At 41.1% G+C, this 62,265-nt stretch overlaps 2 protein-coding genes across 3 annotated transcripts; one reads left to right on the forward strand and one right to left on the reverse strand.

The window, feature by feature from the left end:
* Window positions 1-18,920: 18,920 nt before the first annotated feature.
* Window positions 18,921-41,667, forward strand: LOC115223601 (eukaryotic translation initiation factor 3 subunit I). Its single transcript, XM_029794256.2, has 9 exons — window positions 18,921-19,072; window positions 29,687-29,867; window positions 31,336-31,401; window positions 33,154-33,303; window positions 35,562-35,689; window positions 38,131-38,241; window positions 39,494-39,583; window positions 40,579-40,745; window positions 41,532-41,667. The coding sequence occupies exons 1-9, from the start codon at window positions 19,070-19,072 to the stop codon at window positions 41,611-41,613; spliced, it is 978 nt and encodes a 325-aa protein (XP_029650116.1). The 5' UTR covers window positions 18,921-19,069; the 3' UTR covers window positions 41,614-41,667.
* A 1,820-nt stretch (window positions 41,668-43,487) lies between these two features.
* On the reverse strand, window positions 43,488-60,667 carry LOC115223723 (uncharacterized protein C8orf74 homolog). 2 transcript variants are annotated; one of them, XM_029794406.2, is made up of 5 exons: window positions 60,536-60,667; window positions 57,709-57,901; window positions 55,725-56,104; window positions 43,817-43,958; window positions 43,488-43,652 (listed from the first exon to the last, which is right to left on the reverse strand). In XM_029794406.2, the coding sequence occupies exons 1-5, from the start codon at window positions 60,611-60,613 to the stop codon at window positions 43,573-43,575; spliced, it is 873 nt and encodes a 290-aa protein (XP_029650266.1). In that variant the 5' UTR covers window positions 60,614-60,667; the 3' UTR covers window positions 43,488-43,572. The 2 variants fall into 2 exon arrangements, with proteins under 2 accessions (XP_029650266.1, XP_036368386.1); XM_036512493.1 differs by lacking the exon at window positions 60,536-60,667 and adding an exon at window positions 59,573-59,674.
* Window positions 60,668-62,265: the final 1,598 nt, after the last annotated feature.

The raw sequence follows: 62,265 nt of genomic DNA on the forward strand, positions 1-62,265 counted from the left end.
TGCACTCATAGTTGAGTGCCTGAGTAACACCTTATAGCTTCATCAGAGCCTCAAATATGAAGTACTATTTATTTGGGTATACAAATACATTTAAGCATATATACACTCTTTACTCTCTTTTACTTGTTTCAGTCATTTGACTGCAGCCATGCTGGAGCACCACCTTTAGTCGAGCAAATCAACCCTGGGACTTATTCTTTGTAAGCCCAGTACTTATTCTATCGGTCTTTTTTGCCGAACCGCTAAGTGACGGGGACGTAAACACACCAGCATCGGTTGTCAAGCAATGCTAGGAGGACAAACACACACACACACATATATATATACGACAGGTTTCTTTCAGTTTCCGTCTACCAAATCCACTCACAAGGCATTGGTCAGCCCGGGGCTATAGCAGAAGACATATAATATATATATATTAAATAAATGGCAAGCGAACAAGAAGTTATGTAATGAACTTCATTATCTTGCAGTTGTTTCTGCTATGAGATGCTGTGCCATCAGCTGAGAGCTTGTGTATCACCTTATCACTTCGTCAGAGCTACACTCGACTATGAGTGCTTTGCATCTTATAGCAGAAACAACTGTGAGCTAATGAAGTTCATTTCATAATTTCTTGTTTCCTTGTCATTTATCTAACTTCTTATTACACTCTGTATTTGACTAATGCTTTGCATATATATATGTGTGTGTGTGTGTGTATAAAGAGAGAGAGAGAAATGCATATAGATATGCACATGTATATTATCTATATACCGGAGTAAACACATAAATGTGAAACAAGGTGGAAAAAAGAGTACTCAAATACCAGGGGTAGAGTAATATGCTTTATTTCAAAGCAGCAGAAAATTCAATTCAACAAAACCTGTTACTCTGAGTTTCACGTTCCCATTCGTTGGACAGTTTTTATTAGCAAAAACTGTCCGACGAACGGGAACGTGAAACTCAGAGTAACAGGTTTTGTTGAATTTTCTGCTGCTTTGAAATAAAGCATATTACTCTACCCCTGGTATTTGAGTACTCTTTTTTCCACCTTGTTTCACATTTATGTGCTTACTCCAGTATGTATATATATATATATGATGGCTGTGTGTTAAGTAGCTTGCTTACGAATCACATGGTTCCAGGTTCAGTCCCACTGTGTGGCACCTTGGGCAAGTGTCTTCTACTATAGTCTCGGGCCGACCAAAGCCTTGTGAGTGGATTTGGTAGACAGAAACTGAAAGAAGCCTGTCATATATGTGTATATATATATATGTGTGTGTGTGTTAAAGTATTATCTATATATACATTTGCTATAAACAGATTAAAAGGATATATATATACAGATAGATAGTTATGTATCTATGTATGTGTATATATGTATAGAGACAAACAGACAGACAGAGATACACATGAAGCTACCTGGCTATTTGTTGTGTATATTGATTACCTTCTTGTTTCTCTGGGATTGGTCAATTGATGGAGATACCTGATGAAAACCCAATAAGTTTCGGAAATCAATTAAGTCTGTTCGTCGTTTTTCTTATAGATTTATTATGTTTGTATGTCGACTGAGTAAGTTTCAATATACACATAAATATTTATTTTTTATGTCGAGTTATATAAGATGTGTTTATTAAACCGAAAGTTTGCTCAATACTTTTTCTAGAGGATATGTTCATAAAGGTTTATCCAGACAAATGTTGACAGTGAATACTATAGCAAGATTCAGCTAGCTTGCCTTCGTCAGACTATCGGACAAAGGCAAGCAAGACACAAGTTTGAAGTCTAGTCCCAGGCTAACTACTGCCTTTTGCTTGAATTTAGTAGATGGAAACTGTGCGGAATCCTGCTGCGTACATGTTTGTGTGTGTATATACATACATACATACACACACACACACACACACACACACACACACACACACACGCACATATATATATATATATAAATAAATAAAAAATTTCTTTAAAATTGTTATATGAAAAAATAATTTGGGAAGCTGAAGACTGTGCAAGTGCTTACAGAAAATGTTTCCATTAGGCCTATGTTAACCTGCTTTTGTTTAAATTTTCTTTTTTTATTTAAGAACTAATTTTGCAAATATTGTGATTATACTCTTTACTCTTACTTGTTTCAGTCATTTGACTGTGGTCATGCTGGAGCACTGCCTTTAATATTGGTTTCAAATTTTGGTACAGCAATTTCAGGAGAGGGGATAAGTCAATTACATTGGCCCCAGCACTGTATACAATAATTTCATTATTATGATTATTATTATTATTATTATTATTATTAACCTGTCTGAAACTGCCTCTGGCTCTGTAGTACAAATGTCTTCTTTTCAAAAGTTCTGAATTAAAATCTTCTACCAAACCTTAGTCACAGTTGATGTTCCAAACACTAGCTTAATGATAACTGAGTTATTTTACTAAATTCTTTGTTATATTTAAAATTAATTGAAAGAAACACGGAGCATCTCAATAGAAATAAGTTAACAAAAGGGTTAAAGTCACCATGATATTTTTAACCCTTTTGATACCAACCCGGCTGAAACCGGCTCTGGCTCTGAGTACAAATGTCTTGTTTTCATAAGTTTTAAATTAAAATCTTCCACCAAACCTTAGTCACAATTTATGTTCTTCACACTAGCTTAATGATAACTAAGTTATTTTACTAAATTCTTTGTTATATTTAAAATTAATTGAAAGAAACACAGAGCATCTCAACAGAAATAAGGTAACAAAAGGGTTAAAGTCACCATGATATTTTTAACCCTTTTGATACCAACCCGGCTGAAACCGGCTCTGGCTCTGAGTACAAATGTCTTGTTTTCATAAGTTTTAAATTAAAATCTTCCACCAAACCTTAGTCACAATTTATGTTCTTCACACTAGCTTAATGATAACTAAGTTATTTTACTAAATTCTTTGTTATATTTAAAATTAATTGAAAGAAACACAGAGCATCTCAACAGAAATATGGTTACGAAAGGGTGAAGAAGAAGAAGAAGAAGAAGGAGGGGGAGGCAGGGGACAAGGAGAAGAAAGGAAGAAGAAGACTGGGTCCAAATTTTGGCACAGGGCCAGCAGTATTTTGAAAGAGAGAGAGATGTTGATTACATCGACCCAAGTCCTTGACTGGTACTTATTTCAAGGACCCCCAAAACGATGAATGGCAATGTTAACCCACCTCAGCAGAATATGAACTCGGAATGCAAAGCCAGAAAAAAAAAATGCAAATAAGCATTTCCTCCAATCTGCTAACAATTGTGCCAGCTCACCACCTTCAACAACAACTACAACAATAATAATAATAACAATGACAACAACAACAGCAACAATGATAATAATCGCTGTAGATATACAAATTTTATCACATTTTTCATCTTGCTTGGTACGTTGGACCAAATTCAGCTATGTATGGGTGTTGCTTCTACTACTTCCACAAACACTTTAACTAGAAAGTGTGCATATATATATCCACCCATTTGTGTGTATACATGTATGTACACATACACACGTATACATGCATATATATATGTATACATATATTTAATAATATAGATGAAAAAGATTAGAAAAATGATGAATATGACATAAGAGCATATATATATATACATATATATATAAACATTTTTGTATAGAACATACACACCCACATGTATATACATATGAATATACTGGCATACAAATGTATCCATAAATATATATTATATATATAAAATGAGATAGGGGTTGTAAATTCAACCCTCCATGGGATAACATATATCCAATATACTGCTTTTGTATTTTCTCATTTTGTATATATATATATATATATATGTAAGTATGTATATATATGTAAGAATGTATATATATATATATGTATGTATGTATAACATGAAGGAATAGGGGTTTGGAATCTGGCCAGGTACCTTATTAGCACTCTGATATAATCCAGATCTGGCTAACCACATCGAATGTCAGGGAGCATAAGATAAACAATTAAATGGTACTTAATTTCGGCAGGTAAACCCTGAGTTCATTTCACTGGATTTCACATAGCAAACAGAGTATATAATCAAGACATGATAGGGGAGAATGGTGAATTATACATCTTCAAAATTTATTTAATAAAGTATTATTCTCATCAAATTCCAATCCAACATGTGTTTCTGCAGGATAAGTGTCCTGCTGTCCTTTGATATAACAGGTACACTCTTTTTTGCTCTTTTACTCTTTTACTTGTTTCAGTCATTTGACTGCGGCCATGCTGGAGCACCGCCTTTAGTCAAACAAATCGACCCCAGGACTTATTCTTTGTAAGCCTAGTACTTATTCTATCGGTCTCTTTTGCTGAACCACTAAGTTATGGGGACGTAAACACACCAGCATCGGTTGTCAAGCGATGTTGGGGGAACAAACACCGACACAGACATATACACACACACACACACACACTCACACACACACACACACATATATATGACGGGCTTCTTTCAGTTTCTGTCTACCAAATCCACTCACAAGGCTTTGGTCGGCCCGAGGCTATAGTAGAAGACACTTACCCAAGGTGCCACGCAGTGGGACTGAACCTGGAACCATGTGATTCATAAGCAAGCTACTTACCACACAGCCATCATATATATATATGTATATATATACCTGAGTAAGCACATAAATGTGAAACAAGGTGGAAAAAAGAGTACTCAAATACCAGGGGTAGAGTAATATGCTTTATTTAAAAGCAGCAGAAATATAACAAAAGCTGTTACTCAGAGTTTCACGTTCCCATTCGTTGGACAGTTTTGCTGCTTTTAAATAAAGTATATATATATATATACATATATATTTAGCATGTAATGTACCAGTTGTGAGAACCTGTGAAACATTGACACTAACACACCTCAACCACCTCATAGCAATTTTAAACCCACCAAAGCTAAAAGAATGAGATGGTTGTGGTGGGGGAGTGTTTACAAATAACAGACTGACTTATGAGTCTCTCTCTCTCTCTCTCTCTCTCTCTCTCTCTCTCTCTCTCTCTCTCTCTCTCTCTCTCTCTCTCTCTCTCTCTCTCTCTCTCGCTTTCTGTTTCAGTTTCATCACCACACCCTACTAGTAATTCTGCTTGGCACCAACAATAACAGTTGGCAGCCTCAAGAGGCAGGAGTAAGAATGATACCAGAAATTACTTAGAGAGAGAGAGAGAGAGAGAGAGTGTGTGTGTGAGTGTGTGTGTGTGAGAGTGTATGTGTGTGTGTGTGGTGATAACTGCTGCAAATGTATGCAGCTTCATATTGTACTTTGCAGCAATTTACATGTTACACCCCTATATGCAGACAACTTGCTATTCTTGACAATACAAGGTGTATATTTGTATACACACACACACACAAACAAGACCTATATATATATATATATATATATACATATGCACACGTACACACATAAATGCCTGTATACGCTTACAACCTGCCAGTGATACTTAGAAATAGTAGAAAGTTTCTGTTACCTTGGTGACCAAGTCAGCAGTGGAGGTGGATGCGCTGAAAGTGTAGTTCAGAGAACTTCTACCTTTGATGGTAACAAAGGGTTTCTCCCACAAAATGAAAAGCAGATTGTATGATGCCTGTGTGTGAACAGCCACGTTGCATGGCAGTGAAACATGGGCTGTGACTGCAGAGGACATGCAAAGACTTGAAAGAAATAAAGCCAAGGCGGCGAGCTGGCAGAAACATTAACACGCAGGGCAAAATGCTTAGCGGTATTTTGTCTGCCGCTATGTTCTGAGTTCAAATACCGCCAAGGTCGACTTTGCCTTTCATCCTTTCGGGGTCGATAAATTAAGTACCAGTTACGCACAGGGGTCAATATAATCAACTTAATCCGTTTGTCTGTCCTTGTTTGTCCTCTCTGTGTTTAGCCCCTTGTGGGAGGTAAAGAAATAGGTATCTCATCTGCCGCTATGTTCTGAGGTCAACTTTGCCTTTCATCCTTTCGGGGTCGATAAATTACGTACCAGTTACGCACAGGGGTCGATATAATCGACTTAATCCGTTTGTCCTCTCTGTGTTTAAGCCCCTTGTGGGTAGTAAAGAAATAGGTATTTTGTCTGCCACTACATTCTGAGTTCAAATTCCGCCGAGGTCGACTTTGCCTTTCGTCCTTTTGGGGTCAATAAATTAAGTACCAGTTATGCACTGGGGTCGATATAATCGACTTAATCCATTTGTCCGTCCTTGTTTGTCCCTTCTATGTTTAACCCCTTGCGGGCAGTAAAGAAATAAGATATTAAGCCAGCATGCTCTACCGGGTGTGCAATGTCAGTGATATTTTAAGATATTTTAAGACAAAAATTGGGTGTAAGAGGCATCAGATGTAGTGTGCGGGAGAGAAGACTGTGCTCTTATGGTCATGCGATGCATATGGATGAAGACAGCTGTATAAAGAAGTGCCGGTCTCTAATTGTGGAAGACGTAGAATCAAATAGCCATGGGATAAGATGATGAAAGGTGATCTTCAGTTTCTGAGCTTCATGGAAGCAATGACAAGAGACTGAGACTTGAGGTACATTTCTTTGCTTCAGAAGACATATCAAGCTAAGTGAGATCATGGTTGGGGCCTAGTACCAGTGACATGTGAAGGGCACCCATGTGGGAGACAAGTAAAAGGCCCCTGTGCTAGTCACACATAAAAGGCAACTGTACCAGTGACATGTAAAAGGCATCAATGCTAGTGAAACATAAAAGGTACCAAGTACACTCTGTGGAGTGGTTGGGGGTTAGGAAAGGCATCCAGCTATAGAAACTAAGCCAAAACAAAGTGGATTCTGGGGCAGCTCTCTGGCTTACCATCTCCAGTTGAACCGTCTAACCCATGCCAGCATGGAAAATGGATGTTAAATGATGATGATGATGACATACATAAATGCACATGCACACTTATACAAACATATATATAAATATATATACACACACACGTATGTTTGCATATATCTACACATACACACATACATATCTAAACATATATAAATATATATCATCATCATTTAACGTCCGCTTTCCATGCTAGCATGGGTTGGATGATTTGACTGAGGTCTGGCGAACCAAACTCCAATCTGATCTTGCAAAATTTCTACAGCTGGATACCCTTCCTAATGCCAACCACTCCGTGAGTGTAGTGGGTGCTTTTACGTGCCACCAGCATGAGGGCCAGTTTGGTGGTACTGGCAACGGCCACGCTCAAATGGTGCTTGTTATGTGCCACCTGCACAGGAGCCAGTCCAACGGCACTGGCAACAAGCTCGCTCGAATATATATATATACATATATGCACACACACACACACACACGTATGTTTGCACATATTTACACATACACACAGACATGGACAGCTGTGCATATGCATGCATACATGCAGAAATGGAGATGCACATTCACAAATAGATGTGGACATATACACACACAACCACAGAGTGGGGTGCTCATACACAGATGATTGTACACACAAACGCACACACACACACACACACATTCACAGATAGACGTAGACACACAAACACAATCACAGATTGATGTATACATATATATACGCAGTTTGATACACACAGTACAGAGAGAGAGAGACGCACACATACATCTTACACACACACACACACACACACATACATACACACATACACAAACATACTCTCACCCACCCACGCATCACACATACATGTATCAAATGTCTGCCAATGAGAAACTGGTTGTATAACCACTTTTTTTTTGCTAGAAATAGCAACCAAATCTTCATATTACAGCCCTCTGTCTTTCAAAATAAAAATAAGGTCACATTAGTACAAGGTACATTTATGGTAGGAAGAACAAAAGAGAAATGAGATAGGATGGCCACAGCTGGAATGTCTAAAGGAATAGGTCTGTTTATTTACCACTGGCCTGAAACTACACGAGATGATGGTAACAGCTGACACTCATACATATATACATACACATATACACATGCACATACACACAATTATGTACATATTTGTACTTATGTACACAAGGTATATTCACACCCACACCCACACCCACACACACACACGCACACACATCATACACACACACACACACACGTGTCTTTTATGATATTTTTCATGTCTCCTTTATATTACTCCACATGTGTCTGTCTGTTATCCCATGGCTTTTTTTTTGTTGTTGTATATGTATTATTATTAATTTTTTGTTGTATACTCTTTACTCTTTTACTCTTTTACTTGTTTCAGTCGTTTGACTGCGGTCATGCTGGAGCACCGCCTTTAGTCAAGCAAATCGACTCCAGGACTTTTTCTTTGTAAGCCTACTTATTCTATCGGTCTCTTTTGCCGAACTGCTAAGTTACAGGGATGTAAACACACCAGCATCGGTTGTCAAGCAATGTTGGGGGGGACAAACACAAACACACACACATATATATTATATATATATATACATATATACGTTCAAATTATACGTTCATATTCGTTCAATTTTTTTTTTTTTTTTTTTTTTTTGGTAATTCCTTGTGCCGATTTGAACGAATCACAAGAAGAAGTTTTTTTCTGTGACGTGCGTATGACCATGTCAACACTCCTGCTTGGCGTTGTTTATCGTCCCCCAAGTTACCATCGGGACACAAGCTTTGCAATGTCCTCCGAGCTGCTGCCAGGAAAACAGCCACTTATGTGTTTATTGCAGGCGATTTCAATCATCCTGAGATCGATTGGGAGACCTTCCATTGGCCACAGAGTGCAAACGATTTTGTTGAGCTTGTGCTGGACTCAAACTGGTCACAAGTAGTCACCTCTCCAACAAGAGGCGACAACACTTGGACCTGCTCTTCACCACAACTCCTGAAGCGGTTATCAATTGCACTACGGAGGAACCTCTAGGTGACTCTGATCATGCTATGATCATCGCCAATCTGGCTCTTGCGGGCAACAAAAACCTGAACCATCTCCAATCTGCTTCCTTCGATTGGAAGAGAGCAGATTGGAACCTGTACCACACTGAACTACAGCACAAACTGGCGTGAATTCTACAACTCTGGAGATGTGAATACTATACTCCAGAGTATCCTGGACTCAATATGGGCAGCATGTGCAGCATCAGTGCCACGTAAACAAAAAAAGAAGAACCGCCCCAAAAGGGCAATTTGGGAAACTTCAGCGGTCCGACTTGCCAGGAGGGAACGTCGGACTGCTGAACGGGAATACAGGTTGCATAAATCAGACACCAACAGGAAGAAGCGGAATAAATCCTCCAACCATCTCAAGCAAGTGACAAAAAAAGCAGTGCTTGAATTTGAACAGTGCATAGCAGCCAATCCTGACAGCAAGGTTTTCTGGAAATATGTGCACTCAAAGCAGAGACCTCACTCTCCAGTGGGCCCTCTTCGCAACCCTCACACAAACCAGATCACTGACGACCCCAAGGAATGCGCAGAACTCATTGCCGAGTGCTATGCAAACATATTCACTGTTGAAAGTCAAAATGTACCATCTTCACCATCACTAACAGCAAACTCCATAACAACTATGGAATTACACCTGCAATGCTGCGACGTCACCTTCAAAATAAGCGCAACTATGCCTCCCCTGGTCTCGATGGAGTTACATACCTGCTTCTCAAACGTGGCAGGCACTTCCTTTTACACCAGCTTTCTATTTTCTTCCAGTACTGTCTCAACAATGGTGCTACTCCGGAGCAGTGGAAAACTGCCAGTGTCATTCCTCTGTTCAAAAAGGGCGACCGCACATCACCTGTCAACTATCGCCCAGTCAGTCTCACTAGCTGTATTGCAAAACTGATGGAATCGTGTGTCAGAGAAACACTCTGGAACTTCTGGAGCTCTCACAGTCTCATCCGACCCTCACAATATGGATTTGTCCCTAACTCCAGCTGCAGTGACCAGCTTGTCGAGTTCCTTGAGGACATTACTCAGATTACTGACAGTGGCTCATGGGTGGATGTTGTCTACCTTGACTTTGCTAAGGCTTTCAACTCTGTGCCACACAAAAGGCTTATGGTGAAACTCTCTGCAATGGGTGTGGGGGATGACCTTTTTAACTGGTTGAAATCCTTCATCCTCAGCCGAAAGGAGGTAGTCACAGTTCTAGGACAGCACTCTACACCATATGAGATGTCATCGGGTGTACCACAGGGATCTGTCCTTGGTCCCCTCTTGTTTGTGGCATACATTAACGACATAGATGCCAATTTAAAGAATGCCACAGTATTGAAATATGCAGACGACATCAAGCTGTACCTTGAAATCAAGAGGACAGATCCTGATGTCTACAACTCTTTCCTGCAATCAGACCTAGACACAATGCAGCATGGATATCACAGACTGGCAACTGAAACTGGCTGTGGACAAGTGTACCACCATGCATTTTGGGAGAAAAAACCCTGCGTTCACTTACTCCCTCCACAACACTGATATCAAGAAATCCTCTTGCGAGCGTGACCTAGGCATCACTGTCAGCAGTGATTTGCGTTGGTCAAAGCATATCTCTAAGATTGTCAGGAAGGCCGAGGGTGTCTTGGCATCACTCAGCAGGTCTTTTGTTAGCCGCTCTCCAGCCATCTATTTAAAACTGTATACAGCTATGGTACGACCACACTTGGAATTCGCATCATCAGTTTGGAACCCCTATCTTGCACAGAACATTGACCTCCTGGAATCTGTCCAGAGACGTGCAACCAAACGCATACCCTCCATCAGACACCTACCATATTCTGAGCGCCTTGTTTCCCTGGGCATGGATTCACTGAAGCTCCGGCGTTTGGCGACGGACTTGGTAAACACCCACAAAGTTATCAACCACCTCACCAACAACAACACTGAACACCTTTTTGATCTCCATGTGTCTAACACACGTGGACATGCCTACAAAGTCAGAAAACAATACAGCTCCCATGACTTTCGGAAACATTTTTTCACGCTCAGAGTTGCTGAAGCATGGAATAAACTGCCTGCGTCAGTTGTTGACTGCCATGACACTGCATCTTTTAAGGCCCTCATGCTTTCCGAAATCCGCCGAAACTACACCTGATTATATATACACTTTAGATGAGTTGTAGTGCACCTGACCACTGTACACAATTATTATTATTATTATACGACGGGCTTCTTTCAGTTTCCGTCTACCAAATCCACTCACAAGGCTTTGGTCATCCCGAGGCTATAGTAGAAGACACTTGCCCAAGGTGCCACGTAGTGGGACTGAACCCAAAACCATGCAGTTGGTAAGCAAGCTACTTACCACACAGCCACTCCTGCGCCTATATGATGATGATGATGATGATGTCTGTTTAATTTGCTTTGAGCAAATGCCTCAGATTGGAATCTTAAAAGCTTCTGTGCCTTTTATTGTCAGCTACCAACTGTGAATCTCATCTCCCAGTGTAATCCAGTGGAATGGTTTATAAGTCGAACTCCTTACAGCTTATCTTTATATATAAAAGTGAAGTTGTGTGAGTGTCTGTCTCCTACGATTTAGATTCCTAACTACTCCCACATTTTGCGGTGCAGTTTAACCAAAACCAGGTATCTTATAGTCGTGATTCATATCGAACCCTTCTGGGTATTAGCGCGCGTCTACGATGAGTCTACGATTTTAAAAAAAATTTAGCATCATTTTTTTCCATTTTTAATGCATTTTTTTGCTATTTTTTGGCTATAACTCTCTAAAAATGCTTTATAGTTATTTCCCTTACAAACCCGAGCAACGCCGGGCGATACTGCTAGTGATAAATATAATAATAATGATTGTGACTTGCAGATGGAAATTTATAAGCTTTATTAATGTATCATGACATAACCATTAATGTAATGCTTGATGAAGCATACACACTGTGATGGAAGAAGACTTGAGATTCATAGTTATTATGAATAATCTTAATGTCTTGCAAACAACTTGCACATGCAAGTGCTACCAGTTAAAAGCTCCGTATACCGGAAGCTAACAAGTGTATGGGGTCATCAGGAGAGAATGCACGCCGTTTCGGGGCCTACCTCTCGACAGCATCAATGCGCACTGCCCCCCCCCCTCACTGATATGAGGCCCCGCTTGCTAGATCAGCTGGTTATGAAGAACTCAATATACTTCTAGCCATCGCTCATCGTCTCTTTTTAACCAAATCCAGTGGCTAGCCTTCTCCACTGTAGATTGGATATCTTATGAATATGAAAAGCTCCTTATTAATAAATATGTGGGATGCAGAATCATATGTCATGAAACATTAATAGAGCCTATAGATTTTCATCCACGACTCATAATAGTTATTATGATTTGCCTGTCGCTGATCCTTTTGGGGTCAATTAAATAAGTACCAGTTACACACTGAAGTTGATGTAATCGACTTGCCCCTTGCCCCCCAATATCAGTCCTTGTGCCTATAATAGAAAGGATTGTTCGCCTGTCACTACTTTCTGAGTTCAAATTCCACTGAGGTCGATTTTGCCTTTCATCCTTTCAAGGTTGATAAACTAAGTACCAGTTATGCACTAGGGTCAATGTAATCAACTAGTCCCCTCCCCTAAAATGGCTGCCCTTGTGGCAAAATTTGAAACTATTATTATTATTACTAAGATGGCGAGCTGGCAGAATCCATTATACATATATAGGCTTTAAAAGAGCGCATTTATTTTATATTATTTCATATATATATAGGCACAGGAGTGGCTGTGTGGTAAGTAGCTTGCTAACCAACCACATGGTTGCGGGTTCAGTCCCACTGCGTGGCATCTTGGGCAAGTGTCTTCTGCTATAGCCCCGGGTCGACCAATGCCTTGTGAGTGGATTTGGTAGACGGAAACTGAAAGAAGCCTGTCGTATATGTGTATATATATGTGTGTGTGTGTGTGTGTTTGTGTGTCTGTGTTTGTCCCCCTAGCATTGCTTGACAACCGATGCTGGTGTGTCTACGTCCCTGCCACTTAGCGGTTCGGTAAAAGAGACCGATAGAATAAGTACTGGGCTTACAAAGAATAAGTTCCGGGGTCGATTTGATTGACTAAAGGCGGTGCTCCAGCATGGCTGCAGTCAAATGACTGAATCAAGTAAAAGAGTAAAAGAGAAAAAGAGTATATGACAGGCTTTTTCAGTTTCCATCAACTAAATGTATTCACAAAGCTTTGGTCAGCCCAGGGCTATTGTAAATGACTCTTGCATAAGGTACTAGATGATGGGACCGAACCAAGAACTATGTGGTTGAAAATCCAACTTCTTACCATGCAGCCACGCCTGTTTGTCCATCTGTGTGTCAATGTCTCCTTCTCTCTTGAAATCATGTAACATCTGTAAATGAGCATCCCTGACATATAAGTGGTATCGTTGTATGATGAAAACAAAGAAATGAATGATATCCTTTCTGACATCAACCCTTTTCATTGCCTCAGTCCCTTATAACATACAGGGACACTGTGACCTAAAAATCTAGGTTAAATAAAAGGAAAAAGAAAAACAGATAAATTTATTTTCATAGGCAGCATCTAAAGTATTATAGAAAATAAATGCAAAAAAAAATCAATTTTAAAATCAGAAAATTTGTAAACCAAGCTTAAACATGGTAGTAACATCATGAAACATTAAATCTGAAAGTCATTGAAGTCACCATCATCCATCAGATACAGGAATGTCTTTCATGATTTTCCAATGGGAATTTGGTAACCAGCATGATCACACAAACGCAACAGTTAATTGGGATTTTATGCAATTAACAATCTCTGGTTAAACAACAACAACAATAATAATAATAACAATGTTAATGCTGGTATATAATTTTGTTGGATATTTTCTAAAGATACAAGATTATTTCCAGTTCCAGTAGAGCCAGGTTTTGGGTGAAAAAATGATTGAGAGAAAATGGAAAACTCAAAGAAGAGATTGAATATACCATTGTGATCAATACATCAATACTATGTGCATGAAGAAAACAGCAGACTGGCAGAACCAATAGCATGCCAGACAAAATACTTGGTGAAATTTCTTCTGTCTTTATGTTCTGAGTTCAAATTCCACCGAGGTCAACTTTTCCTTTCATTCTTTTGTGGGGTCAATAAAGTACCAGTCAATTAGTGGGGTTGATATAATTAACTTACTCCTCCCTTCAAAATTGCTGACTTTGTACCAAGATTAGGAATCATCATCATCATTATCATCATCATCATCACCACCACCACCATCATCATCATCATTATTATCATTCAGTGAGAGAGCAGTGCATGCCAGCAAAGTGACACTGGGGTAAAATATACAAAGCCCAGTATACCCATCATAGCTACCTGTCTGATAAGGGTACACTAGGCACATATGTGCACGACATTGTGATCTGATATCAAGATAAACAGCACAGGTGGGGCCCAGTTATAATTTTTTCAGGTCCAGTAGTCCATCCCACTCAAAAGGACCCTAAACAAGGATTGTTTAAGGATGTTGAACAAAACACCCATGTTTCTAGAGGTGAATTATCCAAACTCCAAAGAATTCCTCTCAACACATGGCTCTCCCACTACTTCTGCTCGTGATGAGAGATGCACATATCGTCAGCCACCAAGGGACATGCTCAACTGGTTACGGTCAAACAATTGACAAGCAAATCTGTGGTATTGAGCAGAATATTTGCTGTAGCCCATCTTCTATACCAAAACAAAACAATGTACTTGATAACATTTCCAATCAGTTAAGATCATAAGCCATGAGAGCCACTGCCTGGTACTGCATCAGGGCATTTATTATTATTATTATTACTATCTTCCAACTGATTTGCATTTTATTTCATCTTCTGGCTGAATCAGAGACTTAAGGTTTTTCTATGATTTCAACGGTGTGGGTGGCCATGTGTGGGCACACATTGTTGTGCAACAATAACATTTGCTTTGACAACAGACCTTGGTATTTGGTGTGAATTGCTGATTTCAGTTTGTTGGCCAGCATTTTCCTGTAGCTTACACTGGTGACTGTAGATCCCTTTTCCATGTCATGTCCTAGTATAGGCCCTTTTGCATTAAAAAAAAGTGATTAGTATCACTGCTTTCTGTGGAAAGCCGAGTCTCAAATTACTTTTTCGCTGGCTGTCCCAGGTCTTTCCACCCTATACTTTGCCTTCTGGGTTCTGGCTCAAAAATGGCTCATCTCCTATGACCATTCTCTCCAAAAAAGCTTCACCTTCATCACTGTAATGGTCAAGTAAGCACTGACAGATCTCCATGTGATTGCACTCATGCTCTTGGGTAAGCTCTTTTCTTACCCATCTTGCACAAAACTTTACAAAAGCAACGCTTGTTGTGAATGATTTCATATACAAGACCATGACTAATTTTCAGAGAACAGGACGCCTATTGACCTGCACCACTGACATAAAGATTCAACAAGCTCAAGAGATGGTCCTGGCAAACCGACAAGTGACCGTCAATGAGGTGGCATCATCATCATCATCATCATCATCATCGTCGTTTAGCGTCCGTTTTCCATGCTAGCATGGGTTGGACGGTTCTACTGGGGTCTGTGAAGCCAGAAGGCTTCTGCCAGATTTGACTGGGCCTGATGAAGCCTTCTGGCTTCACAGACCCCAGTAGAACCGTCCAACCCATGCTAGCATGGAAAACGGATGCTAAACGACGATGATGATGATGATGATGATGATGCCACCTCATTGACGGTCACTTGTCGGTTTGCCAGGACCATCTCTTGAGCTTGTTGAATCTTTATGTCAATGGTGCAGGTCAATAGGCGTCCTGTTCTTCATACTTCACACTTACCTGCCCATTATAAGCTTTTCGATCCACTCATATTCACTTCTATGCAGCAGTGTGCTGTTCCCATATTGTACTGAAAGCCTACATTGAATTTCAGTCCCTGACAAACCTTCAGACCAGAGAAACTGGATCACTGATCTCTGTCCTTCCTTAATGCTCACTCACAGCAAAGTGGCCATGTAACACAAAAAAGAAAACTGGAGCAGTCAAGTATTGGGATCTATGTAATCAACTTGTCCCCCTCCCCTCAAAATTACAGCCCTTGAACCCTGCAATGGACCAGCATTCTAGTCAGTGGAATGCTGTTATCTCAGTTACCTGTACTTAATACTAAATCAGGTAAATGGTCTCAAGAGTCCTGGAGGTCAAGAAAAAAAAAACATCATGGCAAAGAAAGAAGAATTACGTAGATGCAGTTTTGTGTTCTCCATTAATAAGGGAGGGTGGTGGCAAAAATTTTATTTGTGAAGGAGAAAGCCCTATTCACACACACAAACCTAACCAATAATTCTTTTCACTGCTTTCACAGATTCCCATGATTCTGTCACCATCCAATTCCTTATAATGAATTTGAATTGGGAATTTGAGTCATAGGGAATCTTTCATTAGCTGATTACAGAACCTATTTCTTTACTACCCACAAGGGGCCAAAAAGCGCAGAGGGGACAAACAAGGACAGACAAACAGATTAAGTCGATTACATCGACCCCAGTGCGTAACTGGTACTTAATTTATCAACCCCGAAAGGATGAAAGGCAAAGTCGACCTCGCATGGACACCGCCCCTGTGGATGTGTTGTAGTTACTCTCTTGATGATCCTGACTTGATCTTCTAGAATTCCTCTGCTCAGCATTAATGTAAGAAGAAGCATTGCTGGCTCAGTTGAGCTCTTCTGCTGCCTCTCCACAATCCACCATGCTGCAGTCCCATGACTTTGCCATATCCTTGACAGGGTGACTAGGCAGGGCAACCCATAAGTATGTAGGGCAGTCATCACTCTCTTTTTTCTTTACACTTGTTTCAGTCATTTGACTGCGGCCATGCTGGAGCACCGCCTTTAGTCAAGTAAATCGACCCCAGGACTTATTCTTTGTAAGCCTAGTATTTATTCTATTGGTCTCTTTTGCCAAACCGCTAAGTTACAGGGACGTAAACACACCACCATCGGTTGTCAAGCGATGTTGGTGGGGACAAACACAGACACACAAACGTATACACACACATACATACATATATATATATATATACAACAGGCTTCTTTCAGTTTCCGTCTACCAAATCCACTCACAAGGCTTTGGTCAGCCCGAGGCTATAGTAGAAGACAAATGTCCAAGGTGCCACGCAGTGGGACTGAACCTGGAACCATGTGATTGGTAAGCGAGCTACTTACCACACAGCCACTCCTGCACCTAAAATACCTCTGTGAGGTATTTTCAAAATACTCACAAACCCAAAAACCAATAATGCATATCATATATTGGATTTTATTTTCGACTTCAGTCAGTGGATGGCGACCATGCTGGAGTACCACCTTGAAGAGTTTTAGTAAAACAAATTGACTCCAGAACTTATATCTTGTTCAAGCCTGCTATTCAGTTTATCCTTCAGATCTTCTCGGTTTGAACGGCAGTTTTTTCTAGCGGTGTCATATGAAATTGTCACCCATAATTATGACCCCTAGTATCGATCTATTGCATTTCAATCTCTTTTAGGGTTCGGGGTAGGGGGAAGGGTATCTTTTTATCTTCAGAAATGTAAACAAACCCAATCTGTTTCTTAAACGAGGGACATATTCATACGGCACAAAATGTTTTCACCTCAATAGACGTCATTGATTGGTTGAAACTGCAGAAATTGAAGAAAAAAAAGCAACAAATATCTTACAAACTATAGAATTTTCTCAATAAAGCCAAGAGAAAAAGATGTTTTATAAACACATTCTACCAGTATTCGAAGTTTAAAAGCGTTTAGTTACGTGGAAATTATTTTTAAAAACTACCGTTCAAACCGAAAAGATCCTCATTTTATCCTTCTCTAATGTCTAACCTCTAAGTTATGGGGAGGGGTGCATAAATAAACTAACATCGGGTTATGGTACTCCAGCATGGCCGCAGTCCAATCACTGAAACAATAAACGGGGGGAAATGAATAAAAGAAAATTCCAAACCATCTGAAACAATCATCTAATCCCACCTTAAAGACCCCCAAACACATTCCTTTATGTCAAACACGTTGACCGCAGCACAATGCCAAAGGAAAAAGAAATTCTTCCGCGACCACCACTACCAAACGGACTATGATGATTCCGGTTAATGTTTAAGACAGTAAATGTATCTGGCTACACTCAAAGATCATCTAAAATACTTCTTAATGACTAATTAATGAAAATTAACCTTTCTTCGTATTTATTGTAACAATTAGTGTTTTTTTTATAATATTTTTCAATTAAATAAGTGAAATGAGTCAAACAAGAATTAATTGACTTAGAGTTAGACCGGTGTAAAGAATTTTAAGTTACTCTAGCTTTATATTACCACCCGGTCATTTGAAATTGTGATTAGATTATTGATTGTAAGCAGATAGGTAGAGTGAAGACTAGGGGGAAATCGATTTCGATATATCCCTAGTTTGTAACTGGAAAGTAATTTCAAGATCTTATCCACTTCTGTCCCCTCAAAAATATTTATTTATCATATTTTATCCATGCAGCAGCAGCAGCAGCATAGGAAATCAGGTTTAGGCTACTCCGCCACATCTGGAGTGGTGAGTTAATTATCACGCAGTCGAATTCAGAATATATCACACACACATACACACACCACAAACGTACACACACACATACATACATACATATATATATATATATATATATATATATATACAAACATACATATACACATACATACATTCACACACATAATATATATATATATATACACACACACAATATATATATATACACACACACACCCGCATATATATATATATATATATATACACAATAAATATATATATACACACACACACACAATATATATACATATACATACACAATATATATATACACAATATATATATATATATATATATATACACAATATATATATATACATATACACAATATATATATATACATATACATACACAATATATATATATATGCACACACACACACAATATATACATACACAATCTCTCACCTCTGTCGGATATTATGACATAGAGGTAGTTTGAAGCGTGTACACCGGTAGCGGCACATGCGCACTCTTCCTTTCTCGTGGTTCTCATCAATCGCCGCATTTTCTGCGACATCTCCATCATGGTAAGAACAGCCTTTTTACATCTCTTTAACGTCCTCAATCAATTTTTATCTCGCCTTTCACTGCTGCCGCGGACCCGTTTTCATCCCCTACGACACTTCTTCTGCTCGATAAACCCAACGATTATTCTACAATTGGCGTATATATTCATGTAATGTCCATGCCTTGCCGTTCTTTCTTTGACATGCGGTTCGGTTCCTCTTGAAAAATCAGAATCAGAAGCTCCAGACTCCAAGCTGGATATTCGTCTTATTTCTACTGTTATTATAATTATTAATGTAATTAACTATATTAACTATATTCACAGACACCTCCAGAATACAGAGATACTCCACATTATTCCGTTCTATCTGTGTGGACCACCACTCGTTCGTTCTTTTTCCATACGGGTTCAGATCATTAAAAAATGCACAATTCGTGTCTACTAATTGCTTAATCAAGTGTTTAAATCCATCAAATGACGTTCTTTTGTTTGTAGAAATAAATCTGACAAAAAAAAATCGTGTCTGTATGTTCCCCCGTATATAATGAGTGTATAATATTTACAGTGTGTATAATATTTATACACGCTGTTATATAAACCTGTTATATTTATTATATACCACTGTTTAAAAGTATTCCATATTTCGGCTGCGTAACCCTGTATGGTTTTTTTTTAAATTGAAACAGTGGAACTTTTTGGATTTATGTGGAGGTGGGTTAAATTCATCAAATGACGTTATTTTATTTGTAGAAATAAATCTGAAAAAAAAAAAAATCGTGTCTATATGTTCCCCTGTATATAGTGAGTGTATAATATTTATACACGCTACAATAAACCTGTTATACGCAGCTGTAATGTCACCAATATGTTGATGCTAGTAATGTTAGTGACGACTTATTTAATTCACTGAGGTTAGAAAGAAAGTAAAGGCGAAATCACCTCCAGTGATTATTATTTATATATGTATTTATTATATAGAACTGTTCGTAAGTACTCCATATTTCGGCTGTATAACCCTGTAATTTGAAACAGTGGAAATTTTTTGATTTATGTAGGGGTGGGGTTAAAAAAATTATAAACATTTTTTGCATAATCGTATGAATTCCCGTGTGTAGAAAACTAATTCGCAAAAATTTTCTGAAAATTCCCCAAAATAAAGTTATGAGGGATTATATGGTGTGCTTAAACTAGAGAATTCTCTCTCGTATCTGTGTGTCTAAGAATCGGAAAAAATATCTGCTCGTATATTTGTCAGAGTGGGTATATTAAAGTATACGGTATTATAGACCCATTATATATATATATATATATATATATACACACACCACACACACACACACACTACTTATACAGGCTATACATACATGGATAATTTGTGTAGTCTCCTCAGATTTTTTGCCATTTGCCAGCCTCCGCTGGCCCCTGTGCCGGTGGCACGTAAAAAACACCCACTACACTCTGAGTGGTTGGCGTTAGGAAGGGCATCCAGCTGTAGAAACACAGCCAGATCAAACTGGAGCCTGGTGCAGCCTCCTGGCTTCCCAGACACTGGTCGAAAAGTCCAACCCATGCTAGCACGGAAAACAGACATTAAACGATGATGAAAATGAATATTTATTTGTATACATGTTTCTGGGATAAAATTCCATATTGCAGTTAAATACTTTTGGTAGGAACCAACTAAAATGCATCTATGTCACGGTTCTCTACCTTAGCCCACTGTTCAAACACCTGGAAGTGCAAGAAAGAGCAAAAGTGTGTGTGTGTATACAGGCATGCACGCATGCGTGCACATTTTATTTTAAAGCCACTTTTCAGAAAGTATTACCTAACTTTAAAATAACATTGTTCTTTTTAAGCATATCAAAAAACTTCATCAGGTAATTTCCTATTTGATGTTCGTAAAATCAAGTTTCTTCTAGTTTCACTTTCAGTTTCCCATTTGACATTCGTAAAAATTGAATTTGTTTTACTCTCAATTTCAGCTCAATTAGTTTGATCTTTGTTTCATTGTGAATCCCAACAAAATACTTACAGACCAGCAGATAATCAATGAAAGGCATACAATTAGGATGCTGGCTCAATCTTTGTTGGATTCAGCAACTTGTATTGCTTGATGTATCCTTCATGCAGTGTAGACTTAAAGAGGAAACATTAACAATGGGACTATGTGGTACTGCAATACATGCAAAAACAAAGCAAGCATTCGTCAAAGCAGTTGGTTTGAAAACAGCCATCTCATCATCATTTAACGTCCATTGTCCATGAGTTTGACCAGAGCTGGAGAGCTGCACCAGGCTTCAGTCTGGTTTGGCACAGTTTCTGCAGCTGGATGCCCTTCCTAATGCCAACCACTTTACAATGTGTGCTGGGTGCTTTTACATGGCATTGCACACACACTTCTATGTGGCACCAGCTCAGGACTCTTGCAAGCCAATCGTCTTCACCAGAAGGAGTGGCCATGACACTTCTACTGTGGGGTGTGGATCTTCTTGAGTACAGCAAGGCACCAGGTATCTTGGTCCTTTCATCCTTCTGTCATAATTCTGAGCCTACAACTTCTCTCAAGAAAGACATTTCTTATTTCTTTATTGCCCATAATTGGCTAAACATAGAGGGAATAAACAAGGACAGACAAACGGATTAAGTCGATTACATCGACCCCAGTGCATATCTAGTACTTAATTTATTGACCCCGAAAGGATGAAAGGCAATGTCGACCTCAGCGGAATTTGAACTCGGAATGTAGCAGCAGACGAAATACCACTAAGCATTTTGCCCAGCGTGCTAACGTTTCTGCCAGCTCGCCACCTTAAAGACACCTTACAAGAAAGACATTTCTTTTAAGGTTCAGTGCAGCAAGAATACTTGTGCTGATTGGTGCAATTTCTGCCATGAGTTGTGCGAGAAGACAATTCTCAGGAGATTGAAGGGATTTACTATAACGACAAGCCTAATTATCGTGGAGGTGGATGAGTGAATTCTCACCAAGGTTCAGTGGTGAGAAAGTCACTGGGTTTTTTTGGTGGCGTGGAAAGACAAATCTGCAAAGTGTTTACTCCTCAAAGATCTGGACTGCAGTGAAAACACTTTGCTTTGGCACGATCACACTTCAATGGGGTTTTGCCCAGCACCCATATCATTAGCACTGGCAGGTGCTCCTATAAAAATATTTACCAGTGGGCAAATGGCATTTATATGCATTCTGTTGTTGTTCGCAAGCACAGAAATTTTGGATCCTCACACTCAGACTTAATGGATGCTGCGTAAACTAATAAGGAGAGTACAGGAGGCGGTCGAAAAAGCCAGCTTCTATATATGGCTGAAGCAGGAAGACCGAAAATGGCTTGAAAGTCATAAACACGCTGACGGGAAATAACATCATTAGGTGAGACAAGCTGACTGACAGGTGACGGTCGTTCAGAAAAAGTGCGGGCTAAAACTACGCGCCTTCACTAGTCAGTTAAGGTGAGACAGTGTCACGTGCAACTTGCTGGGGCTGCCTGCTGGAACCTATGCGGCAGGTATTTAAAGGGAGAAATTTGACAAGACAGTCAGTCACCGGCTGACACTCGCTGACGATACATCGAAGAGGCCAGGGAACAGAAGAAAGAAGACACCTCCGGAGGGGGGGGGCACGTCAAAACGGTAGAGGAGTAGGGGCCGAAACTGGACGTGGTTCCTCCTGATGATGTCTTCAGCTAACTGGATCCTATAAAGGAGCTGTTGTGGTAGCAGACCACGAAACACGGTTGTAATTCCCCAGAAAATTCTCCACCAATTTGGAAAAAACGATGTGCACTGCCCAAGCCATCTCCATGAGTTCATTTGGCAAAACTCTATTCAAAATAAGATTTTTACTCCTTGTTCACACTCCATATCACTTATAATTATGAAATCATCATCAAATGTTTTATTGAAATAAACTTTTTGGATTACTATGATTTTACAAGAATAAAATAGGAAATTACCTTTAATTATTCCACAGCACTGTATCTTTTATCTTTCAGTTTTACTCTAATAGCTGAGTCACTACCAGATCTAGAGAAGTTTCAGGTGTGGAAGCAAGGTCTAGAATCAAAGGGCCTTAGAGTTAATCTAGTAAAAACCAAAGTCTTAGTAAGTAGGAAGACAGGTAAACCACAAATCCCCTCAGGTAGATGGCCCTGCTCAATCTGTAGGAAAAGTGTAGGTAGAAGCTCCATAAGATGTACCCAGTGTAATTATGGCCTCATAAGAGATGCAGCAAAATCGAAGGAAGGTTAACTGCGAAGATAGTTTTTGTATGTGGCAGATTCACAGGGGCAGTAAACACTGAAAATGTGCAGAGAACATCTTCCATCACATGCCAGGGGGGAAATTTAAAAGTAACCTCTATAAAACTGATTTTTAAACATTGAATGCCGATTGGGATCCACCTGATTAAAATAGGAATCAGCGGTTCATAAATAAAACATGGTTGGAAATCATCATCATCATCGTTTAACGTCCGCTTTCCATGCTAGCATGGGTTGGACGGTTCAACTGGGGTCTGGGAAGCCGGAAGGCCGCACCAGGCCCAGTCTGATCTGGCAGTGTTTCTACAGCTGGATGCCCTTCCTAATGTCAACCACTCCGTGAGTGTAGTGGGTGCTTTTTACGTGCCACCGGCACAGGTGCCAGACGAGGCTGGCAAACGGTCATGATTGGATGGTGCTTTTTATGTGCCACTGGCACGGGGACCAGTCAGGGCAGCGCTGGCTACAGCCACGTTCGGATGGTTCTCTTATGTGCCACTGGCACTGGTATCACAGCTACAAATTCCATTGATGTTGATCAATTGCGATTTTGATTTTCACTTGCCTCAACAGGTCTTCCCAAGTAGAGTTTTGTGTCCCAAGAAGGAAAGGAATGCATAAGTGGACTGGCTACATCCCAGGTAGAGGCCACGGGTTATGGCCTCACTTGTCCTGTCAAGTCTTCTGCTCTAAACAGTTATCCACACGTCCTCACTTTGTAATAACGTTATACTCTACCAATACAGTTGTTTTTTATCATAATTTAATGTCTGTTGTCCATGCTGGCAAGCTAGGGAGCTGCACCAGACTCAGTCTGATTTGGCCTGGTTTATATGGCTGGATGCTTTTATATGCTCCTGCCGTGAGTGCTTTACACCACCAGAAGGATCAGTTTTAACACTTCTGCTTTTTAACTAATTAGTTTGGTGGTGTTATAATAAGGATTGTTATCAGAATTTGTTGGAAGCAGCAGTAGGAATCAGTTTAGAAATAAAAACTAGTCTGATATAAGAGATGGACCTTCAATTTGTGCTCCAAGAAAGGGCGATATATGAATGATTACCTCCTACTAAGTCTCATGACAGACCTGCAAACTCCACCAGCCTTTACATGGTTGCTGTACCTGCTATAACTAACAGCCAACTATTACTCAACCCTTTAGCATTTAAATAGCCTTATCTGGCTCAAATATTCTACCTGTTTTATGTTCAAACCAGCCAGATCCAGTCTCTCACACCCACCCTACAATATCATTCTAAAAATAAACAATCACATCATTGAAATCTCAAAGATATGAGATAATGCATGATTAATTCAAAACAAGTGTGAATAAACAAACGTGAGCTTAAAATGCTAAATGTTTCGATCACACTCTAATAGCTTAAGTAGGGAAGCTTCTTTCAGTTTCCATCTACCAAATCCACTCACAAGGTTTTGATTAGCCTAGTGCTGTAGAAGACATTTGCCCAGGGTATCCTGCAGTGGGATTGAACCTAAGACCACATAGTTGGGAAGCAAACTTCATGACCACACAGGTGCCTATGGAGTAAAAAAACTAGATGGTCACAACTAGAAGGTCTTTCAACACCACTCTACTCAGTAAGGACTAACCTGGAGCTAAACACCACTGAGCCAAAATTGGAGTCTCAAGTTGTCATTTGATCTGTTAGAAATAGCAGCCATATATTTCCCTCAAATTATACCTTATTGTCTTTGATATGATATTCTAGATAATGTAATCTTAGATGGAAGAGACAGGATGGTCAAATCTGAATTGCCTTAGTCTAAGGATCTTTTCGGTTTGAACGGCAGTTTTTTCTAGCGGTGTCATGAAATTGTCACCCATAATTATGACCCTAGTATCGATCTATTGCATTTCAATCTCTTTTAGGGTTAGGGGTGGGGGGAAGGGCATTTTTGTTTTGTTCACAAATGTAAATAAACCCAATCTGTTTCTTAAACGAGGGACATATTCATACGGCACGGAATGTTTTTTTTACCTCAATGGACGTCATTGATTGGTTGAAATTGCAGAAATTGAAGAAGAAAAAAACAACAAATATCTTACAAACTATAGAATTTTCTCAATAAAGCCAAGAGAAAAAGATGTTTTATAAACACATTCTACCAGTATACGAAGTTTAAAATTTTTTAGTTACCTAGAAATTATGTTAAAAACTGCCATTCAAACCGAAAAGATCCCGGTCTAAACACCGTCAGTAGTGTTGTTTATTTCCTGTTTGGGTATTGAATCTGTTTTGTCTGTCGTCTTCCTTCAAATGTCAAAGTAATGATGGTTTCACTGACCTAAAACGTGCGTTTGTCATTTTAAAGTACTCTTAATGCACACACTTAACACCACTTTCCACTTTCACGATTTCAATACACAGACAGAAGCATTTATTATGTTCCAAATGTCATCTTGACCTTTTTGTTACCATGGTATTTTTTTTTTTAAATAAAATTTTTGATGCACGTTTTGTCTAAGATGCTTGCTTTCCAGTCACATGGTTCTGGGTTCAGTCCCTCTTCGTGGCACTTTGTACATGTGTCTTCTACTTTAGCCTTGGGCTGACCAAAGCCTTATGAGTGGATTTGGTTTCAATCACACTCTAACAGCTGAAGTAAGGAAACAACTTGTTCGATAATGTGTGTGTGTGTGTAACGAGCTTCTTTCAGTTTCCATCTACCAAATCCACTCACAAGGTTTTGATTAGTCTAGAACTGTAGAAGACACTTGCCCAGGGTATCATGCAGTGGGATTGAACCTAAGACCACATGGTTGGGAAGCAGGCTTCATGACCACATAGCCACACAGGTGGCTAGAAACTGAAAGAAGCCCGTCTTGGTGCATTGCTGTACTCAAGAAGACCCATCCTCTACTGCAGAATTGCTACCAGTGCAGGTGCACATAAGAAGCACCCGGTACACTCTGTATAGTAGGTCATGTTAGGAAGGGCATCCAGCTGTAGAAACTATGCCAGAACAATGGACCCTGGTGCAGCCCCTGGCATTGCCATATCTGGGCAAACCATTCAATCCATACCAACATGGAAAATGGATGTTAAATTATTATATTTATGTGTCTTTCTGTTTGTCCCTCCACCGCTACTTGGCAACCAGTGATGGTGTGTTTACATCCCCATAGCTTAGTGGTTCAGCAAAACAGACTGATAGAATGAGGACCATGCTACCTTAACCCTTGAGCATTTAAACCAGCCATATTCAACCCAGATATTGTATATGTGTTTAATGTTCAAACTGGCCTGATCTCACACCTACCCTACAATGTCATTCTTAACATAAAACAATCGCCCATTCGATATCTTGAAGCTACAAGGTAAATATATGATTAATTCACAACAATGTTAAATAAATAAATGAATATTACATTTGACGAAGTAATTTTAATGCTAAAGGATTAAAGCAGCTGTATCCAACCAAGATATTCTACTGGTTTTGTGTTCAAACTGGCCGGATCTGGCCTCTCTCACATACCATACTCTTTTACTTGTTTCAGTCATTTGAATGCAGTCATGCTGGAGCACCGCCTTTAGTCGAGCAAATCGACCCCAGGACTTATTCTTTGTAAGCCCAGTACTTATTCTATCGGTCTCTTTTGCCGAACTGCTAAGTTACGGGGATGTAAACACACCAGCATCAGTTGTCAAGCGATGTTGGAGGACAGACACATACATATATATACGATGGGCTTCTTTCAGTTTCTGTCTACCAAATCCACTCACAAGGCTTTGGTTGGCTCGAGGCTATAGTAGAAGACACTTGCCCAAGGTGCCATGCAGTGGGATTGAACCCGTGACCATGTGGTTGGTAAACAAGCTACTTACCACACAGCCACTCCATACAATATTATTCTAAAAATAAACACTCACATCATTGAAATCTCAAAGCTACAAGAAAATGTATGACTAATTCAAATGAATTTGAATAAATAAGCATCGTATTTGATAGAGTAGTGTGAATGCTAAAGAAATAAATGGTTTTTAATTAAGGCACAAGACCAGCAATTTTGAGGAAACGAGGTAATTAGTACCATCAACTTCAATAGTTGACTGGTACTTTATTTTATTGACCCTTGAAAGGATGTAAAGCAAAGTTGACTTCAATGGAATTTGAACTCTGGTCGTAAAGTGCTTGTAGAAATACTGCAAGACAATTTTTTTCCAACACTAATTATTCTGCCATCTTGCTGCCTGAAATGTCATTAATGAAGAAAAATGTTATACTGCTAAATCGTGCCGGATTCTTGATTAATTTCGTAATTAACTGGAACAGTTAGGCAATGTATAGAAATATCATTACTGAAGGGTTAACCTTTAAATATCACATTCCTCTTTTTTTTTTGCATTTCTCTGTAAATTTAAAGGCTTTGTAACAATGTAAGAAATTGATATCATTGTTCTGACGGTATGTGGGTAGAATCATTAGCACACAGGGCAAAATGCTTAGCGGTATTTCGTCTGCCGTTACGTTCTGAGTTCAAATTCCATCAAGGTCGACTTTGCCTTTCATCCTTTCAGGGTCAATTAATTAAGTGCCCGTTGGGTACTGGGGTCAATGTAATCGACTGGCCCCCCTCCTCCAAAATATATATATACACTCACATGTAAATGGCAAACAATGAGAACGAGTGTTCAACACCTGCTTTGATGGATGGTGTCTTTATGTATTAAGGCTACCATTGGTTTCATGTTAAGGAATATCTCAACTGGTGTTTTAATCTTAAATAGATGAACACCAATTTTCCTGTGATTGGCTTGAAGAATTGTTGAGATACTTCTTAACATGAAACAAGTACACACACACATACACATAAAATTCATTTAACATTTTGAACTGAATATCTACAATTATTTATACCTCTATCTGCTTTGAGTTGAACTGTTAGAAGCTCATTATTTTATGTTCTCTCAGAGTTTCTAAATTCTTAAGATGTAAAATATATTTATATAAAGCAATTATTTATCATCATTTAACATCCACTTTTCCATGTTTGCATGGGTCAGACAAAATTCATTGAGGCAGATTTTTCTACAGCTGGATGCCCTTTCTGTTGCCAACCTTCATCAGACCTGGAAACAAACAACACTGCTTGCATGACAGTCATGCTTGTTTACAACTGTTGTGTGATGTCATGGCAAGGGTACGCACACACACACACACTCTTTTACATGCGTGTGTGTGTGTATATGATTATATGTGCATGTTACTGTCACCATCAGATCAGGCAAGCAGTGTCCTTTCTTTCCAGCTTTCCCTGAAAACCTGTCTGGTCATGGGAGAATATTGCCTTACTTGGAAACAGGCAGAGGTTGGTGACAGGAAGTGCATCCATCTGTAGGAAAATCTACCTTGACAAATTCTGGGAAAGCAAACATTTAACCCTTTCGATACCAACCCGGCTGAAGCCGGCTTTGGCTCTGTAGTACAAATATTTTGTTTACATAAGTTTTGAATTAAAATCTTCCACCAAACCTTAGTCACAATTTATGTTCCTAACACTAGCTTAATGATAACTAAGTTATTTTACTAAATCCTTTGTTATATTCAAAGTAATTGAAAGAAACACAGAATATCTCAATAGAAATAAGGTAACAAAAAGGTTAAAGTCACCATGATATTTTTAACCCTTTTGATAGCAACCCAGCTGAAACCAGCTCTGGCTCTGAGTACAAAAGTCTTGTTTTCATAAATTTTGAATTAAAATCTTCCACCAAACCTTAGTCACAATTTATGTTCCTAACACTAGCTTAATGATAACTAGGTGATTTTACTAAATTCTTTGTTATATCTAAAATAATTGAGAGAAACACAGAGTATCTCAAAATAAATACAGTAACGAAAGGGTTAAATGATGTTGATGGGATAAAACAAATATCTTTTATGTATGTAATATATATATGTAGGAGTGGCTGTGTGGTAAGTAGCTTGCTTACGAACCACATGGTTCCGGGTTCAGTCCCACTGCGTGGCACCTTGGGCAAGTGTCTTCTATAGATTCGGGCCGACCAAAGCCTTGTGAGTGGATTTGGAAGACGGAAACTGAAAGAAGCCCGTTGTATATATGTATGTGTATATGTTTTTGTGTCTGTGTTTGTCCCCCTAACATCGCTTGACAACCGATGCTGGTGTGTTTACGTCTCCGTAACTTAGCGGTTCGGCAAAAGAGACCGATAGAATAAGTACTGGGCTTACATAAGAATAAGTCCTGGGGTCGATTTGCTCGACTAAAAGGTGGTGCTCCTGCATGGCCACAGTCAAATGACTGAAACAAGTAAAAGAGTATATGTATATATAAATATATTTATTTTGTTTTTCTCTCTCTCTCTTTCCAGAAACCGATATTACTTCATGGACACGAGCGGTCCATCACGCAAATCAGATACAGTCGAGAAGGAGATTTGATTTTCTCTTGTGCAAAAGACTCCACACCAAATGTCTGGTTCTCCCTCAACGGTGAACGCCTGGGAAGCTACCGTGGACACAATGGAGCTGTTTGGTGTCTGGATGTGGATTGTATCCTTTTTCTTAAAACTTATTTCTTATAATCAACACCATTAACGATATATAAAGTAACTGGGTCAGACTTTGCATGATATGACACACCACATGAATATATCAGTCATCAGTCACATAAAGCCACATGATTAAACCTTTAGTATTTAAACCGGCCATATCCGGCCAAAATAGTTAATCTGTTTTATGTTCAAACTGACCAGATCCAGGCTCTCACACCTACCCTACAATGTTATTCTACATTAAGTAATTACACCATCAAGATCTTGAAGATATGAGATAATGCATGATTAATTCAAATCAATGTGAATCAATAAGCATTATGTTTGATAAAATAATCAGAACACTAAAGGGTTAAACCTTAACCAATATACATCACAGTATATCAATCATTTGTCACAAAGCCACACGATTGAACTTTTGACAGTACACTTCACAGAATGAATATATCAATCATTAGTCATATAAAGCCACAAGATTAAACTTTTGATAATACACACTACAGTATGAACGCATCAATCATTAGTCATATAAAACCAGGAGATTAAATCTTATACAATACATACCACTGAATATATCAATCATCAGTCATATAAAGCCACAAGATTAAACTTTTGACAATACACTCTACAGTATGAACGTATCAATCATTAGTCATATAAAACCAGGAGTTTAACCCTTTAGTATTTAAACTGGCCAAATCCGGCCCAATATATTCTACATGTTTTATATTCAAACTGGCGATGTCTAGCCTCTCACACCTAACCTACAATGCCATTCTAAAAATAAGTAATCACATCATTGAAACCTCAAAGCTGTAAGATGATCCAGGATTAATTCAAAACAATTTGAGTGAACAAGTATTACATTTAACAGAGTAATCTGAATACTAAAGAGTTAAATCTTATACAGTACATAAAAAGCACCCACTACACTCATGGAGTGGTTGGCGTTAGGAAGGGCATCCAGCCGTAGAAACATTGCCAGATCAGACTGGGCCTGGCACAGCCTACTGGCTTCCCAGACCCCAGTTGAACTGTCCAACCCATGCTAGCATGGAAAACGGACGTTAAACGATGATGATGATGAATATATCAATCATCATCATCATCGTTTAACGTCCATTTTCCATGCTAGCATGGGTTGGACGGTTCAACTGGGGTCTGGGAAGCCAGAAGGCTGCACCAGGCTCCAGTCTGATCTGGCAGTGTTTCTACAGCTGGATACCCTTCCTAACGCCAACCACTCCATGAGTGTGGTGGGTGCTTTTTACGTGCCACTGGCACAAACTTCAGCAAAACTAAATCATTCTAGCATGGAAAAAATAAAAATTAGCAAAAAATAAAAAATACAAAAAAAAATGAAAACATTCTCTGAAATTCCTTGAATACTTAAGTGATATATGTTTGGTGCTTATGAGGGTGGTTTTTTGGTTGTGTGGCATTATTTCTTTAACAAAGTCTTTTAGGGTGCACCCAGAAATTATTGACTGGTTCAGCTGACAACAGTTGCCGTTTGTGGGACTGCGAAAAAGGTAAAGCAATTTTCTCACCTTCTTATGTCGTAAGCCTTCTCTTCTTTAACAGCAGGTCAGTCTTGATTGAGCAAAAGTGTTCCGGCCATGACCACCTTGTTTTGTTTCATTTTGTTTTTCTCTCAGCTATCATAGGTGCGAGTGTGACGATGTGCTAACAAATTTGTTTTCCAACCACATAGATTCAGGTTCAGTTCCACTGCATGGCACCTTGGGCAAATGTCTTTTACTATAATCCCAGAGCAACCAAAGCCCTGCGAGTGGATTTGGTAGGTGGAAACTGAAAGAAGCCCACTGTATGTGTGTAACTCATATAGTAACAGTAAGAGTATAATTTGAGGAAGATTTAACTGGTATTTCTAGCTGGTTGAGTGACTGCATAGAGCTTCTTTTGTTGGGAGTAACAGTATGATTTGAAGGAGATTTGGCTGCTATTTCTAGTTGTTAATATGACTTTAAACTGCATCCAGTGGTGAGGCCCTGATTCAGGAGTTCCAGAGTTTTGAGGAGTGTGGAACCACCTCTTGGCCATATTGATCCCAAGTCTACTCCCGTAGCACCTGTCAGGGTCCCAGTTTATGGGTTAGATAGCATGGGAATAAGGGAATAAACAGCTCCAGACCAAATCATGGGTGTGGAGGTGCGTGGTTTAGTGGTTAGGGTGTTAAGGTTGTGGTTTCGATTCCTGGACCGGGCGATGCGTTGTGTTCTTGAACCAAACACTTCATTTTCACGTTGCTCCAATCCACTCAGCTGGCAAAAATGAGTAATCCTGCGATGGACTGGCATCCCGTCCAGGTGGGGAATTTCTACACCACTGAAACCGGCCCTTATGAGCCTGGCATGGCTTGAGAAGGAACATTTTTTTTTTTTAATCATAGGCGCAGGAGTGGCTGTGTGGTAAAAATGGCAAAAATCTCTAGGTGCTGAGCAGATTAACAGTCAACAAACTGTCAATAGCCAGGCTAAACCAGTTCAGTTAGTGAACTGCTTACTATCTCACCTGTAGTTGTGACATGCACAGGTGAGATTTTTCAGCTACGGAAAGACCAGTGTGGCTAAAACCCAAGTTAGACATTCATGATGCATCGATCAATTCAGGACTTTTGGTGTGAAAGAGTTACGTTGTTTTGGGCAAGTCACCTGACTTGGATGGACCTAGCCAGTTGTCTGCTCAGAACTTCTGTAAAGGTTTTGAGGGCGATTTGGCTGTTGTTTCTAGTCAGTTGAGTGACCATGTAGTGGAAGCACTCCGTCGGTTACGACGATGAGGGTTCCGGTTGATCCGAATCAACGGAACAGCCTGCTCGTGAAATTAACGTGTAAGTGGCTGAGCACTCCACAGACACGTGTACCCTTAACGTAGTTCTCGGGGATATTCAGCGTGACACAGAGTGACAAGGCCGGCCCTTTGAAATACAGGTACAACAGAAACAGGAAGTAAGAGTGAGAGAAAGTTGTGGTGAAAGAGTACAGCAGGGATCACCACCATCCCCTGCCGGAGCCTCGTGGAGCTTTAGGTGTTTTCGCTCAATAAACACTCACAACGCCTGGTCTGGGAATCGAAACCGCGATCCTATGACCACGAGTCCGCTGCCCTAACCACTGGGCCATTGCGCCTCCACATGTAGTAATAATACCTTCATTGACTCTTTCTCGTCTTCTTCATTATAGACCCTCAGAGAGATAAGACCAACGAATGACTACCTGTGCTTCTGTCTGTCTTTCACCTATTGTTATTTGCTTTTTCAGGTGTTGCGTTGATCACTATTCCAACTAGCACAGCCGTGAGGACCAACGGATTCTCATACAGTGGTCAGCTGATTATGTTCTCCACAGATACCACCATGGGCCAACAATGTACCATACACATATACGACAGTAGAGATGATTCACAAATCAGTAAGTACACACAATGACACATTATTTCCATTCTATTTAACCCCGAGATCAGTCTTGACTAAGTGTACATGTTCATCCGTCAGAATGACAGGAACCAGTGGGCATCATGGGTGAGGAAGGACTTGTTCTGTGTCTTTATTTAAAGCAGTAATTCTCAACTGTGGTCCATACAAGATTCTGTTAAAATTTATGTGAATTGGTTAAGTTACGTTAATTTTTTGGTTCAAGAAGCAAAAAGCAAGGCCATGTAGGGGACATGGAGTTATGTACAGGGAGGGTGTTCATGCAAAGAGTTCAGGCCATTTCTGGTCAAGAGAGACTTTGAACCGAGCGGTCGTTGGCATCTTCACTATCTCGTCTGACAGCTTATTCCACGGATCCGCAACCCGGACGGAGAAAGACCCCTCTCCTTCGATTGAGATGAAATCGTCGCAGATAGAGCTTTTCGGAGTGACCCTGCAGACGACGCTCTGGAGCAGGAGTGAAGAACAGCTCTTTCGAGAGGTTACACTTTCCGTTTATGATGTTGTGAGCGAGAATGAGATCACCACGTTGTCGTCGTTTTTCTAGAGAATAAAGGTCGAGCGTCTTCAGCCTTTCTTCATAGGACAAATGCTTGAAACCAAGAGCCATGCGGGTAGCCAGCTTCTGGACTCTTTCGAGATGATGTATGTCTTTGAGGAGATAAGGAGAAGAGGCTTGAATCCCGTACTCCAATATGGGTCTCACCAGCGTGACATAGAGCAGTAGGAATATGGCTGCTGTGAGCATTCCGAATGATCGTCGAATCAAAAACAGAACTCCTTGGTTATAACTTTTACAATGTACAAAATGTTTTAACAATTTTTTTTTATACTATTCCTTATATTTAATTATAAAAATATAGTAGTTTTTTAATCCTTTAGCTTTTAAACTGGCTAGATCCAGTCTCTCACACCTACCCTACAATGTCATTCTAAAAATAATCACATTATCAACTGCAACCACCCCTGTTTAACCATAACCAGCTTCCTGTTTAAATCTTCTAATACCAACCCACCCGAGACCACTCCTTGGTTCTATGATACAAGGATTTCTGTTTTAAAGTGTTCTAAATTAAAACCTTCCATCAAAATTTCACGTTGACTTATGTTCCAAACTCCAGCTTAATCTTTTACCAATTTATATTTATTTTAAAAATTGAAACAAAGCCAGTGTATTTCAACAGAAATATGATAACAAAAGGTTTAAATATTGTATGACTCAATCCATCTATCATCATCATCATCATCATCATTTAACGTCCGCTTTCCATGCTAGCATGGGTTGGACGAATGACTGAGTGCTGGCAAACCAAATGGCTGCACCAGGCTCCAATCTTGATCTGGCAGAGTTTCTACAGCTTGATGCCCTTCCTAATGCTAACCACTCCGAGAGTGTAGTGGGTGCTTTTACGTGCCACCGGCACGAGGCCAGTCAGGCGGTACTGGCAATGACCTCACTCGAATCTTTTACACATGCCAGTGGCACAGGTGCCAGTAAGGCGATGTTGGTAACGATCACGCTCGAATGGTGTCTTTTGCGTGCCACCGGCATGGAGGCCCAATAGCCACTCTGGCAACGATCACGCTCGGATGGTGCTCTTAATACCCTACTAGCACGGGGCTCGAGTGCCAGTAATGCGATGCTGGTAACAATCATGCTCGAATGGAGCCTTTTAAGTGCCACTGGCACGGAAGCCAGTTAGCTGCTCTGTCAATGATCACACTCGTATGGTGCTCTTTGCACCCTGCAAGCACGGACACCAGTCATCGAATTTGTTCTGTAAGTTACCTAAGAGCCTTCCCTGTTTCTATGATGCAAATTTTGTTTTAATGTAATCTAAATTAAAAACTTCATCAAAATTTCGTGTTAATTTACATTCCAAACACCAGCTTAATAATAATGACAGTTATTTTACTAAATTTTTAATTACTTTCAAAATTAATTCAAACAAAGGCAGTGTATTTCAACAGGAATATACTTACAAATGGGTTTAAAACATCTTTGGAGTATACAAAACACCAAATCTGTTCTTAATGCTCTAGACCACATATCTATAAATAGGTGCCATGAGGTGGTGCATCGATGCATAAGTTGTCTGTAGGTGTCTCGTTAGTTAGGAAGTCTGAATGTCCCTTGTCTTTGTTTGTAACCTGCTGAACGGATCTGATAAGATTTGATCTCTTGACTCTTGATTCCAATGCACTGGTGACCAATATGTTTCTTTGTCTTCCCAGCAAACTGCAAGCCTGCGAGAAGCGTAGAGGTTACTGATTCCAAAGTTACCTGTGGCCTGTGGGGCCCTTACGATGAATACCTGATAACAGGCCATGAAAACGGAGAATTGAGACACTACGATATTAAGGTACGTACGTCTGTAAACCCCATCAAAGACTTTCTGGTGTATGTGTTCTGGAGAACAGAACATTATACAATTTGATTATCATCATCATCTCAGTGTCCATTTTTGCCATACTTGCATGGGTTGGACAGCGTTGATTGTGGCAGCATGGACAAGTGATAATAAATATATATATATGTGGAGGTGCAATGGCCCAGTGGTTAGGGCAACGGACTCGCGGTTGTAGGATCGCGGTTTCGATTCCCAGACCGGGCGTTGTGAGTGGTTAATGAGCGAAAACACCTAAAAGCTCCACAAGGCTCCGGCAGGGGGTGGTGATCCCTGCTGTACTCTTTCACCACAACTTTCTCTCATTCTTTCTTCTGTTGGCCTGCTCCCTTAGCCAGTGGGGTGGCATCATTCGAAGGCTAAAACAATGCGAACGCATTGTGACCAGCGATGTGTAACAACATCTGATGGTCTGTTCGGTCACGTGATCACGTGATATATATATATATATATATTATATATATATATATATATGCACAGGCGTGGCTGTGTGATAAGAAGCTTGTTTCTTATCACATAGCAAGGCAGCGAGCTGGCAGAAACGTTAGCATACCGGGTGAAATGCTTAGCGGTATTTCGTCTGTCGTTATGTTCTGAGTTCAAATTCCACCGAGGTCGACTTAGCCTTTCATCCTTTCGGGGTCGATAAATTAAGTACCAGTTACGCACTGGGGTCGATGTAATCGACTTAATACCTATATCTGTCCTTGTTTGTCCTCTCTATGTTTAGCCCCTTGTGGGTAATAAAGAAATAGGTATTTCATCTGCCGCTACATTCTGAGTTCAAATTCCACCAAGGTCGACTTAGCCTTTCATCCTTTCGGGGTCGATTAAGTAAGTACCAGTTATGCACTGGGGTCGATGTAATCGACTTAATCCCTTTGTCTGTCCTTGTTTGTCCCCTCTATGTTTAGCCCCTTGTGGGTAATAAAGAAATAAGAAGCTTGCTTCCCAACCACATGGCTCTGGGTTCAGTCCCACTGCATGGTACCTTGGGCAAGTGTCTTTTACTGTAGCCTCGGGCTGACCAAAGCTTTCTGAGTTGATTTGGTAGATGGAAACTGGAAGAAGCTTGTCGTATATATATGTATATATTTGTGTGTGTGTGTGCGTTTGTCCCCCCCCCCACTATCGCTTGACAACCGATGCTGGTGTGTTTGTGTCCAGAGAATTATTGTAACCATGGTTATCTCCCTTGTGTTTTTCTTGTCTTTACCAGCTTCTCTTATTTGAAACGTCATCACCTCAAAAGACGACTAACAAACGGTTTTGTCTTCAGCTTGATAAATGGCAGAATAAATAATCGTTTTGATCAGGAAACCCTGGGTATCTCTATTTGCAAGATTTGTGGGTTTTTTTATTATAAGATTGCATATCATCATCATCATCATCATCGTCGTTTATTGTCCGCTTTCCATGCTAGCATGGGTTAGACGATTTGACTGAGGACTGGCGAACCAGATGGTTGCACCAGGCTCCAAACTTGACTTGGCATAGTTTCTACAGCTGGATGCCCTTCCTAACGCCAGCCACTCCGAGAGTGTAGTGGGTGCTTTTTACTTGCCACCTGCACAGGTGCCAGGGGAGGCTGGCAAATGGCCACGATTGGATGGTGCTTTTTACATGCCAGAGGAATTCCTGAGGTAAATCCCGTGGCATTTATATCCATACTGTTGATGACATCAGGTAGCCGCAGACAGCGAATGTGCTTTAATCAGGCGGTACTGGCAACGGTCACAGAAAATCCTGTTTTTTTTGTTTTTATTTATTTATATGTGTGTGTGTGTGTGTGTGTATCATCATCGTTTAACATCTGCCTTCCATGCTGGCATGGGTTGGACGGTTTGATAGGAGCTTGCTAGGCAAGAGCTTGCACTGGCCTTCACTGTCTGTTTTAGCATGGTTTTTACAACTGGATGCCCTTCCTGATGCCAACTACCCAGCAGGGTGAAAATATATATATATATATATATATATAGATAGATAGATAAGAAGTTGGTTTGTGAAAGCACGTGGTTGAATATATAGAAAATAGTAAAAAGTGAAAAAACTACAGAAGGCTTGTTTTAAAAGGTTAAAAATATATATTTGAGTCAATATGTCTGAAGAATATTATAAATTTTTTCTTTTCTTACAATGACATTGTAAGAAAAGAAAAAATTTATAATATTCTTCAGACATATTGACTCAAATATATATTTTTTAACCTTTTAAAACAAGCCTTCTGTAGTTTTTTCACTTTTTACTATTTTCTATATATATATATATATATATATATACACACACACACACACACACATACATACATGTAGCCGTTGACCCATATATCGATATATAACAGCAATGATAATCGTCCAGCTTATATATTTATAATTTTCTTTCTCTTCCCCCACTAGACTGGTGATCAAGTTCTCACTGTTGCTGACCACAAGCGATCAATTAATGATATTCAGGCATCACTGGATCAAACCATGATAATTACTGCTTCAAAGGATAACACTGCCAAGGTTGGTATCTCCCAGCTCTTCTGCTCATTTTATCATCGCCATCATGACCAGATGTCTTGTAGGTGGAGCTGAAACTTGTATTTCTTTTACTATTTCAGTTGTATCTGTTGCACACCTGTTTACCACTGCAGTAGTCTTGTTAGTACTTTTGTTTAACTTTTTTCTGATACTAACCCACCTGAGAATTCATCTACGAAGCAATTGCCCCAGCTCCCCTTCAGGGTTGGCGAAAGCGATGTGGTGGACAACGAAAAACCTGGCTGATGACAGTCAAGGCTGATCTGGAACCCACCTGTGATTACAGGTCTGCTTAATCAAGGCTAACCGAGGGCTAAACAAGTATTACCATTAGTGTGGTTGTCTGTCTGTCCAGTTTATCATTTCGGCCGGGCATTGGGTCCAACCTTTTCACCCTCGAAGGATCTGTTTTATTTAAATGAATTTTTCCTGATGGAACCCCAGCTATTGAAACATGTTTCTACTCAACAAATTCCTAACCCACAGATCCCCAACACACCCCTGGTACTTCTATCAAGGCGGCGAGATGGCAGAAACATTAGCACGCCGGGCAAAATGCTTAGCAGTATTTCGTCTGCCACTACGTTCTGAGTTCAAATTACGCCGAGGTCGACTTTGCCTTTCATCCTTTCGGGGTCGATTAAATAAGTACCAGTTACGCACTGGGGTTGATATAATCGACTTAATCCATTTGTCTGTCCATGTTTGTCCCCTCTGTGTTTAGCCCCTTGTGGGTAGTAAAGAAATAGGTATTTCGTCTGCTGCTACGTTCTGAGTTCAAATTCCACCAAGGTCGACTTTGCCTTTCATCCTTTCGGGGTCGATTAAATAAGTACCAGTTACGCACTGGGGGTCGATATAATCGACTTAATCCATTGGTCTGTCCTTGTTTGTCCCCTCTGTGTTTAGCCCCCTTGTGGGTAATAAAGAAATAGAAATAGGGACTACCATTGTTGGCCCCAAACAAGATTGTGGGTCAGCAACTGCTGCAATGTTTATATTAAGCTTTAGGATTGTTGCATTCACACATATCGTCATTCATACAAACATTGCCTCTCACACACATTCACTCATATACACTCTCACATTCAGTCACTCACACACTCTCACTCTCACACATTCACTCATACTCACAGACCTGCTTCTTTGATTTGTTGCACTGAATCCAAAGTATGAACCCCATCACATCACTGGAATTTCTCTCCCTCTCTACCCAATCTCTCATCCATTGCAGCTCTTTGATTCGAGTTCCTTACAACTGATGAAGACTTTCAGAACAGAACGCCCGGTCAATTCAGCATCCATGTCATCATTGAAGGAACACGTAAGTTATAGATTTTATTTCATCATCATCATTAGCATTTAACGTCTGCTTTCCCATAATTGCATGGGTCAGAGCGAATTTAAACCAGCCATCATCATCATCATCGTTCAACGTCCGTTTTCCATGATAGCATGGGTTGGACAGTTCGACCAGGGTCTGGGAAGCCAGGAGGCTGCACCAGGCTCCTGTCTGCCTCCTGGCTCCCCAGACCCCTGTAGGTTTCATGTTCAAACCAGCCAGATGCTTCCTGCCACATCTCTACAATGTCATTTTGAAAATAAGCAATCATATCAACAAAATCTCAAAGCTAAGAGCAGTGTGAATAAATAAGCATTGCATTTGATGAAATAATCTGAATGCCAAAGGGTTGAGGCAGATTTTCTGTAGCAAGATGCCCTTCCTGTCACCAACCTTCACCTATTTCCAAGCATTAATGGGGTCTTAAGGCAGCGAGCTGGCAGAAACGTTAGCACACCAGGCGAAATGCTTTGCGGTATTTCGTCTGTCATTACGTTGTGAGTTCAAATTCCGCCGAGGTCGACTTTGCCTTTCATCCTTTCTGGGTCGATAAATTAAGTACCAGTGACACACTGGGGTCGATGTAATCAACTTAATCCGTTTGTCTGTCCTTGTTTGTCCCCTCTGTGTTTAGCCCCTTGTGGGTAGTAAAGAAATAGGTATTTTGTCTGTCGTTACATTCTGAGTTCAAATTCCGCCGAGGTCGATTAAATATGTACCAGTTACGCACTGGGGTCGATATAATCAACATAATCCATTTGTCTGTTCTTGTAGCCCCTTGTAGGCAGTAGAGAAATAGGTATCAGTCTCTCTGGTTTCGGTAGGCCTGCAAAGGGCATCAAGCACCGCTCCTTCTTCAACTCCATCATCATCATCATTAGTATTTTAATGCCCATTTTCCATGCTAATGATTCTGTGAGCTCGTAGCCTTCAGTAAAAATAATAATTACAACGATAATTATGTGTTTGTGTTTCAGGTGATCCTTGGAGGTGGACAGGAGGCTATGGAGGTGACCACCACATCAGCCAGGGTGGGTAAATTTGATGCCCGGTTTTTCCACTTGATATTCGAGGAAGAGTTTGGCCGTGTCAAAGGACATTTTGGACCCATAAACAGTGTTGCCTTCCATCCCGATGGCAAAAGGTAAGCTAGCACTTTCTCTCTCTCTTTGTGAAGTGTGCATCTGTCCTTGTTTGTCCCCTCTGTGTTTAGCCCCTTGTGGGTAGTAAAGAAATAAGTATTTCATCTGTCGTTACGTTCTGAGTTCGAATTCCACTGAGGTCGACTTTACCTTTCATCCTTTCGGGATCGATAAATAAAGTACCAGTTACGCACTGGGGTCGATGTAATCGACTTAATACCTATATCTGTCCTTGTTTGTCCCCTCTGTGTTTAGCCCCTTGTGGGCAATAAAGAAATATATATTATATATAGGCGCAGGAGTGGCTGCGTGGTAAGTAGCTTGCTAACCAACCACATGGTTCCGGGTTCAGTCCCACTACGTGGCATCTTGGGCAAGTGTCTTCTGCTATAGCCCCGGGCCGACCAATGCCTTGTGAGTGGATTTGGTAGACGGAAACTGAAAGAAGCCTGTCGTATATGTGTGTATATATATATATATATATATATGTGTGTGTATGTGTTTGTCCCCCTAGCATTGCTTGACAAACGATGCTGGTGTGTTTACGTCCCCGTCACTTAGCGGTTCGGCAAAAGAGACCGATAGAATAAGTACTGGGCTTACAAAGAATAAGTCCCGGGGTCGATTTGCTCGACTAAAGGCGGTGCTCCAGCATGGCCGCAGTCAAATGACTGAAACAAGTAAAAGAGAAAAAGAGAGATGTATATATATCTGTGTGTGTGTGTGTCTGTGTGTCCATTACATTTTCCATATAGATTTGATCCTAAAGAATTCTGTTTCTGTTGCAGTTTCAGCAGCGGTGGTGAAGATGGTTACGTGCGAGTGCACTACTTCGACCAATCTTACTTTGACTTTGAAATGGAGATTTAATTCTTTTAAGAATCTGTGGAGAATAATGGCTGAAATAAAGTTATGTTTACATCACCTTCTTGTTGCCGTTGATGTCATTCTACCATTCCAGGTGATAATTGCTGTTGTTGTTGTTGGTCTATCGTTCCAGGTGAACTCTTGAGATGACTTTTGATCAAAGGTGTTCTTACCTGCGACCGTTTTTGTCTTTTATGCAGGCATAGTGAATCTAAAACTACATTAATTAATGTACCCTTCTTTGTCGTTTAGCCTTAATTAAAAATATTCCAACCGTGACCATCCTGTCTTTTATTCAGATTTAGTGTATTTAGGTCTACAAAAAGAAAATCATGTTGAATCCCTGGTCATTCTTTTATTTTTTTTTTTAAACTGAAATGTAATTTGGTAAGATTTAGCTGCTATTTCTAAAAGCAAGTGTTACCATGGCTACAGAAGCCAGCTACCAGGACAAAGGCAATAACAACGATAACCCTTTTTACTAAAGGCACAAGGTGGGCAGGGGACTAGTTGATTACATTGACCCCATTGTTTCACTGGTATTTATTTTAGGCAGCGAGCTGGCAGAAACGTTAGCACGCCGGGCAAAATGTGTAGCCGTATTTTGTCTGCCATTACGTTCTGAGTTCAAATTCTGCCGAGGTCGACTTTGCTTTTCATCCTTTCGGGGTCGATAAATTAAGTACCAGTTACGCACTGGGGTCAATATAATCGACTTAATCCGTTTGTTTGTCCTTGTTTGTCTCCTCAGTGTTTAGCCCCTTGTGGGTAGTAAAGAAATAGGTATTTTATCGTCCCCTAAAGGATGGAAGTCAAAGTCAGCCTCGGTGAAGGAAAAGGATAAGGACATACACAGAAAGCTCCCAAACAAACTAACATGTCTGCGTCAACAGTGGTCCTAATATCTGGCAAAAGCATCTGGAGCCATTATTTGGACCTTTGGTGCATAAATGAATGGTACCATATGAAATCCGTTGGGTGGGTCTCGAGTTTTAGTGATGCACACAGGCAGACAGACAGACACAGGTTCTCAGTTTGATAAATAGAGAATACTAAACTCATTCCCTATGGATACCGTATTTATTACAACTCGTGGCTTGTAAACGTATCTAACTCGCTTTCGCTCGTTAGATACGTTTACAAGCCACTCGTAATTAATACGGTATCCATAGGGAATGAGTTTGGTATTTTATTTATTACACACGAATAAACGACCATATTTTATTAAGCCCAATAACTAAATTCTTCACGTTTAGTTGTAACTTATGAATGACAAAAGTAGTGCCGCCACCGTGACCTCGGGTCATCACCATAGATTGACCAATCAGAAGCAGCGCTGTCACCGTGACCTCGAGTCATCACTATGGATTGACCAATCAGAAGCAGCGCTGTCACCGTGACCTCGAGTCATCACCATGGATTGACCAATCAGAAGCAGCGCTGTCACCGTGACCTCGAGTCATCACCATGGATTGACCAATCAGAAGCAGCGCTGTCACCGTGACCTCGGGTCATAACCATGGATTGACCAATCAGAAGCAGCGCTGTCACCGTGACCTCGAGTCATCACCATGGATTGACCAATCAGAAGCAGCGCTGTCACCGTGACCTCGAGTCATCACCATGGATTGACCAATCAGAAGCAGCGCTGTCACCGTGACCTCGGGTCATCACCATGGATTGACCAATCAGAAGTAGCGCTCGCAGTATCTGACATAGATACCAAAAATATCTCAGTGTTCTCACTCACATGTGTGTAATAAATATTTAGATTCCAGGCTTTAAAACCCAAAGTACTGGGAATCAATACATTAGTCTGAAAATTTCTTCACGACAGTGCTCCAGCATGGCCGCGGTCTAATGACTGAAACAAGTAAAGAGTTTGAAATAAATAAAACCTAATATTTATTAAGTTATTGTCAGACAAGCAGCAAACAGCCAGGTAGCGTGATGGTAGAGAGTTCAAATCTCATTGTTGCTGATTTGTGAAGGTTTTTTCGTGAGATGTGCTGTAGCTCTTGCTTTCAGTTTTGTGTAAGGTCCTGCAGGAGAAGAGAGAAAAAGATAAGGGTTAAGAGAGGAAGGAGGGTAACCCTTTTAGCAGGTAAACCAGCTGTTTCCTGGACCAAATATTCTACCAGTTTTTATGTTGAAACAACATAAATCACAGAAAATCAACAGTAAAAATGGTAGGTACCAAACTTACCAAGAGCAGGAGGTCGAGGTAGGAGGACTTTCTTGATATTAATCAGCATTTCCTCATGTTTTTGTTCAACACTAGCCATCAATGTATCTTGGATTTTGTCACAGAAAACTGATGCCACATTCTTCACCAGAGTTTCAACATCCTTTAAAGACAAGTTTTTATGTTATTGTCACAGAGAAATATATAAAAATACTGAAGAATCATCATCATCATCGTTTAACGTCCGTTCTCCATGCTAGCATGGGTTGGACGGTTCGACCGGGGATCTGGGAAGCCAGAAGGCTGCACCAGGCTCCAGTCTTATCTGGCAATGTTTCTACAGCTGGATGCCCTTCCTAACGCCAACCGCTCCGTGAGTGTAGTGGGTGCTTTTTACGTGCCAGGCGAGGCTGGCAACGGCCACGGTCGGATTGGTGCAATTTACGTGCCACCGGCACGGAAGCCAGTCGAGGCGGCGCTGGCATCGGCCACGAGTCGGATAGAGCTTTTTACGTACCACCAGTCCAGGGGTCCTGGCATCTACAAGGTTTTTACTTTGCACACTCTTCTTGCCACCAACTACATTACAGTGCCATTTCATTATGTTACTGACACACACACAAATGTAGTCAGGCAAATGGGTTAAATAATTTTGACATACCAAAATCAGCTCGATGCTAAATATTTTGGTCTACCAAATCCACTCAAGGCTATAGTGGTTGACACTTCCGCAAGGTGCCACACAATGGGACTGAACCTGGAGCCAAGCTAGCTTCTTACCACACAGCCACACACATATATTCTGTAAGAAGAATAGTGTGGAAGCACTCCGTCGGTTACGACGACGAGGGTTCCGGTTGATCTGAATCAACGGAACAGCCTGCTCGTGAAATTAACGTGTAAGTGGCTGAGCACTCCACAGACACGTGTACCCTTAACGTAGTTCTCGGGGATATTCAGAGTGACAAGGCTGGCCCTTTGAAATGCAGGTACAACAGAAACAGGAAGTAAGAGTGAGAGAAAGTTTTGGTGAAAGAGTACAGCAGGGATCACCACCATCCCCTGCCGGAGCCTCGTGGAGCTTTAGGTGTTTTCGCTCAATAAACACTCACAACGCCCGGTCTGGGAATCGAAACCGCGAGTCCGCTGCCCTAACCACTGGGCCATTGCGCCTCCACACATACACACATATATTCTGTAAGAAGAATAGTATTGACAATGGCTTAGAAGTTTCAGCCTTCCTTATTAAATTGGTGACCTGACTGCTGACCACTCATTCAACTCCATCAACAACAATGTTCTCGCTTAATCATTTCTCCATACTAAAGATAAAGAACCATTTTCTTCTCTCATCCTGCCATTAAGACTAAATCACCAGCACTTTAATTTAGTACAGAAATTTTCTCCAAATCCCACCCTGATGTCTTTATAAAGGACATAAATAGGATTATTTTTGATTAAACGGTTATCAATTTGTGTTGCAAGATTCCAGTTGTGAAATTGTGTGTTGAAACCGATATTGCTGTACTTGTGGAGGTGCAATGGCCCAGTGGTTAGGGCAGTGGACTTGCGGTTTCGATTCCCAGACCGGGCATTGTGTGTGTTTATTGAGCAAAAACACCTAAAGCTCCACGAGGCTCCAGCAGGGGGTGGTGGTGAACCCTGCTGTGCTCTTTCACCACAACTTTCTCTCGCTCTTTCTTCCTGTTTGTCTTGTACCTGTATTTCAAAGAGCCAGCCTTGTCACACCCTGTGTCACGCTGAATCTCCTCGAGAACTACGTTAAGGGTACACGTGTCTGTGGAGTGCTCAGCCACTTGCACGTTAATATCACGAGCAAGCTGTTCCGTTGATCGTATCAGCTGGGACCCTCATCGTCGCAACCGACGGAGTGCTCCTATATTATTGCTGTACTTAGAGATGGTCCTTTTTTTTTCTTTTTCTTTTTTTGCCAACTAAACATGGGCACGTGTCTAAAACGGGTAATCTATCTTTATGTCTATACTATGGTGGATGAAGTTAAATAATTTTTTTAAAAAAAGTAATAAACGAGTGAAGAAAAAATATATAGTGCGTGTGTTTATTTGAGAAAAGGAAAATGACCGTCCCGAAATACAACAATAACTTTGATTAAACGTTTGCTTTAAAATATGAGGGGCTGACGATGGTTGAAGGAATATCTATTCTCAAGGAAGCAGAAATTTCAAGGGAAATAACCGAATCGAGGGGAGGTAACTCTTGCATTTATTTTAATATAAGAATAAATAGAAAATGGGTTCGTTTTTGCACTGAGTTTGCGAGATGCTTCGTGTGAACTTGTATGTCGAAACACATTTTGCTATCCGAAGTCGCAAACCACCAGCATATGTTGAGTTGTACAGGGTGGGCAGAAAAAGCGCTTCATAGATACACTCAAAGCTTCGCTGAAGTGCTTTCGTATCAACCCCGACACCTGGGAAGTGTAGGTACAGGACCACCATGTTTGGGGTGGTTGCACCAACAGAAGTGCCATCTACTACGTTGTTGGAAGCACTCCGTCGGTTACGACGACGAGGGTTCCGGTTGATCCGAATCAACGGAACAGCCTGCTCGTGAAATTAACGTGTAAGTGGCTGAGCACTCCACAGATACGTGTACCCTTAACGTAGTTCTCGGGGATATTCAGCATGACACAGAGAGTGACAAGGCTGGCCCCTTTGAAATACAGGTACAACAGAAACAGGAAGTAAGAGTGAGAGAAAGTTGTGGTGAAAGAGCACAGCAGGGATCACCACCATCCCCTGCCGGAGCCGCGTGGAGCTTTTTAAGTGTTTTCACTCAATAAACACTCACAACGCCCGGTCTGGGAATCGAAACCGCGAGTCCGCTGCCCTAACCACTGGGCCATTGCGCCTCCTATCTACTACGAACAGAATAGGAGCACAAAGGAAGCATGAGCTGTGCAGGTCCAGAGCCAACCCATTGCCTTCATTCCCAGCAATCACTTGTGTCCGACCTGCGACAGAACCTTCCAAACAACGCATCGGCCACAGCCAGACGCACTGCGATCCATATTTTCCTCTCGTGTGATGTCCTGGTCATCGTCGACAACGACAAATGAACATTATATGAATTTTACGTGGAGGCGCAATGGCCCAGTGGTTAGGGCAGCGGACTCGCGGTCGTAGGATCGCGGTTTCGATTCCCAGACCGGGCGTTGTGAGTGTTTATTGAGCGAAAACACCTAAAAGCTCCACGAGGCTCCGGCAGGGGATGGTGGTGAACCCTGCTGTACTCTTTCACCACAACTTTCTCTCACTTTTACTTCCTGTTTCTGTTGTACCTGTATTTCAAAGGGCCGTCCTTGTCATTCTCTGTGTCACGCTGAATATCCCCGAGAACTACGTTAAGGGTACACGTGTCTGTGGAGTGCTCAGCCACTTACAGGTTAATTTCACGAGCAGGCTGTTCCGTTGATCGGATCAACCGGAACCCTCGTCGTCGTAACCGACGGAGTGCTTCCATTTGAATTTTACGATACTATAAGCAATGGACATAACAAACAATATAATTGTAGGGGTAAGGGACACAACTCATAGCGAACGTTTCTGGTTACTTGAAACCATTTCAGGGGGAATACATTGAGAAATTAATAAATATTCGTAAGAGCACGTTCTTACCAAAGATTTTGCCAACTGTACGAAGAGTGATGGTGGAATAAGCGTTACGAGGCAGATGAGGGACAATATTTACTATCATTATCAGGCGTAGGAGTAGCTGTGTGTGTGGTAAGTAGCTTGCTAACGAACCACATGGTTCCGGGTTCAGTCACGCTGCGCGGCACCATGGGCAAGTGTCTTCTGCTATAGCCTCGGACCGACCAAAGCTTTGTGAGTGGATTTGTTAGATGGAAACTGAAAGAAGCCCGTCGTATATATGTATATATATGTGTGTGTGTGTCTGTGTTTGTCCCCTCACCACATCGCTTGACGACCGATGCTGGTGTGTTTACGTCCCCGTCACACTAGCGGTTCGGCAAAAGAAACCGATAGAATAAGTACTAGGCTTACAAAAGATTACAAGAAGAGTTTACATCCAGCTCAATTCCTATACTGAGCTGTTCAAAGAGATGATGTGTTATAAACAACAAACAACTTTGTATAAGTTCTTCACCCCTCAAACTGATATTACTCTTTTGGTTGTGGCCATGCTGGAGCACCGCCTTTAGTCGAGCAAATCGATCCCTGGGGTCGCTCACGATTAGGATCATTATCAGCAAAACTCGCAGACTTTTCTCTATAAGTTCCAATCGTTGAGCAATAATTTTCGTTTTTACTTTAAGTGGTGTAGGTGGGACTTCCGGTGTCTCACCTGTATTTTTCTTCTTTATTCTTATTGTTAGGGACTGGAAATTGCATTACGGACGAGATCTAACAGAAATGATGACGGGGGTGGGGTGATTGTGGTGATAGTGACTATGGGGATGACGGAGGTGGTGGTGGTGATGGGCGTGTTGGTTCTGATTGTTATAATGCCTCCTCGAAATCTCGTCCGTAATGCAATTTCCAGTCCCTAACAATAAGCGCAGGCGTGGCTGTGTGCTAAGTTTGCCTCTCAACCATATTCTTCCGGGATAAATACGATTGCATGACACCAATGGGCAAGTGTCTTCATCTATAACTGCAGGCCGACCAAATCCTTGTAAAAGGATTTTGTAGACGGAAGCTGAAAGAAGCTCGTCGTATATATATAAATATATATATATATATATATATATACATATCTGTGTCACTGTATCAGTGTTTGCTCCGCTTGATAACTGGCGTTGGTGTGTTATCGTCCCCGTAACTTAACAGTTCAGCAAAAGAGACTGATAGAATAAGTACCAGTACTTTAAAAAAATAAGTTACTGGGGTGATTCGTTCGACTAAAAATTCTTCAAAATAGTGCTCAAGTATGGCCGCAGATAAAAAAAAAAAAAACTGATACTACACTCCATCCACCACGTCACACTCCACTCCAAAACGTTTACACTCCACTCCATTACACCAAACTCCACATCACCATTCCACAATGCCTCACCCCACTCCAAAATGTCTCACACCACTCCAAAACGTTTACACTCCACTCCACCATACCACACTCTACATCACCATTCCACAATGCCTCACTCCACTCCACCATACCACACTCTACATCACCATTTCACAATGCCTCACTCCACTCCACCATACCACACTCTACATCACCATTCCACAATGCCTCACTCCACTCCACCATACCACACTCTACATCACCATTCCACAATGCCTTACTCCACTCCAAAATGTCTCACTCCACTCCATCATACCACACTCCACATCATCATTCCACACTGCCTCACCCCACTCCAAAATGTCTCACACCACTCCAAAACGTTTACACTCCACTCCACCATACCACACTCTACATCACCATTCCACAATGCCTCACTCCACTCCACCATACCACACTCTACATCACCATTTCACAATGCCTCACTCCACTCCACCATACCACACTCTACATCACCATTCCACAATGCCTCACTCCACTCCACCATACCACACTCTACATCACCATTCCACAATGCCTCACTCCACTCCATCATACCACACTCCACATCATCATTCCACACTCCATTCCACAATGCCTCACTCCACTCCATTTCATTATGTTTACACTCCACTCAACTCCAGTTCACTCTGTCACTCTATAACCTGCCCGATGACATTTAGCGAGGGTTGACAGCCGAAACAGCAGACAATGATGTAATTAGCCAAAGCGGCGGCGGCGGTGGTGAAGGCTTTTATTGATAAAGACATCAAAGGAATCGGCAGGGGCGGCGGCGTGGGGGTGAGGGGGGGGGGACAAGCGAGAGACGATGGAGCGGCGGCCGAGATGGAATTTCATAATATTATCGAATCAAGGGTCGGCCGTCCCCTTTGATGAGATCCGCCGTCCAAGTCCTTCCCCATCCTACCTTCCCCCATCCGTCCGCCCTCTCTCTCTCTCTCTCTCTCTCTCTCTCTCTCTCTCACCTCACCATCATTCTCATAAATTTTTTTGGGATGATACGCTGAACGATTTGAGAATAGAAGAATGGTGTGATATTTATGTTAGATGATGGCGGATGTTGGATGGGCGGCCCGGGGAGCGGGGGGGGGGCGAGAAACACTAAACTTTGAATGTCATCTGTGCACAATGGACGAGTGAAACGAGAAGTTGATAGCTGTCGTTGTTCGTATGATGATGGTGGTGGTTTAGCCCTAGGTCGGTTATGATCGAACAGAGTTAAGATCAAAATTCATCCAGTTCTGGTCCATTCTCGTCAGGACCAGAAGGGGATCTTTTCGCTCTGACCGGCAGTTTTTTAAAAATAATTTCCACGTAACTAAACACTTTTAAACTTCGTATAACTGGTAGAATGTGTTTATAAAACATCTTTTTCTCTTGACTTTCTTGAGAAAATTCTGTAGTTCCTAAGCTATTTGTTCTTTAATTTCTTGCATTTCGGCAATTTCAACCAATCAATGACAAGAAGTGTAAAAAGGACATGAAGAAGCACTATGAAACAAGGGACTACACAATCAATTCCATGTAGCCACAACTGAAGTTGCTGGAAGGAAAAGGTGGGACTGACGGAAGAAAGGAGCATTGAGAAAGGGGACAGAGAGCACCATACTTGCAGCGCAAGACCAAGCTTTGGCCACAAAGTAGAAGGTCAACCTCAGGAATGAACAAGTATTTCCACTGTACCTATTTCTTTACTACCCACAAGGGGCTAAACACAGAGGGGATAAAAACAAGGACGGACACACGGATTAAGTCGATTATATCGACCCCAGTGTGTAACTGGTACTTATTTAATCGACCCTGAAAGGATGAAAGGCAAAGTCGACCTCGGCGGAATTTGAACTTAGAGCGTAGAGACAGACGAAATACCTATTTCTTTACTACCCACAAGGTGCTACACACAAAGGGGACAAACAGGGACAGACACACGGATTAAGTTGATTATATCGACCCCAGTGTGTAACTGGTACTTATTTAATCGACCCTGAAAGGATGAAAGGCAAAGTCGACCTCGGCGGAATTTGAACTTAGAGCGTAGAGACAGACGAAATAGCTATTTCTTTACTACCCACAAGGGGCTAAACACAGAGGGGACAAACAAGGACAGACAAAGGGATTAAGTCGATTATATCGACCCCAATGCGTAACTGGTACTTAATTTATCGACCCTGAAAGGATGAAAGGCAAAGTCGACCTCAGCGGAATTTGAACTCAGAACATAACGGCAGACGAAATACTTATTTCTTTACTACCCACAAGGGGCTAAACACAGAGGGGACAGACAAAGGGATTAAGTCGATTATATCGACCCCAGTGCATAACTGGTACTTATTTAATCGACTCCGAAAGGATGAAAGGCAAAGTCGACCTCGGCGGAATTTGAACTCAGAACATAACGACAGACGAAATACCTATTTCTTTACTACCCACAAGGGGCTAAACACAGAGGGGACAGACAAAGGGATTAAGTCGATTATATCGACCCCAGTGCATAACTGGTACTTATTTAATCGACTCCGAAAGAATGAAAGGCAAAGTCGACCTCGGCGGAATTTGAACTTAGAGCGTAGAGACAGACGAAATACCTATTTCTTTACTACCCACAAGGGGCTACACACAAAGGGGACAAACAGGGACAGACACACGGATTAAGTTGATTATATCGACCCCAGTGCATAACTGGTACTTATTTAATCGACTCCGAAAGGATGAAAGGCAAAGTCGATCTCGGCGGAATTTGAACTCAGAACGTAGTGGCAGACAAAATACCTATTTCTTTACTACCCACAAGGGGCTACACACAGAGGGGACAAACAAGGACAGACAAAGGGATTAAGTCGATTATATCAACCCCAGTGCGTAACTGGTACTTAATTTATCAACCCTGAAAGGATGAAAGGCAAAGTCGACCTCGGCGGAATTTGAACTCAGAACATAACGGCAGACGAAATACCTATTTCTTTACTACCCACAAGGGGCTACACACAGAGGGGACAAACAAGGACAGACAAAGGGATTAAGTCGATTATATCGACCCCAGTGCATAACTGGTACTTATTTAATCGACTCCGAAAGGATGAAAGGCAAAGTCGACCTCGGCGGAATTTGAACTCAGAACATAACAGCAGACGAAATACCTATTTCTTTACTACCCACAAGGGGCTAAACACAGAGGGGACAAACAAGGACAGACACACGGATTAAGTCGATTATATCGACCCAGTGCATAACTGGTACTTATTTAATCGACTCCGAAAGGATGAAAGGCAAAGTCGACCTCGGCGGAATTTGAACTCAGAACATAACGACAGACAAAATACCTATTTCTTTACTACCCACAAGGGGCTAAACACAGAGAGGACAAACAAGGACAGACAAAGGGATTAAGTCGATTATATCAACCCCAGTGCGTAACTGGTACTTAATTTATCGACCCTGAAAGGATGAACGGCAAAGTCGACCTCGGCGGAATTTGAACTCAGAACGTAACGACAGACGAAATACCTATTTCTTTACTACCCACAAGGGGCTAAACACAGAGGGGACAAACAAGGACAGACACACGGATTAAGTCGATTATATCGACCCCAGTGCATAACTGGTACTTATTTAATCGACTCCGAAAGGATGAAAGGCAAAGTCGACCTCGGCGGATTTGAACTCAGAACATAACGGCAGACGAAATACTATTTCTTTACTACCCACAAGGGGCTAAACACAGAGAGGACAAACAAGGACAGACAAAGGGATTAAGTCGATTATATCAACCCCAGTGCGTAACTGGTACTAATTTATCGACCCTGAAAGGATGAACGGCAAAGTCGACCTCGGCGGAATTTGAACTCAGAACGTAACGACAGACGAAATACCTATTTCTTTACTACCCACAAGGGGCTAACCACAGAGGGGACAAACAAGGACAGACACACACGGATTAAGTCGATTATATCGACCCCAGTGCATAACTGGTACTATTTAATCGACTCCGAAAGGATGAAAGGCAAAGTCGACCTCGGCGGAATTTGAACTCAGAACGTAACGACAGACGAAATAACCTATTTCTTTACTACCACAAGGGGCTAAACACAGAGAGGACAAACAAGGACAGACAAAGGGATTAAGTCGATTATATCAACCCCAGTGCGTAACTGGTACTTAATTTATCGACCCTGAAAGGATGAAAGGCAAAGTCGACCTCGGCGAAATTTGAACTCAGAACACAGTGGCAGACGAAATACCTATTTCTTTACTACCCACAAGGGGCTAAACACAGAGAGGACAAACAAGGACAGACAAAGGGATTAAGTCGATTATATCAACCCCAGTGCGTAACTGGTACTTAATTTATCGACCCTGAAAGGATGAAAGGCAAAGTCAACCTCGGCGGAATTTGAACTCAGAACACAGTGGCAGACGAAATACCTATTTCTTTACTACCCACAAGGGGCTAAACACAGTGAGGACAAAGGGATTAAGTTGATTATATCGACCCCAGTGTGTAACTGGTACTTAATTTATCGACCCTGAAAGGATGAAAGGCAAAGTCAACCTCAGCGGAATTTGAACTCAGAACACAGTGGCAGATGAAATACCTATTTCTTTACTTCCCACAAGGGGCTAAACACAGTGAGGACAAACGGATTAAGTTGATTATATCGACCCCAGTGCGTAACTGGTACTTATTTAATCGACCCCGAAAGGATGAAAGGCAAAGTCGACCTCGGTGGAATTTGAACCCAGAACGAAATGGCGGACGAAATACCACAAGGCATTTCACCCGACAGCTCGCCGCCATTCATCTCCACTGTACCGTATCTGTAATAGAGTAGACAAAAACCATTGCCCATATCGTGAAAGAATGTCCTAGACTTGCCCGAAATCATTATAAGCTGTGGCGACACGATGAGGAAACTATGCAAAATTATAAATCGTAGAAAATATGCGGAAAACTGGCAAAACATTTGAATGCAACATCAACCGCTGAACTAAACATTGTCATCGATAAAGCCTTCCTTTTGAAGCCACGTCTTATTAGCACTAGAAGACACGATGTGAGCGAAGGGTAAATATATTCTCGTTACAATCACAAGATTTAAAGGATCTGTACGTCGAGTAGAGTCTGAGAATGATGCCAAGGACACAAACGGGGTCTTTTCCTTTTGAACGGCAGATGTCAACACAATTTCTAGTTAACTAAACACTTTTAAACTTCGTATACTGGTAGAATGTGTTTATAAAACATCATTTTCTCTTGGTTTTATAGAGAAAATTCTATAGTTTGTAAGATATTTCGTCTGAAAATCAGAGCATTTCAGCAATTTTAACCAATCGATTACTTCCATTCAACTAAAATCATTTGCTACATCTAAAACTGAGACAACATCCTGTAACTAACCCTAAACCTCCCCCGCTAACCCTAACCCTAACCCTAAATTTTTTTTCTTAATTGTTAAATTAATTCAATTCTATTGCTTTAGTTTTTTTTACACGCGTAACAATTAAATTAATTTAACAATTAAGAAAAAAAATTTAGGGTTAGGGTTAGGGTTAGGGGGGAGGTTTAGGGTTAGTTACAGGATGTTGTCTCAGTTTTAGACGCAGCAAATGATTTTAGCTCAAAAGAGAGCATAGGATTGGTTAAAGTTCAAAACATTAAACTACGTTAAACAAACAAATTACAATTTTCTCAAGAACGCCAAGAGAAAAAAATGTTTTATTTTGACACATTCTACCAGTATACGAAGTTTCAAAGTGTTTAGTTAACTAGAAATTGTCTGCCGTTCAAAAGGAAAAGATCCCATAAACGTATACTCAATCACTTACACTAAAATACAACATATTACTGAAAAATTCAACAGTACAGTACCATAGGTTTTGCAGTAACCTATGATATCATACTCTCTTTTTCTTGTTTCAGTCAATTGACTGCGGCCATGCTGGAGCACCGCCTTTAGTCGAACAAATCGACCCCGGGACTTATTCTTTGTAAGCCCAGTACTTATTCTATTGGTCTCTTTTGCCGAACTGCTTAGTTACGGGGACGTAAACACACCAGCATCGGTTGTCAAGCAATGCTAGGGGGACAAACACAGACACACAAACACATACACACACATACATATATATATATACATACATATATACGACGGGCTTCTTTTCAGTTTCCGTCTACCAAATCCACTCATAAGGCATTGGTCGGCCCGGGGCTATAGCAGAAGACACTTGTCCAAGGTGCCACGCAGTGGGACTGAACCCGGAACCCTAACTAGAAAGGGTATAGCCTGGTCAGCCTGTAATGACATGCATAAGATCTGGTCATCAAATCTAAGTAGAGACTTCAAACTTGAAATATTCAAAGCCACAGTCGAACCAATTCTACTATATGGCTCAGAAACCTGGACGTTATCAAAGAAGCTTGAGAGGCGGTTGGATGGAACCTATACTCGCCTCCTTATGAGAGCTCAAAATCTCTCGTGGAGGCGCCATCCAACCAAAATGCAAATATATGGGAAATTACCACCTGTGTCATCTCTTGTGAAAGGTAGGAGAGTCCAGTTTGCTGGACATTGTTGTAGAGCTGAAAAAGAAGTAATTTCTACTCTTCTCCTCTGGAAGCCATCTACTCGCAACACCAGAGGGCGCACACTCTCCTACCCTGATGTAATCTCCAGGGATACAGGCATCCAGCAACAGGACCTCCGTAATGCTATGATGGACTGTGAAGTCTGGCGCAACATAGTAAATTCCATTGTCTCGACCACGGTCGAACAATGAAGATGATGAAGCTACTTGCCACACAGCCATAAAAGATCACACAAGCACAAATATATACATATAAAGACAGCCTGTATATTACCTCTTTCTCAAAATCCCCCTCTGTTTGATCTAGAACCTCATCAAACATCTCTTGGGTACATTTAGCTTCCATACTTTCATATTTCTTCAACAATTCCTGTTCTTCGTTCACTAATTCGGCGAACTGCTGCTCGTAGTTCCAAATTTCAATCGGTTTTCCTTCAGACAGTGAATAGGGTTCAACGGGTGTATAGACGGTGAGATTAAGCTGGGGAACCTTCCGGGGTACGAAACTGAAGACATACTTGTAGAGCAGAAAATGTTGTACAATGCTCTGGCACAGGAATTCCATGTAGAGTTTATAGTTTCGAGGACCGAGAATCTGCGACCAATTGCTCGACTGAGTAAAGAGGTACTTCAGAAACGTGGGAAGTTTTTGTACTGAAATAGAATTTGAAAAATAGCACTGAAAACAGAACTGCAAATATAGTACAACTTGTGGGATCTTTTCGGTTTGACCGGCAATTTTTTAAAATAATTTCCACGTAACTAAACACTTTTAAACTTCATATACTAGTAGAATGTGTTTATAAAACATATTTTTCTCTTGGCTTTATTGAGAAAATTCTATGGTTTGTAAGATATTTGTTGGTTTTTTTTTCCTTCAATTTCTGCAATTTCAACCAATCAATGACGTCTATTGAGGTAAAAAGCATTCTGTGCCGTATGAATATGTCCCTCGTTTAAAAAACAGATTGGGTTTATTTACATTTGTGAAGAAAAAAAGATACCCTTGCCCCCACCCCTAACCCTAACCCTAACTCTAACCCTAACTCTAAAATAGATTGAAATGCAATAGATCGGTACTAGGGTCATAATTATGAATGACAATATCATATGACACCGCTAGAAAAAACTGCCGGTCAAACCGAAAAGATCCCACTTGTGTTGGTATGCCCTTCTTAAATTGCACACTTATCCAAAAATTACCTAGAATTTTTTATTTATTTAATAGTTCGGCCCGCATAATGACGAGCCATGCTTCATGCGGTCTTATTCTCAAAACGGTTATTCCAACTTAGACTAAGTGGAGGCACATGGCCTAGTGGTTAGAGCATTGGACTCGCGGTCGAGGGATCGCGGGTTCGAATCTCAGACCAGGTGATGTGTGTTTATGAACAAAAACACCTAAGCTCCCCGCGGCTCCGGCAGAAGGTAATGGCAAACTTCTGCTGACTCTTTCTCTCACACAACTTTCTCTCACTCTTTCCTCCTGCATCTTGCAGCTCACCTGCGACGGATCGGCGTCCCGTCCATGTGGGGAACCTATACGCCAGGGAAACTTAGACTAAGCGATAAAGTACACGCATGCGCAGACTGCCAGGATGTCAATAAACAATTAGATATATCAAGGTTCTGTAAGGCGGCGAGCTGGCAGAAACGTTAGCACGCCGGGCGAAATGCGAAGCCGTATTTCGCCTGTCGCTACGTTCTGAGTTCAAATTCCGCCGAGGGGGTCGATAAATTAAGTACCTATTTCTTTACTACCCACAAGGGGGCTAAACACAGAGAGGACAGACAAGGGGATTAAGTCGATTACATCGACCCCAGTGCGTAACTGGTACTTAATTTACCGACCCCAAAAGGATGAAAGGCAAAGTCGACTTCAGCGGAATTTGAACTCAGAACGTAACAGCAGACAAAATACGTATTTCTTTACTACCCACAAGGGGCTAAACACAGAGAGGACAAACAAGGACAGACAAACAGATTAAGTCGATTATATTCTGACCCCAGTGCGTAACTGGTACTTAATTTATCGACCCCGAAAGGATGAAAGGCAAAGTCGACCTCGGCGGAATGTGAACTCAGAACGAAATACAGCCACGCATTTCGTCCGGCGTGCTAACGTTTCTGCCAGCTCGCCGATAAATTAAGTACCAGTAACACACTGGGGTTGATATAATCGACTTAATCCATTTGTCCCCTCTGTGTTTAGCCCCTTGTGGGTAGTAAAGAAGTATATATTAAGGTTCTGTACTCACCTTTAACTCTCTGAAGCAAGCTCCCAGCAATGTAAGGGATCTGACAAACTTGTGGCCAGGAAAAACCTTTATCGACAGCAAATCTCAGATGATTATATACAATTTCCAAATAGAGACTGTACTGAATGTCCTTGGCCCTGTCGCATGATGGCAGATTTAAAGTACTACACAGTGCATCTTCAGCAATGACTCCCTGACGATTAATACAAAGACAGAAAGGAAGATATTTCTTTATTAACCTATAAAGGTTTTACATAGAGGGGACATTACAAGGACAGACAAGGGACATTCAGGGTACAAACTCGCTTCTTACATACAGTGTGAAAAACCGGATGGATTTACATATATTGTGAATGAGGGTTAAAAAATAACCCGCCGAACCTATAAAGGTTTTACATAGAGGGGACATTACAAGGACAGACAAGGACATTCAGGGTACAAACTCGCTTCTTACATACAGTGTGAAAAACTGGATGGATTTATATATATATTGTGAATGGGGGTTAAAAATTTAAATATAAATGATGATAGGATAAGTTTTGGGTCCGGGTTAGTGTGTTAACCCGCCGGTTGGTTATCCCTTTTTGGTAATCTTTTTCCTTTCTTTTATGCTCCGACCTACCGTGCAAGCACAGCCTCGTGTAATTTCATCTTTCTTACCGCTGTCGTCCGTCTTTTTCCAAACGCTCTTTGCGACAGGTTCCTCCTCTCCATACGGATCTTGCTGGACAGATGGGCAGCGAAGTAATTCACCAGCCCACGCCCGGAGATGAATCGGCCTGTCGCAATCCCTTTCACCCGCGTCTTCCATACCACACATTTCAATGTGGTTATTACTCAGAGGAATACGGCCTTCTTTTCTATGGCGAAAGAGGAAGGTTGTACAATCTTTATCATGGACTCAGTCGAGAGCCGTACTCTTTCTGCATCCGACATCAGCTTTTCGGCATAGGCCATCAACTCCCTCAATTCCTCACAGTGTACGAAGGCGTGCGTGAGCGTTTCACTGGCACGCCCGCACCTCGGACACATGGGGGAGAAAAGACAGAAAGGAAGAACAAACGAAGAGGAAAATGGATGAATATAAAGAAATATGTGGTTAATGTGTGTGTGTGTGTGTGCATCTTAGACGCACATCTTACACACATATGCACACACACACACACATGCACACGCTCACACATACATACACACACAGCATATCAACTCTACGTAGTCGATCGACCGGCTAAAAATAGCAGCCAAATCTCCATCACATTACCGTCAACCACCTTTAAAACTGAAAGTAAAAGTAAAAGATAAAATTAACCTAGTTACACTTAGGTCTCTAAAACAACAACAATTATATTAACAACAACAAAAACAGACTGGATGGTCACTGATGGAACAGCTTCCATAAGGTCTGGCCAGGAGACAAAACACCACCACCACCACCACCACCACCACACCGCCGCCGCCGCCGTCTCATATATATATATATATATATTGTATAAACACACATATATATATACAAAGGGGTGCTGAAAGGTTTCTGGCTTGGCTTTAAGGGTGACACGCGCAAAAGGCCGAGTTGGGGGGGGGGGGCTCAACCTTTCGGATTTCTTTTACAGGGCTTAGAAAAAAAATTGAAGGGCTGCTGCATGCAATAAGTGTGTAAATCTGAGAGGGGAAATTATCAAATTTAAGTGATCCTCTTGTATTTTCTTTTACCCAAAGCCCAGAACTTTTCAGTATCACCTCGAATAATAACATCACTATACAATGTATATAAACTATTCAAAAGCAACAATACTTGAACACTAAACAAACAACGGATCGATGCAACGGTTAATTTCGTTCTTAGAATTATGTTTTCGGTTCTTACCGGTGGTAAACTGGAAATCATTTTCACCTGATCAACTGATAAATTCGCCATTTTTGTTACTATGACGACCTAGTGCGTTGTGGGGCTTTTTTTTGTTTTTTTTTCATCTCTATATATATATATATATATATTTTATGTTTGCGTTTTTGTTATCTTCTTCGCTTGGTTTTTTTTTTATCGATTGGTCGGTCAAGAGATGACATGTTTGCTGTTAACATCTTGTCCGGCAAGTCAGAAGGATGGATATGCACCTGTGTGTGTGTGTGTGTGTGTGTGTGTGTGTGTGTGTGTGTGTGTGTATGTATATATGCGTGTATGCATGTATGTATGTATGCATGTACGTACGTATGTATGTATGTATGCATGCATGTGTGTATGTATGTATGTATGTATGCATGCATGTATGTGTGTATGTATGTGTGTATGTATGTATGTATGTATGTGTGTAAGTATGTATGCATGTATGTATGTGTGTATGTATGTATGTATGTATGAATGTATGCATGTATGTGTGTGTATATGTATGTATGTATGTATGTATACATGTATGTATGTATGTATGTATGAATGTATGCATGTATGTGTGTGTATATGTATGTATGTATGTATGTATGTAAATAAACCCAATCTGTTTCTTAAATGAGGGACATATTCATACGGCACAAAATGTTTTCACCTCAATAGACGGTCATTGATTGGTTGAAATTGCAGAAATTGAAGATAAAACAACAACAATATCTTACAAACTATAGAATTTTCTCAATAAAGCCAAGAGAAAAAAGATGTTTTATAAACACATTCTACCAGTATACGAAGTTTTAAAAGTGTTTAGTTACGTGGAAATTATTTTAAAAAACTGCCGTTCAAACCGAAAAAGATCCAATCTTTCGGTATATGGTGTTTAAAAACGTAAATAAAAATTACAGGGGGAGGGGAATAACAAGGGGGAATAAGTCAACTTACTGATGAAGAACATAGGCATTCGCTCTTGCTACTAAAAAGTGCACGAAACTCTTTTTCTTTGGGACAGATTTCCTCCATATAAACTCGTATAAATATGAAACGAATAAAATGTCTAGCGTTCGAAATTGACGTCGTAGTTTTCTTTTTACCCGCATCCACATATACTCCATATTTTGCTTATATGGACGTCATTATTTGTCGGAGCTGTGGAGGCGCAATAGGATCGCGGGCATAGGATCGCGGTTTCGATTCCCAGACCGGGCGTTGTGAGTGTTTATTGAGCGAAAAAAACACCTAAAAAAGCTCAACGAGCCTCCGGCAGGGGATGGTGGTGATCCCTGCTGTACTCTTTCACCACAACTTTCTCTCGCTCTTACTTCCTGTTTCTGTTGTACCTGTATTTCAAAAGGGCCGGCCTTGTCACTCCCTGTGTCACGCTGAATATCCCCGAGAACTACGAGGCGCAATGGCCCAGTGGTTAGGGCAGCGGACTCGCGGTCATAGGATCGCGGTTTCGATTCCCAGACCGGGCGTTGTGAGTGTTTATTGAGTGAAAACACCTAAAAAAGCTCCACGACGCTCCGGTAGGGGATGGTGGTGATCCCTGCTGTACTCTTTCACCACAACTTTCTCTCACTCTTACTTCTTGTTTCTGTTGTACCTGTATTTCAAGGGGCCGGCCTTGTCACTCCCTGTGTCACGCTGAATATCCCCGAGAACTACGTTAAGGGTACACGTGTCTGTGGAGTGCTCAGCCACTTACACGTTAATTTCACGAACAGGCTGTTCCGTTGATTCGGATCAACCGGAACCCTCATCGTCGTAACCGACGGAGTGCTTCCAGTGCCCACTCTTTCACCACAACTTTCTCTCACTCTTACTTCCTGCTTCTGTTGTACCTGTATTTCAAAAGAGCCAGCCTTGTCACACTCTGTGTCACGCTGAATATCCCCCGAGAACTACGTTAAGAGTGCACGTGTCTGTGGAGTGCTCAAGCCACTTACACGTTAATTTCACGAACAGGCTGTTCCGTTGATTCGGATCAACCGGAACCCTCATCGTCGTAACCGACGAAGTGCTTCCAGTGCCCACTCTTTCACCACAACTTTCTCTCACTCTTACTTCCTGCTTCTGTTGTACCTGTATTTCAAAAGAGCCAGCCTTGTCACACTCTGTGTCACGCTGAATATCCCCCGAGAACTACGTTAAGAGTGCACGTGTCTGTGGAGTGCTCAAGCCACTTACACGTTAATTTCACGAACAGGCTGTTCCGTTGATTCGGATCAACCGGAACCCTCATCGTCGTAACCGACGGAGTGCTTCCAGTGCCCACTCTTTCACCACAACTTTCTCTCACTCTTACTTCTTGTTTCTGTTGTACCTGTATTTCAAGGGTCCGGCCGGCCTTGTCACTCCCTGTGTCACGCTGAATATCCCCCGAGAACTACGTTAAGGGTGCACGTGTCTGTGGAGTGCTCAGCCACTTACACGTTAATTTCACGAGCAGGCTGTTCCGTTGATTCGGATCAACCGGAACCCTCATCGTCGTAACCGACGGAGTGCTTCTATCCATCCCATTTGTCGGAGCTACAAAGTTCTCCTGATGCACAATCACTTCGTGAGTGTATATACCGTTATTTAGCTATGAGAATATAATTATTTCCCCACTTTCATTTATATTTATTTTTTTAAACACCATATACTGAAAGATTACCCTACAACTTGAGAGG

This window comes from Octopus sinensis, linkage group LG23, assembly GCF_006345805.1.
Source record: "Octopus sinensis linkage group LG23, ASM634580v1, whole genome shotgun sequence".
NCBI lineage: Eukaryota > Metazoa > Mollusca > Cephalopoda > Octopoda > Octopodidae > Octopus > Octopus sinensis.

Bases quoted from the DNA above. Each gene is read 5' to 3' on its own strand.
- LOC115223723 (XM_029794406.2), bottom strand. From the start codon at position 60,613: ATGGAGGAAATCTGTCCCAAAGAAAAAGAGTTTCGTGCACTTTTTAGT. The intron at 57,902-60,535 runs GTAAGTTGACTT...ATTAATCGTCAG, and splicing joins AATGCCTATGTTCTTCATCA to GGAGTCATTGCTGAAGATGC. The intron at 56,105-57,708 runs GTGAGTACAGAA...ATTCTATTTCAG, and splicing joins CTTGCTTCAGAGAGTTAAAG to TACAAAAACTTCCCACGTTT.
- LOC115223601 (XM_029794256.2), top strand. The intron at 38,242-39,493 runs GTTGGTATCTCC...CATCCATTGCAG, and splicing joins CAAAGGATAACACTGCCAAG to CTCTTTGATTCGAGTTCCTT. The intron at 39,584-40,578 runs GTAAGTTATAGA...TTTGTGTTTCAG, and splicing joins TGTCATCATTGAAGGAACAC to GTGATCCTTGGAGGTGGACA.